The sequence below is a fragment of the Microcaecilia unicolor genome, chromosome 2, assembly GCF_901765095.1.
Source record: "Microcaecilia unicolor chromosome 2, aMicUni1.1, whole genome shotgun sequence".
Lineage (NCBI taxonomy): Eukaryota > Metazoa > Chordata > Amphibia > Gymnophiona > Siphonopidae > Microcaecilia > Microcaecilia unicolor.
The window spans coordinates 443,955,002-444,027,090 of record NC_044032.1 but is presented as its reverse complement, the minus strand read 5'-3'; the positions used below and the strand labels follow the sequence as shown (position 1 = coordinate 444,027,090).

Sequence of the window (72,089 nt, the reverse complement as noted above, 5' to 3'; positions counted from 1 at the left end):
ATGTATGACTTCGACTGTCTTCCCATAACTCTTCTCAATATAACCCATAACCATATTGTAACCAAGTAATTCCATGACTCACAATGTATTGTAAGCCACACTGAACCCGCAAATAGGTGGGAAAATGTGGGATACAACTGCAATAAATAAATAAATAAACTAAACAAGCCCACTTAGAGGCTGACTGAACACCGACTTGAACTCTGGGTTCGGCCTATGCTTAGTTTTGACTGAAATGCCAGTGCATTTTTTTGGCTGAATTGAAACACCCTCCAACCCCTCATGACTCAACTTCCTGCCTCCCTACCCCACCCCACCCCACCCCAGATGCCACCTCCCAGAGCCTATCTTTAGAAGCCTCGGTAGTCAAAATGGCTGCAGAGACTTCCCATGGTAGTCTGCTGTGGGAAAGTCCTAGCAGCCCATTCTGAGATTGGAATCAGTTTCAATCTCAAAATGCGCTGCGACCTCCCATGGCAGTCTTGGCAGCCATTGACTGTGCTGCCAGCAGGGCAAGGAGCAACTGGGGATCACATTTGCCTCATAAAAGGCCACTGACTACCAAGACTTCTAAAGGTAGGTCTGGGGAGGCCTGTGGGTGTTGGGAGGGTGAAGTTTGTAGTTTTGGGGGGGGGGGGTGGGGGACTTGTCTGTTCTCTGCCAGGGGGAGGGGCGGGGAGAGAGTGACAGTTTCAGTTTTGGCTAAACCTGAGTACTCAAATTTCAGCCGCAGATTCGGTTTTTGGCTAAGTCCAAGAAGCCCAATTTGGTCACCCTATAAAAGGCCATGACCCTTACACCTGCGGACTACCCCGTGGAAAGCAAACCCAGAGCACTAGCCATGGCATGATTTTTTTTAAGAGAAAAACTCAATGGGTGATTCCTTTTGAAAGACAGCTTCAGCTTCTAGAGGTTTGCTGTCTCTGCCACCGGGAGCTTAATATTCTTTTGACAACACCTGCAGGGGTCTCATGCCAATAAAATAATCTGAATCTGATGGCAAACAGGATGCAAGCAAGACAACTATTGATCTTGATTTAATTTTCATTTGATATTCTGCAAATCCCCATGGCAGATTAGAATAAAATTAGTAACCATAAACTAACACATTATACAATAAAATACAAGTGAGGGAGGGGAGAGCGATGAGGAAGAGTGAACTGGAAAAGAAAAACGAAAGTGATGGCATCCGAAAGAGAGAGAGAGAGAGAGGTGTAGATGAAAGGGGAAAAAAAAGGAAAAGAGAGAATTCTGTGAGAGGAGAAGAATTGAAGAGTGAGAGAAAGAAATTGGAAATGGAAGGATGAAGAAGAGAAAGGGAGGAATCATGAAACTTGGAAGGAGATTTAAAAAAAGGAAGCAGGCAGAAGGAGTGAGAGAGAGAGATTGGTAATGAGAGAAAAGAACCGGAAGCTGGTTAGAAAGTTTTCCTATGGAACAATATTAGTGGTGAGGTTTTATGGAGCCAGATTAATGGCCTTCTCTTTGATAACGTCATTGGAAGGGGAAGGAATGTTCTGAGATAATTCAAAGCAGAAGCTGTTAAAAGCTATAAAGTCTTGTTATTGTTATTATTGCTCCAGTACTTAGTAAAATACATCAAGTGCTGGCCTAGGGATGGAGAGAGTGGCTGTAAGGGGATGGGAAAAGGGAATTCAGGAACTGGGGGGGGGGGGGGGGGGTTGTGAGGAAACACAGACAGCCTCTCTCTCTCTCTCTCTCTCTCTCTCTCTCTCACTCTCTCTCTCACACACACACACACACACACACACATACAGACTGTCCTATTTCTGTCTTTCCTGTGTCTCTCTGCCTGTTGCATCTTATTCATCACCTGTGTATCTATCATGGTTTATTTAGTTATCAACTATACAGGTCTATTGTATCTTATCTTTCATCTCTCTGCCTATCTAGGTACACTCTTGTCTTATTTACACTTCCCACAAAACTGAGACTATCATTATGCCTTTGTAGGGCCCCTGTTGTAACCACACCTTGTGCACTGTGAGCAATTCTGATCCCCTCCTCTCAAAAAGGATACAGTGTAACTAGAAAAGGTTCAGAGAAGGGTGACAAAAAATGATAAAACACCTCCTTTATGAAGAGAGGTCTGATAGAAGTTGATAAAATAATGAGTTGGGTGCAATGGTTAAATAGGGAATGATAGTTCAATGTGTCAAACAACACAACACAGGATAAGTCATGAAACAAATGGCCAGTAGGTTGAAAACAAATTGTAGAAAGTTTTTTTTCTTTTTTTAATGGCACATTTTATTTATTTTTTTATTTTTGTTACATTTGTATGCTGCACTTTCCCACTCATGGCAGGCTCAATGTGGCTTACATGGGGCAATGGAGGGTTAAGTGACTTGCCCAGAGTCACAAGGAGCTGCTTGTGCCTGAAGTGGGAATTGAACTCAGTTCCTCAGGACCAAAGTCCACCACCCTAACCACTAGGCCACTCCTCTATAGAATTTGCTCCTGGAAGATGTGGTCAAGATAACTACAATGTTAGGATTCAAAAGAGAACCAGAGAAGCTTTTGGAGGAAAAGTTGTTTAAAAAAAAAAGGTGTTAGCCAGGTAGACTTGGGAGCACCATTGTGAGCGGCCCTGGAAATGAACTATGGGAAATAGGTCTGCCTATTGTGATCTGCTGGGTACTTGCAACCCGGACTGGCCGCCGCTGTATACAAGATGCTGGGTTCGATGGACTCAGCATGGCTTTTTTTATATTTCCAGTTTTTTTTTTTCAAGTTTTATTAAAATGTACTACCTCACCTAATGGCAAGTACCATCTAGGCAGTGTACAATCTAAAATCAAAAGGGGTTAGACTATTAAACTGGACTGTATACAATAGGGAAGAATTATATGCCGTCATGTTTCTATGTTTCTATGTAAGAGGGAGAACTCCAATTTTTGGTAGGAAATGGGGGGGGGGAGGGTAAAAAAACAAAAGGTACACTGCATCTGTATCAGAACTCTCAGAGATTCTGCCATTATCATAAAAACATATGAATTTAATGTAATAGTCATGGGGCATTAGAAAATGTGTCTCAAAAGAGAAAGGTTTGGAGCACAAGATCTGAAAAAAGTACGTTTCACACTATGCCAAGAAAAGCACCAGGATATGTGCCAACCTGTGAGAAACTCAAATGCAGCCAACACTGCAAAGAAACAAGATGGCAGCGTAAACATTTTTCTATCTATAATCCATAGAGTTATTCATTCATTTGTTTATATGTATCTCCATGTATCTATTCATCTGTCTTTACAAAGATTCTCTACTCTAATAATGCAGAGTCCATAACTCAGAGCTGTACATAGTTCATCAGGAGTGATTCCTTAATACCAGAGTTGAGTGTATTTTAATTGTGTATCTTGATTGTTACCCGCCTTGGATAAAGGCGGGTTATCTATATAAATAAAATCCCCCCTCAGACCTTCTGAAGCTCACTCCATCTGTCCTGAACTCCTGTCCTCCTGGTAGGCTAGGCTATTCGGACTACTACACCCTCAGTCTCAGCCACGCCCATCTGGGCCGTAGGCCACGCCCCATCTGCACATAAAAAGCACCCTCAACATTCTAAAGCACACTCTGAGGCTTCAACAGTTCGTATGTTCGAAGCTCTGTAACCATTTTAAGCACACTACATCTCTGCCCCGCCCTGACCTATCAGAGAAGGGAGGAGTGTCACAGCTGCCACCGCTCTGACCCTATCAAAGGGAACTGAAACAGGAAAAGGGAGGAGCGTCACACACCCAATGACGGACCTATCAGAGGGAAGTCAATAGAAGAAGGGAGGAGCGTCAGAGGCCAAGGGGACGGCCGTATCTACGTCTCATAGGTTTCCTTGCTTTCTTTTCAGTGTATTGCAGCTGAAGCCACTTAGGTAGTCTAGCAAGCCTGTCAGCTACTGAATACAGAAAGCAAAAGATAGCATGTGGGAACTTGCTCCATTTTGTTCTCTGGAATGCAGTGATTATTATACAAAATGGTCTTGCTTTCATTATTTTGGTAGGGGCTGCCTCCATGACTGTCCACAGTCCCCCAGTCCTGACACCTGACAGGGGGGACAGGGAAGGACTAGGGTTACCATATGGCTCCAGAAAAGGAGGACGGATTGAGCCAGCCGGGTTTTACTTCCATTGCTTTCAATGGAATTAATTGAGCCAGCCGGGTTTTACTTCCATTGCTTTCAAGCAATGGAAGTAAACCCGGCTGGCTCCATCCGTCCTCCTTTTTCTGGAGCCATATGGTAACCCTAGGAAGGACACTCACTGTCTCACATATGCACTCGCACACACTCATTCTCACATACACACACGCTCTCTCACAGACAACACTCACACCCACCTCTGTCACACACACACACACTTGCACATTCTCACTCTCACACAGTCACTCTCACAGACACTCTCTCAAACATACACACTCCGTGCAAAACCTTGCTAGCGCTCGTTTCATTTCAGCCAGAAACGGGCCTTTTTTACTAGTAAATAATAATATAAAAATAAAACATGAATATAATTATTTTTAAAGTAGAGAACAGCAGGGACTGTCTTTTCTTCATGTTCAATTGTGAAGTGCTGCGTACGACTGGTAGCGCTATAGAAATGATTTGTAGTAGTAGTAGTAGAACAGAATGGAACTGTTTGGCACTTTTACTAGAGGACATTAAGCCATAACATGTACTTTACCCTGGATTCTATGTAAGGTGTGGGGAATAACATAGTAGATGACGGCAGAAAAAGACCTGCATGGTCCATCCAGTCTGCCCAAGACAAACTCATATGTGTATACCTTACCTTGAATTTGTACCTGTCCTTTTCAGGGCACAGACCATATAAGTCTGCCCAGCAGTATTTCCCGCCTCCCAACCACCAGTCCCGCCTCCCATCACCGGCTCTGGTACAGACCGTATAAGTCTGCCCTCCCCTATCCTCGCCTCCCAACCACCACCCCCCTCTTCCCCCCCCCTGCTCTGCCACCCAATTTCAGCTAAGCTTCTGAGGATCCATTCCTTCGCACAGGATTCCTCTATGCATATCCCACGCATGTTTGAACTCCGTTACCGTTTTCATCTCCACCACCTCCCGTGGGAGGGCATTCACAAGCGTCCACCACCCTCTCCATGAAAAAATACTTCCTGACATCTTTCCTGAGTCTGCCCCCCTTCAATCTCATTTCATGTCCTCTCGTTCTACCCGCCTTCCCATCTCCGGAAAAGATTCGTTTGCGGATTATACCTTTCAAATATTTGAACGTCTGTATCATATCACCCCTGGTTCTCCTTTCCTCCAGGATGTACATGTTCAGGTCAGCAAGCCTCTCTTCATACGTCTTGGAATGTAAATCCATACCATCCTCGTAGCTTTGTAGAATGGGGTTAAATTGGGTGTACACCCCAATTTAAGCATTCACCTTGAGTAATGAGCCAATCAGTGATGATAATGGCTGATAACAACCAATTATCATCACTACTTGGCAGTAATTGGAATTTAAGGGGATAATTGGATATAAGGGGTTTCCCTGACCACACCCTCTCAAAGGACATCATACCATGTGATCCCTGCTAGCAAGCCTTCTCTGGAATGGACTCCCTGAAAGGCTAAGCTTAGCACAAGACTATCTCTACTTCAAGGAAGCAGGTGAAAGCTTGGATCTTTAACCAGGCCTTTAAGGGAAGAAGTAAATGTCATTGGTGCACTTATTATAGCAGAACATGTTTATCCACTCCTACCCTAGCTAAGATAATGTTTAAGCAACTTTCTGACCTCATTTACAACTCTCTTTAACTAGTCCCTTATTTTCCTATGCCTGTTACTCTATTTTATCTATATGTTTAATCTTTGCTTACACTCTATGCTGTCTAATAAAATGTTTTATTGTGTATTGTGTTGACATTGTAAGTAGTATACTATGCCATATTTTGTATTGTTATTTGAATATTTTTACTGCTGTAATTGTCTGTTGCTTATGTTTGAAGTATTCTTGCTGTACACTGCCTTGAGTGAATTCTTTCAAAATGTGGTAAATAAATCCTAATAAATAAACTATTTGGCCCTTTTACTAGAAGACATTAAGCCCTAACATGCACTTAATCCCGGGTTCTATACAAGGTGTGGTGAGTAGCTTGCATTAAATTGGGGTAATGAGCCAATCAGTGATGCTAATAAGCAGATAACAACCAATTATCATCACTAATTGTCAATAATTGGAATTTAAGCGCACTTCTTTTTAGACATATTTTAAAAAGAGGCGCATGTAAATTCTAACGCACATAGCTGACAAGGGGGTGTGGTCATGGGAGGAGTGTGGGCGTTTTAGGGGCACTACTCAAGTTTACATGCATTGTATTAGAATTTGGAGCAATGCACCTACAGTTAGGCACAAGTATTTACACCAGGTTTTCAGTGGCATAAATGACTGCGACTTAATGTAGGTACATTCCCCGGCCCTATGCGCAATTCTATATTGTATTATTATCCATTTTTTCTGTAACATAGTAACGTGGAGGGGCATAATCGAACGGCGCCGACCAAATAGATGGCCGGCCATCTATTTGACCGGCGCCGCAAAAAGCTGTCCAAACCGTATTATCGAAAAAGATGACCGGCCATTTTTCATTTCGATAATACGGTTGGGGCCGGCCAAATGTCAAAGATGGCCGGGTTTGAGATGGCCGGCATCGGTTTTTCACCCATAATGGAATCTAATGCCTGCGATCTCAAACCCGGCCAAATCCAAGGCATTTGGTCATGGGAGGAGCCAGCATTTGTAGTGCACTGGTCCCCCTGACATGACAGGACACCAACCGGGCACCCTAGGGGGCACTTCTAAAAATTAAAAAATAAAAATAGCTCCCAGGTGCATAGCTCCCTTACCTTGGGTGCTGAGCCCCCCAAATCCCTCCCAAAACCCACTCCTACAACTCTACACCATTACCATAGCCCTTAATGGTGAAGGGGGGCACCTACATGTGGGTACAGTGGGTTTTGTGGGGTGAGTTTGGAGGGCTCCCATTTACCACCACAAGTGTAACAGGTAGGAGGAGTGGGCCTGGGTCCGCCTGCCTGAAGTGCACTGCACCCACTAAAAACTGCTCCAGGGACTTGAATACTGCTGTCAGGGAGCTGGGTATGACATTTCAGGCTGGCATAGAGGCTGGAAAAAAAGTTGTTTTTTGGGGTTTTTTTTTGGGTGGGAGGGGGTTGGTGACCACTGGGGGAGTAAGGGAAGGTGGTCCCCGATTCTCTCCAGTGGTCATCTGGCCAATTGGGGCCCTTTTTTGACATTTGGTCCTAAAAATAAATGGACCAAGTGAAGCCAGCGAAATGCTTGTCAGAGCTGGCCATCTTTTTTCCATTATTGGGCGAAGCTGGCCATCTCGTAACCACGCCCCGTACCACCCCATCCCGCCTTCGCTACCCTGCGAAAACGCCTCCTTGAAGTTTGGCCGGCTCCACGACGGAGCGCAGTTGGCGCTGGCCAAAATCGGCTTGGCCGGGTTCAGGAGATGGACGGCCATCTCCCGATTTGTGTCGGAAGATGGCCGGCGATCTCTTTCGAAAATAAGCTGGATAGTAACATAGTAGATGACGGCAGAGAAAGACCTGTACAGTTCATCCAGTTTGCCCAACAAGATAAACTCATATGTGCTACTTTATGGGTATACCTGACCTTGATTTGTATCTGCCATTTTCAGGACACAAACCGTAGAAGTCTGCCCAGCACAAGCCCTGCCTCCCAACCACTAGCCTCACCTACCACCACTGGCTCTGCCACCCAATCTCGGCTAAGCTTCTGAGGATCCATTCCTTCTGAACAGGATTCCTTTATGTTTATCCCACGCATTTTTGAATTCTGTTACCTTTTTCATCTCCACCACCTCCCATGGGAGGGCATTCCAAGTATCCACCACTCTCTCCGTGAAAAAATACTTCCTGACATTTTTCTTGAGTCTGCCCCCCTTCAACATCATTTCATGTCAATCTCATGTACCAAGACATATTCTTGGAAATATTGTAAAATCTTTATTTAAAAAAAAAGGGGGGGGGGATTGCAGTATTTTGTCTGTTGGCATGCCCTCAGCATGCATTAACTAGTTTTTTACAAATATTTTTTAAGAGGGGGCATATCATGGGCAGAAGGTGGGCATTTCAGTATTATCCAGCTAGCTTGTTTGCATTAGCATATGCTAACTGGATAATACAGGGTTAATGTGGGAGCACTTAGCACCTCCTAAACAGAAGGCAGGTAAGTGTTGCCCCATTATTTTTTTTGCAGATGCCATTATCTAATTGGGACATTAGCACCCGACCTGCAAAAAAAATTTAAAATAAAAAAAGGAAAAAGAAAATGCCTTAGTTTACTGCCGCGGTAAACCTGGGGCATGCAGGAATGTTCTGTGTTAGAATGCAGTAAATCCAGATTTCAGCAGACCTTAGTAGAAGGATCCCTGTATTTTTAATAATAAAAGCAGAAAAGGCGCAGGGAAGTGGCATAATGGTTAGAGCAATGAGCACAGGAAATCCAGGGTTGAGGGCTTCTTGATGCTTTTTGTGACCTTAGACAAGACTTGTAATCCTTAGGTACCCAGATTAAGTTCATTATACCTGTATTCTAAAAATAAGACACCTTGAACATTATTTGGGAAGGGTGTTAAAAATCACAACATTATTGTTAAAAATCTGATCTGAATGAAGGGGACCCTCATAACCGGTCTTCAAGCATTGCAAACCACCCTGGTTTTCAGGGTTTGCATAACAGACATGCACGAGACATATTTGCACGCATTGCCTCCATTGTATGCAAAACATACCCTCAGCAAATTTGCTGTTGAAATCTTGAATGGCACACTGGTTTGTGACTAGAGAGCTTCACGGGAACGGGGTTCGCGGATTCCCGCGGGGACTGAGGCAGTTCCTGCGGGGTTCCCATGGGGATGGAAGCAGCTCTGCGGGGTTCCCACGGGGATGGAAGCAGTTCTGAGGTCTTCTCGTAGAAGTGTAAGCTGCACCTGTACCAGCCTCTCATCTACCAACTTCTTTGAATGCTGTCTTCTCCTCCTCTTCTTCTTCCTTGCTTTAACAGCACAAATGATGACGGAATTCAAAAAGGCGTGGGATGAACACAGAGGATCTCTAATTTGAAAATGGAAGTTATATAAAACCTAACCTTAAATGGCTGCATGTGTGTGAATGTGTCAAGTGACGCTTAGATGGCAACTCTGGCTGTGATGAACTAGGGCTGATACCTGGCAGACTTGTATGGTCTGTGTCTAATATATAGAAGTCTGGTTTAGGATGGGCTGGAAAGGACTTAGACAGCAACTTCAGTGGCTGGAACATGAGGACAGTGCTGGACAGACTTTTACGGTTTGTGTCCCACAAATGAGAAGACGAATAGACTGGAGTGGGCTTCAACAGCAACTCCAGTAGTTGGAACATAAGGATAGGGCCAGATAGACTTCTGTGGTCTTTGTTCCAGAAACACGAAAGAAAGACCATAATCAAGTATATAATATCACACTCGTTGATTTAATGATGAATTGATCATAAGTGTGACTATTGGCAGAGTGGATGGACCGTTCAGGTCTATTTGCTGTCACTTACTATGTTACTATTAATCCTCTTTGCTACCAGGCTGGTGCACAGACCTCAGCTGTGACACAGGCACGAGAATCAGATGTCACCTGACCTACTGGTGCATGCATGTGGTGACCTCTCAGCACACAGTGCAAGTGAATCGGAGACAAGTCTTACATGTGCGCACCAGAGTGTTCCAACTTCCGTTCCTTCCTTGCCTACAGTGCTGTGGCTCAAATCCAGAGAGAGACTGAGGGAGCTGACTGGAATTTTATTTTATGTACCATTAAATTCTTACGGGGATGGGTGGGGATGGGTTAAATTCTTGCGGGGACGGGTGGGGATGGGTTGGGATGGGTTAAACTTTTGCGGGGGGGGGGGGGGGATGGGCAGTGGCGTAGGAAGGGGGGCAGTGAGGCGGTCCGCCCCGGGTGCACGCCGCTGGGGGGTGTCGGCGCCTCGCTGGTTCCTTGCTCTCTCTGCCCCGGAACAGGTTACTTCCTGTTCCGGGGCAGAGAGAGCAAGGAACCAGCAAGGCGCCGACACCCCCCAGCGGCGTGCACTTGGCTGATTGGCCTTCCCGCCCGCACCTCACCGCCTTCCAGGTATGTTCTCGCTGGGGGGGGGTTGCGCTACGGAGGGTGCATCGCGCTGCACCCGGGGAGGGTGCGCAGCGGCGACCCGCCACGGGTGTCAGCTGCCCTCGCGACGCCACTGGGGATAGGTAAGATTCCAGCGAGGATGGGTGGGGACGGGTAAGATTCCAGCAGGGACGGGCGGGGATGGGTAAGATTTCTGTCCCCGTGCAACTCTCTATTTGTGACCCCCAAGGGCCCTTCACCCAACACCACCAAAATTAAAATAAGAAATACCTTAGCTGTCAGGGAATACAATGCCCTGCCAGCTGAAGAAATCAAGAGCCTGCTCTGAGTCAGGTAAAGCGTGGCAGTCAGTAGCAGCACGTTGGTTCTTGGAGAACTGAGCATGCTTGCAGTGCTGGCCTCAGCAGTTCAAAGTGCTGCCACTGACTGCCACACTTTACCTGACTCAGGGCAAGCTCTGAATTTCTTCAGCTGGTAGGGCTTGGGGATCCCGGCAGCTGGGCAAATGATGCACCTGCCTGGTGAGTATGGCAAAAGTGAAAGAGCTCAGGCTCTTCCAGGCCAAGCTGTGACTACAACCCTTCCCCAAAGTGAATATCAGATTATGAGCAGGGGTCAGAAGATGGCTGATCATGACTTTTCAGCCATTTTCTGTGGAGCAGTTTGTTACAGTTACTAATCTTACTGCTCTTAGTTTTTATCACACAGACCTAACTAGTTACAATAAAATTACAGTTGTTAAAAAAAGTGTCCTTCATGCAAAGGCACAAAAAAATTTAAAGGCCCACTGGCCTGAATTGGTTGTCCCCTAACCCTCCTTTTCTGTGTGACCTCCAATCCCCAGTGCCCAGTTGGCCTAATACCTCCCTCTTCAGTCTTATGCAAGGCTACAAAGTTAGAAAGCTCCCCTAAAGCCTTGCCCTTTCAATAAATGAGGCTCTTTCTCCCATTCTTCCCCAGGACTTTCTTTCTCCAAGGGGTCCATGCACAATCTGCACTCACTGCCCTCGAGGCTGTCTTATTTGACAGCCTGACCCTCTAGTGTTAGTACCATGAGATTATCACTAGGGGTCAAAAGTGGTGCCACTTTGATGAAAAAGCTTCTGGGGTAGAAGTGAGTGCTGATTGCTTCTGCCCCCATCCTCCCCAGACCCCTTGAGGTGAATTGGGGTTTTGGTGGTGTGCAGAGGAGATACAGGGGGCTGGCACATTTACTAGAAGGGGTAAGGCGATTGGAGGAGCTTTCTACATTTTTAGCTCCACTTTAGCGCTGAGGAGGAGGATATCAGGGTCACTGGGCCACCAGGAATTGGAGGCTGATTTAATGGCACTGTCACATGAAAGGGGCCTTTTAAATTGGCATTTTTATGCACTGCCATGGGCCAAAATGCCTGATGCTCCTTGTTGTGACAATGTTACCAGAGACAAGGATATTGTTGATTTCGTGCCTTGTTGTGACAAGGCATGAGAAATTTGTGCCAAAAGCTCATTTGCATCTCCTAGCTAAAGTTTGCAGAAATGTGTACTATGTTCAGCTCAGATAATATAGGGATGTCCAACTATCCATGCTATGCACAAGTTGTCTGGTAATCCTGAAGAAATGGAGGAGGTTAGTAAGGAAGCAGCAGTTCATTCTGCGCAGGTGGGTGAATGTACCCCAGGTTAGCCCTGGATTTCCAATGGTCCAGGCGTTGAATAGCAAGGTTTAGTAGACTGTGCTGGGAAGCCGACATAGCTGCTCCAGTTCTAAAGGGATGTGTGTCATATTCCATAGGGCAGTGGTCAGTCTCAAGTAGGGCTTATGAAGCATGGTTGCAAACTGGAATTTGTCAAAGGTCTTAGATCCTGGTGAATTAGAAGCAGGGATCACTAGTGGGCAAACTGCGAGGTAGGCATGCAAGTTGGTCAGTGGGCAAGTAGGCATATTTGGTGAGAAGGTGACTTCTAGCTAATTAGTTAGCTTTGCACCTGGGAATATTGATGCATACTTTTCTGTGCTTCAGTGCCACATTTGTGAGATGAAGGCTTTTCAATGGGTTAGCGTTTAATTGAATAGTCAACTTCTGTATGCGCAGTGCAGCAAAGAAGGCCAAACTGAAGGCAAATCTGGACAAAGCTGTTTCATATACAGAAGTGCAAATGTGCTCAAGGGCAGTCCATAGCAAGGATAAGATGTTGTGTGTGATGGGTCGCTACTTGTCAGTTGCCGTCGGTCGACGTAGCCAAAGAGTTTTGCGAAGAATGCAAAGCCAGCAATGCAAGAGATGATGATGGACATGGAAAGTCCTCTATCATACTCCCAGATGATAAAGCTGTCCAGAAGATTGCCCTGGACAGGATCATACCTCCACCCTTTTGTTAGTAGGTAGATGCTGATGCCCTCAAATGCTGTTTTGTAAGTTACCCAAGTTGACGGTGCCAAAGCCCCAGAAATCAACAGATATGCAGTCCTTCTCCCAACTCCCACAACTCCTCTGGGACCAGTGTAGTCTTCTCATTTCTGAGTGTGCAAGCTGGCAAAAGAGAGGAAACTGGAGACAGGAGAAAGCATCAGCAATACTGATGCTAACACCAGGCACATGCTTTGCACGAGCAGTCAAATTGAATTGTATTTTCAAAAACAATTTTTAGACGTTTTTCTATGAAGTCTGTCAGAAGTGTGTTCAAATTATAAGGGCGCGCATCAGGGACATTAAAGGTGGGATTTGGGCGTTACTAGCACTTAGATGTTTTTCAGCCGTAATGGAACAGAACAAAACCGTCCAAGACTAACACTAAGACATTTTGAGCTAGACCTGTTTTTATAACGAATAAGGCACAAAAAGGTGCCATAAATGACCAGATGACCACTGGAGGGAATCAAGGGTGACTTCCCCTTACTCCCCCAGTGGTCACTTACTCCCTCCAACCCCCAAAAAATGTAATTTAAAACATTACTTGCCAGCCTCTATGCTAGCCTCAGATATTATACTCATGTCCATTAGAACAGCACGCAGGTCCCTGGAGTAAGCTAGTGGTGGGTGTAGTGCACTGCAGACAAGTGGACCCAGGCCCATACCTTCCCTTACCTGTTACACTTTTGGAGGAAACTGTCTGTGAGTCCTCCAAAACTCACCAGAAACCCACTGTACCCACATATAGGTGCCCCCTTCACCCGTAAGGGTTATGGTAGTGGTGTACAGTTGGAGCTAGTGGGTTTTGGGGGGCTCAGCAGGCAAGATAAGGGAGCAATGGTGAGATGTGTACCTGAGTGCATTTTATTAAGTCCACTGCAGTGCCTCCTAAGGTGCCCTATTGCTTTCCTGTGATGTCTGGGGGACCAGTGTACTAAAAATGCTGACTCCTACATCCCAATGGCTTGATTTTGTGCGTTTTGCACTTGGATGTTTTTTGTTTGAAAATGGACCAAAAAACAAAATGTCCAAATCACAAAACACTGTTTGGAACAGTATTTTCGAAAGGAAAAAAAAAAAAAAAAAAGATAGACATTTTTCTTTTTGGAAAATGAACTTCTTTCTTATTCAGATTTTGGACGTTTTTTGCAAAACGTCTAAAGTTGGACTTAGATGTCATATCAAAAATGCCCTCCACGTGTGACTAAACTGAATTTTAACTCACAGTATTGTAATAATAGTTTGTACAGGCTGATGTTCAGAACTCTGACTGCGCAGAATAGCACCCCAGTTTCTAGCACTAAAAGCAAGGCGCAGTGCCCCGCGGGTGCACGGAGCCGAATATAACATGGTGCTGTGCCCCGACGGGCATGCGCGCCGAGGCCAGCGGGAGCGAGCGAGGCGTGGGGGGGGGCAGGATTCTGTCGCACGGAGGCACCCCATGCTGACCAATGGGAGGAGCTGCGAGAGGGGTTAAAAGCCCCCGGAGGGAGCCTGGACAACCTCTTCAGGTATCCGGGCAAGCGGACCACAAGATCCATACGACTGATTCCTTACTGTCGCCACGTGCGTCTCAGTGTGGTCCCGAATTCCAATCCCAGGCAGCTCCATAAGTACTTCAGTGCAGCGGCCCCTTCGGGGTGCCACGGGCAGGGATTTTCGAAGCGGGGCTGGGTTGCTGTCGGGGCGCATGTGGCGTCGGTGGGAGGTGCATAACCGACCGCAGTGTTAAAAAAAAACCCCGAGGCCGGTCGGCGGTCTGCACACTGCAATTTTAAGTCCTGGTACCGAAGAAGAGGCAATAAATTCCCAGCGCATCAGTGCAGGGTACCTCGGTATCTGAGGTAGTGGCCGGGGAACTCAATCACATGGCTGCACTCCACCATTTAGAAGCGCGGAAGCACTTTAAAAGTCGCGGCGGGGTTTTAAAAGTTGCATGCAAATAATATGCCTGCTGTGAGACCAATAGTACTAGGGGAATGTGCCTTGTGCATGCACACAAGAGTTTCGCGGTAAGTGCAGCTCTTGTACACATGCCCAAGAAAACATTGGTCTCTCACAATTAGCAAAGCCAGTCAACAATGTATATATTGTATTTCTTCACCAAATATATACTTCAATCCTGTTCAAAAAAGTCTTCAGCAGTCAATATCGTCTTATAACATTTATATACTTTTATAGAATGCCTCAGTGATGTCCGTCGTCCACCACCTTTGCAATCTTTATGAGGCGACCAATGTTAACATCAACCTCTTCATTGGCCTGATTGTTGCCATTCTTCTGTGCATTTAAATATAAGCCTTTCAAAAATGTGGTTTTTTTTTTGCTACAAGGCTTATTTTAAGCACAGAAAACAGGCGCCAATGCGTACTTCCATTTTCAGTTTTATGCTTGCACTCGCACATGTGTGCTTCTGACTCCCAGCGCTTAGAGGCTTGCAGGGGTTTCCTTCCGCTTCCAAATTCAATCAAGACTGGCAGATTTTAAAGAGAAAATCATGGGAAATCCTCTCTTCAAACACCCTAGTGCGATCTCTGAGCTTGTGTTAGGTTTCCAGCGGTAAGGGCAGCTTTGTTTTGTGCACTTGTCCGAGCATTGGGGAGGGAATAGGAAATGACTTCATTAACATCCATTCGACTACATTTAAATACTATTTGCGCTAATCTTTGGCATTTGTTTCCTGAGCTAGAGCCCTTTGAACATTCTTTGCAGATTAATATTGGTCAGGACGGAGTGGACTGACCATTCAGGCAACCGGGCAGTGTCCGAGGGCCCAGAGGCTCTGCCTGGATGCCCGGATGCCCAACATGCTGCTGGTGATCTAGTGGACTCTGTGTGTGAGGGTGGGGGGGAATATGTTTTTTCCTGGGCTGCCACTATTCCCCCTCCCCAGCACCACCATGTTTAAAAAATGGCAGCCCAGACTTCCTGCGGAAGTCTCACTAGACTGTCGAGACCTAGGAGACTACCGCGGGCAGTCTCTGCTGCCATTTTGAAAACATGGCGGCGCTCCCCCCCCCCCCCCCCCCCACACACACAATGGCCACCAGACCACCAGGACCCCTCAGGTAGAACTGGGGCAGTGGGGGTGGCAGCTGCAGCAGCAGCAGCAGCAGCAGCAGGAGAAGTGTCGGGCAAGGGGCCCAGACCACCCTCAGTCTGCCCCTGATGCTGGTGCTAGTCTAGCGCTAATCAACTCTAGTGCCGGTGCTGGGTTCCGAACATCAGCCTACTAATTTATGTTCCTCAACTTGAGTAAAGTGTTGTGTTACCCATGTTAGTCCACTATTAAAGGTAATAAAAATAAATAAAGAAAAGAAAATATGATGATACCTTTTTTTTATTGGACTAACACAATACTTTGATTAGCTTTTGAAGGTAACCCTTCTTGTTCAGATCAGCTGAAATACTGCCTTTACTCTGTTCCTTAGTAAGGTTGCTAATTACTAGTCACTAATTAAGGTCCATTAAACTAGCATATTTCATTTCCAACTGTTAACTACTGTTTGCTAACATAAGCAGGTCTTAAGATCTAGATCAGTGAGCTCATATTTACCAGTGGAATATCATGCCTGGGGGACCACAGTGCAGCAGCAGTAGGGGGTGATGATGTGGGGGGAGATACTGAGCTTCCAGCTGAAGACACCTGTACTGTTATCAGGACATAATACATCCTAATGAGTACCACTAAGAGTGAGACAACAGAAGATCAGAGAGAAAAAGGAACAAGAAAGAAGCAGCCAACTGCAGAGACTGAAAAATGGCAAAGAATATTGCTATTAAAGGCACAGCAGTCCCTGAAAAAAAATGCAAACAGAGAAAGACAAGAGGCCAAATGGGATTTATAGGTGGCAACACCCCTGTTTGCTCACTTTGTTCCATTCTTTCACTGCCATTTGCAGTCTCAGCAGGGCAAGGGCAGGGTCTCAAGGGCCATAATTACAAGCATTGTGACTCTCTACAGGGGGTGACAAATACTGCATGCTGATCCTGGAGAGGGGAAAAGATGGATAGGGGCATGCTGAATGAGAAATGCACACAGGTACAAATTCCTGCTTCTGCCATTCAACTTTCCTAAGTGTGAGACCCTTTTACTAAAGCCTAGTGCACACTGATGGACATTAGTGTATGCTAAAGGGTAGATTTAAGAGGGAGTGCCAAAATGTAGGTGCCAGGATGATATGTACTAATGGCCAGATGATCAAAAGCCCTGCGCTGTTCTAAAAATAGCGCTGGAACAGTGCGGAACTTTACCACTCCTTTGGTCAGAGATAATAGCATGCAAATTTATGCGTGCTAGTATCTCTGATTATAGGGTAAAGTGCGGGAGGACTGGGCCTGTGTATGTGCTCATGCACAATCCTCACGCACTTGTTTGACAGCTCTGGGCTGTGAAAAACCCAGACCTGTCAAACACAGGGGCTAGAGGACCGGGGGACCACCAGACCCCAAACAGCAAGGCCCTGGTGGCCTAGTGCCCCCACCAAACCCTAACCCCAAACCAGCAACACGGGGGCTGGAGAGGTCCCTCTGGTGGCCCTCTTCCCTGTCGCGTAACTTTGTTGGAGAAGGAAGGTAGTACACTCCCTCCTCTTCCAGCGACGCCTTAAAAATGGCAGCACCCAGCTCTGCCAAGTGCATTCTGGATGCACTGGGCAGGGCTTCACTTGCTTATGTGGTGTGAAGCCCTGCCCAGCACATCCCAGGATGCACTGGGCCGGGCTTGGCACTGCCATTTTCAAGGTGGCGCTGGACGAGGAGGGAGTGTACTACCTCCCTCCTCCAACAAAAGTACGAGGGGGTGGGGAAGAGGGCCGTTAGATCAGCAGTTTGTGGGGAGGGGCTTTATTTGCGGCCCACCAGGTCACCAGTGCTTTTTGGGGGGGGGGATGCGAGGGGGGGTTAGGGGGCTGGAGATCCACCAGATCTCCAGCTCCCTGTGAACTTGTGTTGGGGGGACTGAAGGTCCACTGGACCTCCAGCCCCCGTGTTGCTGGCTTGGGGTTGGGGGATTTGCGGTTCCTGCTCCTGTGGGTGGGGGCTGTATTGGGGGGAATGGGGGGCCTGCTAGCATGCAAATGCATGCTGGAAAGGGCTCACCATTCCTCCCCAGTGGTCTGCAAACCCTAATACCAGCTCTCAGCTGGTGTAGAGTTTGCCATGGACAGAGCGCCAATGTTTGGCGAACTGCCCACTGATCATTGGGGAGGAATATGTTTAGCATGCATTTGCATGCTAGTTGTGGTCAAAGCCCACGAGCAATGGCGTCTGTCTCTCTCCCACTTCTATCAGAACCTGAGCAGGCGAGCGAAGAAGGGGCAGCGGTGGCAGCTACATCCCGAGTGGTGGGACGGCGGCTGCATCTTGAGTAAGGGAGGGGGCGGCGGCTCGACACCCCTACTCTAGGGGGGGGGGGGGGTCAATGCCCATGACTGAGGGTATGGATTCTACCATGAGACTAGCAAGAAAATATTCTGTAGTGTTGCAGTACATGGGCACAAAGGGTTCTGTGGAAAAGGTGGCTTCATCGTGCACATGTCCAAAGAAAATGAAAGTGTCGGCACACACCTGTGCATAAACCCGAATGTTGTTCAGCCACATAAATATTAGCCCATAAAAACTTCTTGCACATAAAATTTTTGCAAGGCTAATGTTAATGCACAGAACAACAATCTAGTTCATGTGCAGATGTGTGTAGCACTTTCATTTTCTTTGGGCATATGCACAGTGAAACTGCTGCTTCCTCCACATACAGTTGTTACTTTTGTTCTCTCTTTTAAAGTTGCAGCTACTTGCAATGGTCACAGAAATAAATGAAAAATACTGGCTCAAAAACTGGCATTAAATCCACTGACTAACCCATCAATGCTGCCTCAGACCTGTAATTTCTCATGCCATGCATGTGTTAAAAATAGAATTCCCTGTTTACTTCTGTGCATTGTGGAGGAATATCTAATATCCTCATTACCATTAATTTTCATGCAGTGGAGTAGCTATGGGTGGGCCTGAGTGGGCACAGGCCCACCCAGTCTTGATTCAGGCCCACCCAGTCTAGTGGCCCCCAATGCAACTCAATGGTGGTGCCTCACGCCTCTCTCTCTCTCGCTCACCCTCATGGCAGCTGCCCATCTCTCTCTCAACCCCCTGCTCCTGCCCCCATCTACTGCTGAGCCAGCGCCGGCAGCTTTTCCTGTAAGCAACCTGCACCAGCCTTGCAGGCTTCCCTCTACCCAACCCTCGATGACATTACTTCCCGACGGGGATGCAGTAGAGGGAAGCCTGCAGGGCTGGTGCAAGCTGCTTATTGGAATCGCTGGAAGCGACAGCTTGGAGGTAAACCGGGGAGGAAAAGAGGAATGGATGTCGGGCAGGGGAGGTGAGAAAGGAGCGAATGCCAGGCGGGTGGAGAGGGGGGGGGGGGGGGGGGGGAGAAAAGAAGAAAGGAGTGGATGCCGGGCAGGAGGGGTGGATGCTGGGGGGGGGGGGGGGGGGAAGGAGAAAGACAAACAGATGCTGGGTGGTGGGGGGAGAAAGATGACAATAGCAGGGGCAGAGGGAAAGTTAAAAAAAAACAAAACTGCATGTATAGATGGGGGTGGGGTTAGGAAGGGCCCACACAGGTTAACTCGGGGCCCACCTGAAATGACAGATCTGGCTATGCTTCTGTTTTGATGTACTGTGCAGCCATGTGCATCAAGTGACTTAACTACAGTGTGAACCCCTTTCAGGATCATGCCATCAGTAACGTGCTTGCACCTTGTGATAACTGCACACTTCTGTTCAGAGTGGCTTTCTGCATGGGCTCCTGGGACTACAAGAGAGGCTGGTCCATTAATGCACATGTGGTACAACAAGCAAGCACAGGGAAGAAGAGAGGCTTAGTGGTAAAGGTGGACACAGACAGGTAGAGCTGGCACAGAAGCATGCATTAATATCCCAGGCAGATATAAGCTGCCAGTTCTAATAGTCTAAAGTATAACATTGATCAACTTACTTATTTTGGCAGGAGGAAGAAAGAAAATTGGGCACCTATTGAAAGTTGTTCCCGGGAGGTTGAGGGGAGTGGGAGAATGGGGGGGAGGGAGGAGGGGAGAGGAGGTGAAGCAGAAGAAAGAAGACAGAGGGAGGTGATTCTCTCTGGCCTAGGAACTTCTCCTCCTACTGTGATGTTTGTTTTTCTTAAACCACCCCATACCTAACAGCACACAGTCCTAGGCCCTTGCTCAGAAGGGAGAGGGAGGCAAAAGGACTTCTTCCAAAAGAGCATTGTTTTATCATTTGTGTGAACCTCTCCAAGCAATCCTGAATTCTATACCCTTGGATTTAAAGCTGTGCCTTTAGGTGAAATCTGACTGGACTTTTTATAACCAATTTTGCTGTTTTGTTATTTTATGTGTATAGTTTTTGTACAACTTTTGGAAAGATTTGTTGTCATTCACTCCTGGACTGGCACGCTGCGGTTTTCATGAAAGGATCCAAACAATTTATGCTCATATACATAGAGTGCACGGATCACTCCAGCCACGTGCGACTCACAAATATTTTTGGGTTGTAATTGAAAATCTCAAAATATAAAACCAGGAAAACTGTCTCCCTCCCCCCCCCCCCCCCCCCCCCTTGTATTGCTGCTATGCAACACTTTTGGCTGCTCCTTCTGCTGCTGCTGTTCCTTCCTTCTCTCACTGTCTCTCTCTCCAGGAAGATGCACCTGAAGGGATGGAAACATCAGCTGCCAGGGACAAATGAGTGCCCTGTTTGCCAGGAAGAGCTGTGCCCCTCTGTGCCTCCATCATGCCCTGCTGGCAAGGTCCGGGAGCATTGTGGCTGCTGCTGGGAGTGTGCAGTCAGGGAGGGTCAGCCCTGTGACCTACATCCAGAAAGACACTTCTATGGACAGTGTGGAGATGGGCTAGAGTGCGTGGTGCAAGAAGAGGAAAACATAAGCTATGGCAAGACCCCCGAGCCCCTGTGTGTCTGCAGCAGCCGTCAGGCAGTCTGCGGCACGGACCGGAAAACCTACAGGAATAGCTGCCAGCTCCAAGAGGCTGCCAACCGTGGGAGAAAACGGAACCTTGCCATTGCCCACATGGGACCCTGCAAAAAAGGTAAAGTGTTACTGAGTCACAGAGTTGGTTATGTTGATAAAGGTACACTGAATCCAGTTTTACAAGTTCTACCTGGATAAAGGCTGGGGCTAGAGCTGTTGCAGAGGCAGTGTTTGTGGCCACTGGGATAACTGGCGATGGTAAATAGAACATCTCAACCATCAAAAAACAGCAATATTTATAGGTGGAATTCAGGCTATGCATGCACTGGATTTTGATGGGAATTGCGGTTTGTGAACTACTGTTGTCACTGAGAGGTGGCACGTAGAGATGGGCAGCCCAAAATTTTTGTCATTTCAAAAATATATATTCTGGAGCAAATGTTAAAGAGTACGCACTCCCCCGGATTCTAAATATGGCACCTAAACTTGGGCGTGCTGCCGAGATGTGCATGCAAATTAATTGGCAAATGAGCTCTTAGCCACCAATAACTGGGTGCCAGTAACCAATTATTGGTATTGATTGGCACTTGTAATTTTTCCTTGTCCCTCTCTTATATTGTGGACTGATAGGATAGAAATAACATTTATTTATTTATTTAGATTTTGCTCATACCTTTTTCAGTAGTAGCTCAAGGTGAGTTACATTCAGGTACTCTGGATATTTCTCTCTCCCAGGAGGGCTCACAATCTAAGTTTGTACCTGAGGCAATAGAGGGTTAAGTGAATTGCCCAAGATCACAAGGAGCAGCAGTGGGACTTGAACCAGCCACTTCTGGATTGCAAAACCGCAGGGAGGAGCACTTACTGCCACCTGTTGAGGTGGCGGTAAGGGCTCACACGCTAACCCAGCGGTAACCAGCCAGCATGCGGCGCTGCCTAATTACTGCCGGGTAACCCCCTGTAGAAATATTTTTCGAATATTTCCACTAGCACCAGAAATGCCGTGTGCTGGGGGTGGAACAACTGTCCGGGGCCCACGTTAGGTTGGCGATGTTTCATCTTGCGGTGGGCTTACCACTGCTTTGTAAAAGGGCCCCAAAGCTAGGCGTGGGAATTGGTACAGCACACTATTCTATACAGGGTGCACGCTCTCTATAGAATAGCGCTTGGCACCGATTCTTTTCAGGGCCCATTTTGAGCGCTATTTATAGAATTCCCCCTACTATATATAAAGAGGGCACACTTTTTTAAAACAGTGCGCTTCATGGGGTATATTCTCTAAGTAATGCCTAAAAATCAGTGCTGAAGTTTAACACGCTTAGCGCAATTCTATAAAGAGTATGCTTAGTCATAAACTGCGCCAAACGGTAGTTGCCTCCGATTAGGTCTGCTATGAGCAGGCCTAAATTCCAGCATCTACAGTTAGGTGCAGCTTGGCCATATTCTATATGAAGACGCATCACTTTTGGGAACACCCCCAGAAACGCCCCCTTCCATGCCCCCAAATATGTATGCACGTTAGGATTTACACGCAGATATGTGTGTAAATTCTAATTATTGCCAATTAGTGCTGATAATTGGCCATCACCCAGTTATCAGCACTGATTGGCACTGTTACTCAATTAAGTTGTGTGCGTTAAATTGGGTGCACACCCAATTTGATGCACATAACTCATAGTGCCATGTATAGAATCTGGCCCTATGTCTGTACATGTGAGAACCATTGCACATGTACGCATTATTGGGACAAAGTGCGCAGTGGCGTTCTGAGGGGCACTGACACCCATGGGCGGATCGCCGATGCGCCCGCCCCCCGGGTGCAGCGCGCCCCCCCCCCGTGCAGCGTGCCCCCCTCGGCGAAGAGACACCCCCTCATCCCGGTGAAAGAACCCCCCCCTGGGTGCACGCTGCTGGGGGGGGGGGGTGCCGCGTGCCGGTCAGCGTCGTTCGTTTCCATGCTCCCTCTGCCCTGTAACAGGTTACTTCCTGTTCCGGGGCAGAGGGAGCATGGAAATGAACGATGCTGACCGGCGCGTGGCATCCCCCCCAGCGGCGTGCACCTGGGTGGACCGCCCCCACCCCTTGGTACGCCACTGAAAGTGCGTATTCTTTAGGAAGAGAGCATCTTCTTTATACATAAAGGGCAGTTCTATAAAGGGAAAGCGAAATGGGACTTGATATACTGCCTTTCTGAGGTATTTTGCAAGTACATTCAAAGTGGTGTACATATATTCAGGTACTTATTTTGTAGCAGGGGCAATGGAGGCTTAAGTGACTTGCCCAGAGTCACAAGGAGCTGCAGTGGGAATTGAACTCAGTTCCCCAGGATCAAAGTCCACTGCACTAACCACTAGGCTACTCCTCCAACTGTAATTTGGGCACTGACCCCCAGATTCTATATAGCTAGACTAAAATTGCATGTGCAAATCTGGTCGTATTATTTAACAAGCCAATCAGTGCTGATGATTGCCACTTAACAATTATTGATACTAATTAGCTTTAATTAGAATTTATGTGCACAACACATTAAGTGTATTGTATAAAGTGGTGAGTGTAAATTCTAATGTATTCTGCCAAAGGGGGTGTGGCCATGGGCATGGAATGGGTGGGTCGTGGGCATTCTGAAAATTTATGCTTAGGGTTATGTATACAACTGCTCCACACCTAACTTAGGTGACGGTGTTTACACCAAGTTTTACTTGGCGTAAATGGACACGCCTAGAGTTAGGTGCAGGCATGGCTGCAAGGTGTATTCTATAAACCCGCTAGGTGTATTCTATAAACCACTCCTAACTCTAGGCATCGTTTACAGACTACGCCTAGGCAGAAGTTTTATGGTGCCAATTTTTCAGGCGCCATATATAGAATCTAGACCGCTAAATTCAAATCTGGCTAGTATATGGGGGTGGAGTCAGCACATGCAGTTAAGTGGTGATAATCAGCACTTAACCACCTAAGTTTAGCGGTCAAATCAGTTCTCATAAAAGCCAGTTCTATCTTTATGATGTGTCGCTTATACGGTTAAGTGTTGAATATCGCAGTTAACCACATAAGAAGCAGCTGGCCATATAAACCTGGATATTCTATGCCAGTGCCCAGACATAGCCTGGCATTGAATATCTGGGAATAATGCCTTCAGTGGCTTAAAAAAAAAAAAAAAACACTCACCTTCACTGGTTGAATATCAGCCCCATTATTATCAGTTGTTGGAGTCCAGGAGTTGCCTAATGGTTAGTACCCTGGGCTGAGAATCTGGGGAAATGGGTTCAATTCCCACTGCAGCTACTTGTGACCCTGGGCAAGTCACTTAACCCTCCATTCCCCCAGCATAAAAACTGAACACCCTGTTTACTAAGCCATGCTGTAGGCATGCTAGCATTTTTAGCATGCACTATTGTTAGAGACACCCATGTATTCTTATTGGTGACTCTAGCATTAGCGTTACAATTTTTAGCACATGCTAAAAATGCTAGTGCACCTTAGTAAACGGCCCTTAGATTGTGAGCCTTTAGGGAAAGAGAAAGCACCTGCATATAATACATGTAAATCATTTTGGCTGTACCACAGAAAGGCAGTATATCAAACCCATAACCCTTTACCCATTTAAATAGTGCTGCAAGGTGGAGGGAGCACTGTAACATCTGTAATAGACAGTCCCTGTTCTGTGGAGCTTACAGTCTACAGTCTAGTCACTTAACCCTCCATTGCCCAGTTAGTGCAGTGGGTTGAGATCCTGTGGAACCAGGTTCAATTCCCACTGCAGCTGTTTGTGACCCTAGGCAAATCACTTAACCATCCATTGCCCCAAGTACAAACAACCATAGATTGTGAGCCCAGTAGGGATAGAAAAGTATCTGCTTTGACTGTATGTACAGAAAGGTAGTATTATATCAAGTACAGAATAAACATAATGTGCACCCCTTCAGGTTTCTCCTCTTCCCCATTTTCCTTCTCTAGGTCCATTTTTCTCTCCATACCAGGCTTTCCTCCACCCCTCTCCTCTTTACCTCCAGATTCTTCTACTCCTTCTCCTCTTCCTCCTCCTTCCTGCCTCCACAAATTCATTGCTGTACTACCGGTAGCTTTATAGGCAAATGGATCTCATGCTGACAACAGGTAATCCTGGCATATAATTACCAGTATGTCCATAAGTACAAAAGTTTGGAAATTAGAACTGAAAAGCTAAAAGAAAATTATTCTTCTTGTCTTCCCACTTAGATGATTCTCTGAATTTGTTTATCTACATTAACATAGATGCATGAAATGGCACTTTTGTTAACTGCTCAGATAAAGAAGCTTTCAGGCCCCGATGCTCAACACTCCAGCGCTGTTCCAAATAGCGCCATAAAAATACCGCCAGTAGAGCGCAGAAGAACAATGCCCTAATGCTCAGTGCTAATGAGATGCAAATGTTGAGATGCAAATATAGGCACGCTCATAGAGTTGAGCATTTTGAAGTTCGGCGGGAGGATTGTGCTTGATACATGCGCATAAGAGTTCCGCAGTAAGCTCGGCACCCGTGCCCATGTGCCCAGTAAAACCTGAACGTGAAGCACACGTTGACGTCTGTTTTCTGTGCCTAAATACAAGCGTTTTTATTTTATTTTTTTTGTATGGACGCTTTAAATGTAGACGAGGAAACAGACAATATATGCTTTCGCTTGGGTCTGCTGTTTCTCATAAGGGCTTGCAGAGGCTTCCTTCTGCTTCCAAAAGCAATCAAAACCAGCAGATTTTGCAGAAAGGTTCATGAGAGAAGCATGAGAATCATGAGAAATCCTCTCTTCCAACAGCCTAATGCCTGCTCCGACCTGGTGTTATTTTTTGCAGTGGTAAGGCAGTTTTGTTTTGGGCGCTCTTTTCTGGGCATTGGGGAGGAATACAACCTCATTAACATTAGCATGACTGCATTAGCATGCTACTTGCGTTGTTCGTCTGCGCACTCATTTGTTCCCACGCTCTGGGCCTCTGAACGTTCTGTGGATGCTAGTACAGCGCTAATGGCCTCTAGCGCCCGCGTTTACTTTTGAGCATGGGGCCTCAGTGTTAGCTTTTGAAAATGTGGCCTTTTAATTGCTCCCAGCTTCTTCCAGTTTACAATCATCCCACCCACAGAGTGACAGTGTAACAATTTGCATTAAAGTTCCAACAAAAAGAACAAATGCTCCCCCCTCACCCTCTAACCCCCTGCAGATTCCTCCCTGTCCCTGACCTCCTAGTCTTTTCTATTTGTTCAGCAGGTGCCTTTGTTTGCTGGAGGTGAGGTCTGAGTGAATGTGTATGTGTGTGTGTGTGTGGGGGGGGGGGGGGGGGGGGAGGAAGTAAGGAGATTCTAACCTTGGACAACATATCAGAACTACAGAAACCTGCTGCAGGCAAGTTGTCACTTGTTCACCTTATCTCCCTCCTCCTTAAGTGCTACCTTTCTCCCCTTCGTCTCCCCCCAGTGAGTCCAACTTGTAGACCAGTGGTTCTCAACCCAGTCCTCGGGACATACCCAGCCAGTCAGGTTTTCAGGATCCCCACAATGAATATGCATGAGATAGGTTTGCATATAATGGATGCACTGCATGCAAATTTGTGTCATGCATATTCATTGTAGGGATCCCGAAAACCGGACTTGCTAGCTTTGTCCCTGGAACTGGGTTGAGAACCCCTGCTCTAGAACCACCTTTTCACTCCTTGCCTTTCCCACATGCAGACACCTGGAACAGTTTTTGAAGGGTTTTTTTTTTTTTTCATGGGCAGCCTGTGGAAATCCCTATGAAAATTTCCTCCATAATGAATAACACTCTGAAGGAGAATCAGAGAGTTAATTATTATAATGTGGATCCTGACATGAGTGGATAAAGCTAGAGATAAAGTAGGGCTTGTGATATTGCTATCGGGAGGGAGAATAGGCAAATGACATAGGTCTTGTTCTTACAGTAAGATTTCATGCTCTGTTTCCATGACAGCATCAATGAAAGATGTTTTTAGAACAGAGACAAAATGGGACTAGCCTGGTTAGGTCATGCATAGGGACCTGGATTTGATTTTCATGTCAGGTCTTCTGTCTCCTGGGTCAGCTGGTGTTGAAAATGCTGCAGATGCAGCATTCTCGGTCCTTGTGAGGATCCCTAGTGGCTGCATTCAGAAGCCCTGTAATGTAGGCCCAGCCCAGGACCATCTCTGAGTTGACTGATCGGGGTGAGTTGGAAGGGAATATAGAATAGGAGAAAATGGCTGCTAATGAAGATTTATGGCACTGGTTTGAAATGAGCAGGATATTGAAAGTAGCAGGAGGAAATTGACAGCAAAAATTATGTAGCCCACCTCCTCAGTTTTCCTCTTAGACCGGTGGTTCACTTCAGATCTAAGTCCCATGGACTTTACCTATATTCTGGTTGGGAGGGGGGAGAGATTCTCCACTTAAAGATCCAAGGTTTATGACTTGAAGTGAGCTACAACTGAAAAAAGCAGGAGCTAAATCCTCCATCCCTTCATTTGGACCTCAGTTTCTTTTTGGTTTCTTGCTCTGGTCTGCATGACTTCGTAAGGACCTTTTGGTACCTGTTGCTACAAATGGTTGGATCTCTCTTCTCAACTCTTTTTCACTTCTCCTTCTCTGGACTTCAGGCTAAAGTATCAGTTGGACAGGTTAATGAGGTTACCTTCTCCTAATGGGAGTTCTCCATGGACAAAGCAGGATGAGTCGCAAGGAGGTGTGTAAAGGGGCAGAATGTGGAGGTGCTGGTATGAGTCTGGGACCCTATGCAGCCCGCCGTAGTGCTGGGGGAGGTTGAAGTTGCAAGGGAATGGGTGACCAAGGAATGGAGAACATGAGAAGGAAAGAGGACAGGCAGCTGTGCTGTGATAACATCTTGAAAACTTTATGTGGCTCAACTGAGCCAAGGTCCCCCAAGAAATAATAGCAAACTTTTGCATCAATGCATCAACATGGTAAAAGGAACAATATAATGAACAACATCAACAGTGGCAAACATTTGAACTAGGGTAGTGGTTCGAACATTAGATGGTGGTTAGTAGTAGAGTTCTAGCACAGAGACTGGAACAGTGTCCCATGAGAATGGAGTCATAGCAAGATCGCTAATAGTCACAAAACTCTCCTACCCACAAAAGGTAACCCTTGAAATTGCCCCATTACTGCTAAAATCTACTCCCTGCAATTGCCCCCCCCCACCGCAAAAATCTATCCCCCTGCAACTGCCCTACCAACTCACAATCTGTTCCACCAAAATACCTTCAGTCATGGCCCTACCACCGTGTAAACTACCACCACCCACAAAAACTATCCCATGCAACTGACCCATGCATTAACCTGAAAAATGCCCCAACCTCCAAAACACCATCTGCAAACTGTCCAACCATGCAAACTGCCCTACCCCCCCCAAGAACTACTCTCTGAAATTGCCTAACCATCCTACAAAGTGTCCTATCCTCCAATGCTTCTCCCCTACAACTGCCCTGCCACCTTGCAAACTGTTCTACCCCTTAAAACAATCCCTACAACTACCCTACCACCTGGCAAGGTTTCACCACCCCCAAAGTCATACCATACAACTACCCCACTATCCTGAAAATTGTTGCAATATGCCAAACTGCCCCACCCTCAAAGCTACATCCCAGCAACTGCCCTACCACCTTGTAAACTGTCCTCACCCTGAAAAGCTTCTCCCTACAACTGCCCCACCATACTGCAAACCATTCCAACCCCCCAAATCTATCCCTCACAAATGCCCTACCACCTCGCAAAATGCACCATCTCTAAAAATTATCCCGTAATGGCTCTACGACCTCTTAAACAGCCCCACCCCCAAAACCTACCCCTGCAACTCCTCCTACTCTCCACAAATTGCCTCACCCCCAAAACTACCCCTGCAATTTCCCCATCACCTTGTGAACTGTCCGCATCTCACAATCTTTCCCCCCACAACTGCCCCCACACATAGGGATTACAAATAATTCTTAGCTGTTTTTTGGATATATATTTCATTTTCTTTGCTGTTATTTCTACTATTAAACTTTTTGGCTGAATTGCACTGCTTTCCTTTTTGTTACTATGTGTATTGCCAACTAATATCTGTTCCCATGGCAGGGCTAGATTAAGGCATTGACAAACTGAGGACATTCCTAGGGTCTGACATTTAGGGGAGCCCTGTCCAATGTGCTCAAAACTCAGGAGATTAGGAGGGGCAACTATCTTTTCCCCCATCCAGGATTTTACTGATTTTTACATTCATGTCCAGAAGTTAGAAGGATGGCTTACATGTTGAGATGTTTTTCAGAGTTTACAAACTCTATCTGCAAATCTCTAATCCTCCCTCCTGTATAAAAGTGTGAGTTAAATCCAGATTTATTTGAGCCTGCCTTCCCTGTATTCATGGAAATTAAGCTTCTAGATGTTTATCAAGATTCATGTTTATCAGTAGACAAACAGGTACAGTTACTGGTGAAAAAAGGTTTATGATCAATTATGCAAGTGTTGATATATAAGATCTTAAGTCTACAATATATGCAGTTGGTAATACAAGCAGTGATTCTTGATACTCTAGATTCCTGTAATATTGTTTTACTTGGAATACTAGATAACCAAATTTCCTTTCTGTAAGTTTTACAGAATGTGACTGCAAAAATGATTTGGGGGGGGGGGGGGGTCTCAAAGTGGGATAGTAATCCCCTTATTTGATGGACTACATTGGCTCCCAATTAAGTCAAGATTGGAATTTAAGTTGATATATGGGTGATTGTGTTATATGGTGGTATTCTCCATCATGGAGCATGTATACTACAATTGTCTTTATCCCAGGCACCTATTTAACTTAAACACAATGCAGTAGCAGGGTAATTATCAAATCAGGAAACTTTCATGAATTTTTACCATACTCTCAACATATTTTCATACATTTTCAAATAGCTACTATAAGGATCATCAGAATTCACAGCATCAACGTTACTATCCGAGTCTCCAAAAACAATGATGTGGAAATCTTCATCAATCCATCATTTTTAATGTTTTTGATGATTTAGCTTATCCACTTTTTAATACACCCCTCAATTAAGTGATACTAGTGATATTAACAAAGTTTTGAACATTTTTTGGACTGTCTTTAAAGAAAAACTAACAACATTTATTACATAGCCAATTGAGGAGTATATTAAAAAGTGATTTGATAATTACTCTGCTGATGCTTTGTGTTTAAGTTAAAAAGTTTGGGATAAAAACTATTGTAGTATATATGTCCCTGCACAGTTAAATACTTGGTCCTTTCTATTGGATCCATCATGGAGCATGACATCTGAAGATCAGAATAAAGTCCAGCTGCCCCCTGTTAATGCTTTTAGATTGAAAATTTGGATAAAGACATCCCTAGAGAGTATTGGTCCTCAGTGTTGGAATTATCTTCCTCTGTTTTTACAATCTCAGACAAATGACATATGATTCCAGCATATTTTGAAAATTCAGCTTTTTAGAAAATATTTTAATGTGTAGTTAAAGAAATTTGATGTATTTGTATTAGAATTGAATTAGAACATGATTGTTTGGGTCTGTGTTAATGAGAACTGTATTAGAAGTTAGGATTGTATAAATAGGATTGTATTAGAATCTGCCTTGAGCCAATTACTCTTTGATTAAGCAGACTGTAAATGTGCTACTACATTAAATTAAATTGAAATTAAAAATTAAACTAGCAGCGGAGGCTGTGGGTAAGATCCAGTCAAGGGGAACACTGTGGGGGCAGAGTAACAGAAGGCTGCTCTAATCAAAATGACTGTGGATAGGATGCAGCTAATGAGAATGCTGTGGGGGTGCAGCACTGGAAGGTGCTCTAGTCATAGAAAGGGAGACGATGAGCCCTGTGCTGTAGAAATTAAGGTGTCCTTTTACTAAGGTGTACTAACAGATTTAGCGCATGCTAACAATTAGTGCTTTCTAAATTATAAGATGCCCATAGGAATATAATGAGCGTCTTAAAACAAGAAAAGCCAGAGCTCACAAAATAACCTCCAGATATAGAAGTGATCTAACTGACACATCTGGTGTATACATGAATTACTAACAAATAATGGGGAGGCGGAAGAGAAAGCTATTGCTGCACAAGAAGAGGTGTGTTAAGATTGTTCTTGGATCAGAAGGAATACTCCAATTCCCCCCCCCCCCCCCTTCCCTAACAAAATCCTCAACCTTACTTTATGTTTTATCCCATGCATGTTTGAATTCCGTTACCGTGGAGAGGAAAACGGTAACGGAATTCAAACATGCGTGGGATAAACCTAAAGGAATCCTGTTCCGAGGGAATGGATCCTCAGAAGCTTAGCCGAGATTGGGTGGCAGAGCCGGTGGTGGGAGGCGGGGCTGGTTGGGAGGCGGGGATAGTGCTGGGCAGACTTATACGGTCTGTGCCCTGAAAATGACAGATACAAATCAAGGTAAGGTATACACAAAAAGTAGCACATATGAGTTTATCTTGTTGGGCAGACTGGATGGACCGTGCAGGTCTTTTTCTGCCGTCATCTACTATGTTACTATGTTATCATTTAGCGCACGCTAATCATTAGTATGTGCTAAATCTGTTAGCACACTTTAGTAGAAGGACCCCTTAATTTCTACAGCACAGGGCTCATCGCCTCCCTTTCTATGACTAGAGCACCTTCCAGTGCTGCACGCTAATCATTAGTGTGCACTAAATCCATTAGTGCACCTTAGTGAAAGGACCCCTAAGTATGTCATAGGAGATGGAAGAGAAATGAAACCAGTCTCCAAATGGGAAAAGGAATTCCAACAGCTGTAGCTTACAAATACTGATTCACAGTAACATGGCAACTATGGATCTGCACCTTTCAAATAGACCTCCCTCTCCATTCCTCTCCTGATCACAGACACACAAAGAAACAACACAAATATTACTGTGTTGCGGTGTATTACATTATTATTATTTTCAAATGTAAATCACTTGAACGATATTTTGTATTATTGCTATATGGAGAACTTTCGGATGTTTGTACGTTTCTCTTACTAATAAAAATATTTTTTAAAAAACCAAAAAACAACACAAATATACATACATACACACTAATATGCACCCTTGTGTACAGACACCTTCATACAAGCATGCATATACAAATAAACCCACTGTATATGAACACGTGCATATATCCGAACACTCACAGACATACACAAAGAGGAATCCACACACACAAAGATAGAAATACACACACACTCATACAAGACATGCACTCACACTCGCACAAACACACACATGCACATGCAGAGGATTTGAAAAGAATTTCATGAGCCATACTGTGCATGCTTTCCCCAGTTGTTTAAAATGTAAAATCACTTAATGCTTGACAAACAGTAGTATATTAAATGAATATATTACATTACAAATTTCATTATCCTTCTTTTCTTTTCCTATTTTATTCTCATTCACTTTCTAACCTCTGTTTTCTTCTGTCCCACTCTTATAAATAGTAAAGTTCTTTTAGCACTCCCAGCCAGGACTAAAGAAATAATATTTATATATATATATTTTTAAATGTTAACCTGCACTATCTTACAGTAATTCTTAAGTTGCATGCATATATTACTGTGATCAGGGACAGTGGAAGACTTTTTGAGAGGGCTATTCAAATTAACTTCCACCTTTGCTCCTCCCCAGAATTCCCCAGCTGCTGTTGACATGTGAGGCAAAATTTTGGTCAGACCATGGTCCCTGTCCACTGCTTGTGCTTTTGATTGTAAGATGTTGAGTCCTATGCTGTCTTCCTGTTTCAGCTGGATGTGTTACATGTTAGCAGTCTCCCCCAAAGCAGCATGCTTTTAATGCTGCCTGCATTAATTTGTCCTCTTCCTCTGTCTGTCTCTAACTGTTATGGAGATGAGAATTCATGCCGGAAAGTGCTGAGACTGTGTGCATGGGGTGGAAGGAGAACTCTGTGGTAGAAGATGCTGGTGTCATGTTCCTTTCTGTTGTGTTTTGCAGCTCCTGTCATTGTTTCCCCACCTCAGGATATCATAACTCTGGAAGGACATGACATCATTTTTGGCTGTGAAGTTTCCTCCTATCCAGTAGCATTTCTGAAATGGAGGAAAGAAGGAGACAGCGGCTTCTTACCAGGAGATGATTCTCATATTGCTATTCAGGTACAGACTAATGGTCTGTGTTGCACCCCTTCACTTCCACATTTCATCTTTTTCTTCCCCTCCTAGCTGGGATAACTGCACAGACACAGAGGTTCCTTGTCCTGCAGCGTTGATCTGTAATAACCAGCAGAGGGCACAGTGGCTGTGGCAATGACACAGACTTGATTTTATCCTCGTCTATCCTTTCCCACTGTTTGCTTCTAGCTCTGCCAATCCTATTTCTCAACTATAACCTCTTCCTCTGTTACCCCATCTCTTCCAGCACTATTTCCCTGTGGAGAACACATCATCTGTAACAGGTTTTGATGTATGAACACGTCTTATTTTATTTGATGAATCAAAGAAGGTGATCCAAGACTGGAACATTTTCACATTATCTCCGAGCTTGTTACAAGCTTGGGATTCTTAACCCACAAACCCAAACATAACAAGGCGAAAAGTCTATTCCCTGAAGGAAAGTCAGGTGCCTTGTTACATCAAAATCTAACATTTACTGGGATTGTGTCATGGGGGATTTGAACTCTTTTCATCCAGTACAAAAAGCTGCCAGTGTCTCAAGGCTTGTAGAATCCCAGTAGAAGCAGCACTTGTGCTGCCAGATGGACATGTAGGATATTTAGTAACTTGGTTCATTACTACCATGGTATCTGCAAAACTAACCCATTTGGAGACATTGCTCCCAAGATAATCCATAATAGTCCATAATATCCAAATAAAGAGAGGTGTGCCTTTCGCTCCAACATCATGATGAGTTGATGACAGTGTGGCATTTATTGCTCTAATGCATTTTAAAATCATTGTCATGCTGGCTTCCTCATTTTCTTCTTCAGCTGGGATAGAAAACTTACATTTTTTTAAAACTCTTCAATGGACATAGGGTTGTCAACTGGTTTACTCCATTACATGCAAATCATGCAAGGATTTGTAGTTCTAACTATCCTATTGCATTCTCTAAGAAAAGCAAGACTACAAGTCCCTGCATGCAATGGGGTAAACCCAAAACCGGATCAACCCTGTCATGTGAATCTTGATCTAGTTGGCAACCTTAAGTGGATAGTGAACTTGATAAATAATAACACTTAAGTAATTTATGCTACGTCTGTCTGTTTGCTTGCTTGATTTTTTTTTTAAAATAAAGGAAAATTATCATACATAAATTTTACAGGAGGAAAGAGTAGTTCAACATACACCTTGTATTCTTAATTGTAAAAGAATAAACTAGCCAAAGGATAAAGACAATTTAAAAACCTGTATAGAATGGCAAGTAGGGATGGGAAGCCAGAACTTTTTCATTTCATGTGGTTTCCCATGTCGTTTCTAGGAATGTTGGTTTTATTCATTTTTGTTTGCCCATTTTGTTGTTGTGGGAACGAAGTGATGGAGTGCAAGTTCTTTTGAAATAGTGCACACTATTTGCAAAGACGGTACAGTCTTTCATAAAGAGTGCACACTTGAACAGCGATTCATGCATGCACGATAGCTCATGGTCACTCTCCAGTCATCAGGTGCTGATAGGTTACAGATTACTAATAATCTATTAGATTTCTTTCAGAACTCTGAGGTGAACACCGTTGGGTTCTGGTGATTTGTTACTGATTAGTTTGTCAATTTTCTTTCTTATGTCTTCTAGAGTTATAGATATTTTCATTAGTATTTCCAAATCATCACCATAAAAGAAGGTTTTCAATCTGGCTTTGACCCCAATGTACTCCTCAGTACAGACCAGGCAAAGAATTAATTTAATATTACTATTTCTGATATTAATTTATCCTCCATGAGTACTCCTTTTACCCCTTGGCAGTGGGATTGCTATGCTTCAGGGTCTTTATGTAGGGGAGAGGGAGACACCTTATGGTGTGGGGATTTTGATAGAATAACTAGATAGATTATCACAGATTCTGCGGCTGCAGTCACTGACTGTGCACGTGAGCAGGTAGAGGTCACAGTTGTTAATGCTGTGAATGTGTGGTCGGATGCGCTGTTAACTGGAGTGGGGGAAGTTGATCTTGAATGTGATCTTGCTTCATGCATATTACTATCAGGCTTATTTTCGAAAGAGAAGGGCGCCCGTCTTTCGACACATATCGGGAGATGGGCGTCTTTCTCTCAGGGTTGCCCAAATCGGCATAATCGAAAGCCGATTTTGGGCGTCCTCAACTGCTTTCCGTCGCGGGGACAACCAAAGTTCACGGGGAGGGGGGGGGGGGGGGGGGGGGTCAGAAGCGTAGTGTAGGCGGGACTGGGGCGTGCTTAAGAGATGGGCGTCCTCGGCTGATAATGGAAAAAAGAAGGGCTTCCCTGACGAGCACTTGGCCGACTTTACTTGGTCCATTTATTTTTATGACCAAGCTTCAAAAAGGTGCCCGAACTGACCAGATGACCACCGGAGGGAATCGGGGGTGACCTCCCCTTACTCCCCCAGTGGTCACCAACCCCCTCCCACCCTAAAAAAAACTTTTAAAATATTTTTTGCCAGCCTGTATGCCAGCCTCAAATGTCATACCCAGCTCCATGACAGCAGTATGCAGGTCCCTGGAGCAGTTTTAGTGGGTGCAGTGCACTTCAGGCAGGCAAACCCAGACCCATACCCCCCTACCTGTTACATTTGTGGTGGTAAATGTGAGCCCTTCAAAACCCACCAGAAACCCACTGTACCCACATCTAGTTGCCCCCCTTCACCCGTAAGGGCTATGGTAGTGGTGTACAGTTGTGGGGAGTGGGGTTTGGGGGGCTTAGCACCCAAGGTAAGGGAGCTATGCACCTGGGAGCAATTTGTGAAGTCCACTGCAGTGCCCCTTAGGGTGCCCAGTTGGTGTCCTGGCATGTCAGTGGGACCAGTTCACTACGACTGCTGGCTCCTCCCATGACCAAATGGCTGGGATGTGGTCGTTTCTGAGATGGGTGTCCTTGGTTTCCATTATGGCCGAAAATCGGGGACGACCATCTCTAAGGACGACCATCTCTAAGATCGACATAAATTTTGCGATTTGGGCGTCCACGACCGTATTATCGAAATGAAAGATGGACGCCCATCTTGTTTCGATAATATGGGTTTCCCCGCCCCTTCACCAGGAGTTCTTGCGAGGACGTCCTCAGGAAAACTTGGGCGCCCCTTTCGATTATACCACTCCATGCGTTTCAAAATAGAGTAGATTTTGATAAATGTATTAGAAATCTTAAAATTATTATTTTTTTCAAATAAAGTAGAAGAGTATATAGATCGCTCCAGAGTACGGAACAAATCTAAATGGATCTTGCCCGGTCCTTTAGATCAAGCAATTGCTATTTTTAAACATTTAGTGTTGAAAGATTTAGCAAATTTTTATGGAGAGCTATATTTAGTTTTGGATAGTTTTTTTTTATTAACATTTATGCACAAATGTGAGCATGCACACCTCCTGGAAAGCAGACTTCCTAGCAGGAGTGTCCTGAACTGGAAACCTGCCCTGTACGTTACACTCCCATATGTGCTACCACCCTACCCACTTTGTCTCAGCCACGCAAGGGAAGACAATGGACAGGGTGCAACTTTGGCATCCCCACCTCTGTTGCACCCTGAGCAACTGCACTGGCCGTACATACTTTGCTATGACCCTGCTATCCAAGGAAACTGCTAGTCCGAGATTTTAGAAACAACAGGCCCTTGTTGCAGTATTAAACTTCAAGGTTAACCTACTTCATGTGAAAGTAAAAGAATCCCTTGTCTGACAGTTGAAACCCAATTTAGCCATCTGATGAATCCTCCTTCCTAAATCAGCTCTGTATGCAGCTAGTTTTCATCAGTTCTTCTTACCACCCCCTCCCTCCCTCCGGGATTTGATTTTCCCTTTTCTTCGCTTTCAGACATGGCTGAGTTATTTCCCACCTGATTGGATGATAACCCCTTCTGTGTTATTTTGCTCCTGATTGACTAAGAACCATGTCTGTATTATTTCTCTCACGATTGGGATGATGATCACTTCTGTGTTACCTCACTCCTTATTGCATTAATTAGCAGGGGATAGAACTAAACAGTATACATTCGTTTCTGATTGGATGTTGTCTGGCTTCTGACCAGGAAACAGTCTAAACTTCAAGAGATTAAGGGGCCAATGCAGAAAACTACTGCCTTCTTTACCACAAGATGTTCACATTTGTTAACTGGCATAGAATGCTAACCTGTGCAGTACAGTATACATGCAAAGCACCTCATTATTAAGCAAATTGAATAATGCAGCTTGCATTAAACTCCACCGGCTGTGTTATTCATGGAAAAATAACAGCAGCTCAAAACCGGGATTATTTTTCCTGCCTGGGGCATTGGGTTTCTAATATATGTCCCAATGCTCTTGGGAACCATCTTAAATTTCACATTTCCCATTTATTTAATATGCCACCAATAATAATATAATATAGTAATATGTTTAATCTCGGGGGAAAGTGAAGTGACATGAAAGGATATCTAATTTACAATACCATGGGACATGCTGAGGCGTCCTGCGGTAATTGTGCCATGTGCGTGCGCTACCCACGTAGGGGGCGTGTCTGAAGGCAGAGAGTGGGTGCATCTATGCAAATTGGATAGTGCATTGGCATTGCCATGCGCTCACCGATTAACGTAGGATTAGCATGTGAGTCCCTACCGCCTACAAAATAGATGGCAGTAGCTCATGCGCTAATGGGAAAATTAGCATGTGGCCTTAATGGAAAAACCTGGAAATCAGCTATTTTCTTGCTGTAGTTAAAATGACCTTACCGCATGGGAAAGACCCTTGTGACGCATGCTAAGGTCACTTTTTGCTCAGTAACGTTCCCCCTAAATGAAAGGAAGGAAGACAAGTGTTAGAGGAGGTACCAAAGTCATTGAAGGTAATAGTGTACTTTGAAGAAGGGGATGAAGAACAGAAGAAATTCTCAAATATTTCAAGAAAGGAGTTGAGGGAAGGCAGAAGGATGGAAACATTGGAAGTAGGGGAGAACATAGAACTGACAAGAATTTTCAATGCAGGAGATTCCCCAGAGGTCCTACACATAAGAAGAAAGGGAGACAGCTGAAAAGTTAGAGAGGAAACAGAGCAACAAAGACCAGCACAACAAAATAAAGGATCCTGGTGGACAGAAGCAGCACAAACTTGTGTATGCACTAACAAGGCATCTGAGCCCTATTCCCAAATACCTGCTTAGCTTACATTGCATGCATTTGCATGAGAGCTGCACACTGGAGCGGAGCATGGGTGCAATTTAGGCAAGGCTCCCACTTACATACAACTTACATAATACTGTAAATTATGATCATCTCTGCTGCACTTAGGCACTCACATTTAAACCAACTCTATGGCTGGTGTAACTGCAGATGCTTAAATCTTAGATGCACTGGTGCTAGTTAATGTTACATAATATACGTATTGTCATACTGGGACAGACCGAAGCTCTATCAAGCCCAGTTTCCTGTTTCCAACAGTGGCCAGTTCAGGTCACAAGTACCTAGCAAGATCCCAGAACAGTAAAACGGATTTTATGCTGCTTATCCTAGAATATGCAGTGGATTTTCCCAAATCCATCTTAATAATGGGTTATGGACTTTTCTTTCAGGAAATTATTCAAACCTTTTCTTTTTCCAATTTTACTTTTTTAAGAGAACACACACAAAAAAAACTTTACAGATCCATTTATAACGGCAAATATCAGAACAGCTACCAAGCATCTGTGTAGTCTATTAGTATCCCATTCTGTAAAACAACAGACCATATTACCATCCCTCCCTTCCCTTCCAAATAATCCCCACCCCCCAGAATTAAATCATTAAGAGGAATCAGGACTAGCAGACCATTTTTTATAAGAGTGCCAAGTCTGGTGATACTTCACAATAATCCATTGCATCTCACTGTTAACTTAGACATCAGGTGGATATAATCCAATTTGCGAAGAATCATCTGAGGACCAGAGAGTGTCAGCTGCTTCCATGCCGCAGCAAGGATAAGCTTGCTGGCCACCAAAATGTGAGTAACCAACCGGTGGACAGGCTCCTTCACTGCCGCTGGTTTAAAATGAAGAAGACAATGATCCATTCGCATAGGATAAGACACCTTAGTCACACTGTAAATAAGCTTCAAAACCATAGTCCAGAACTTTTGAGCATGAGGGCAAGACCACCAGATATGAAACATATCCCCAATCTGACCACATATGCACAAGTACTGAGCCGATCCCAATTGAAACATCTTGGCCAGATGCAGGGGTGTAAAATACCAGCAATAAAGAATTTTATACCAATTTTTTACCAACCCACTAGATAGATACTTTAAGCAAAGACTTAAACACCCTCTCCTTTGAGACACCCAATGCCCGCTCCCAGAAGGCGTTCCTGGTGACCTAGCCAAAAACCTCCACCCCTCTCGCCATGCTGTAATGATCAGTTGCCACTCTAGAGTTCCCTTATCCATTGTCAGAAGGTGTGAATGGAGTGCCTTATTGCCAGCAGTGCTGCTGAATGGCAGATAACACTGATTAGTGGCACTTCACATTGCATTGAGCTTCAAAAGGTCTTTCTTTTTAAAAAGAGGGGCTGATGCTCAAAAGTCCCAGTTAAAAACTGTGTCTGTTTAGATCCACGGTAGAAGTTACTGATTTTGAAACAGTGATTGATGCTCAAAGGACATTGCATGCAAATGAGATTCACGTAAATTTAGCAAGCAGCTCGGTAGGGAAAGCACTTAGCACTTGCGCAGAAGTCTCTTGGTAAGTGTCCATGTTCTGCGCAAACTGAGGAATCCTGCTGCTGTACTCTGTCCATTCCCCTGCATTACGAGATGGCTCCATTCTCCGTTGTCCCCACATCTCCTTTCCCCTGCAGTGCTCTGATGCTGGCTCCACCTTTCTCCTGCAGTTTACTTGCCTTCCCTCAGGTTGCCCTCCCCCCAATGATTTCACTTGGGAATCTCCTCCTTGCTGAAAGCCCCCCCCCAGCTGACATCATAGTGGCTTTCCCCCAGCCAATTAGCTGTCTGCTTGTTTCTCCACCCCCCAGCTGACATCATAGGGGCTTTCCCCCATATGATTGTCTGTCTTCTCCTAAGATGTCAGGCTGGGATGGGGTGGAGAAACAAGCAGACACCCAGTCAGCTGGGGGAAGCCCCTTTGATGTCATCCGGTACTTTCAGCAAGGAGGAGATTCCCAAGTGCAATCATGGGGGCAGCCTGAGAGAAAGAAGGCAAGTAAGCTGCAGGAGGAAGGTGCAGGAGCCAGCATCAGAGCAATTTGCTATTGAAAAAAAATCTCCTCCTTGCTGAAAGCACCCCCCCCCCCCCCTCAAGCTTATTTCTCTGCCTCTCTAAGCTGTTCTCTGCTCTCGGGCAAGTTTTGCTATTGAAAAATGCAAGCAGAGTGATTCTCCCAGAAATCTCCCTCACACAACGACAGCTCCAGACCTCACAGAAAATTTTGCACGTTAAAGGTAGACACTGCTTTCTATGCATCACTCAGAAGTAGCTGTACATTGCTCATAATGCTGATTTTAATACTAATCAGCTCGTTGTAATAGGGATGCAGAACCCCTTTGTGAATTACTTGCTAAATAACATATAAGCTAAACTGGATAGAACCAGTCAAAATCGGAAGTTCCTAGGATGGTAAGCTTTGTGCATCGGCCCCAGAGAGTGAATGGTGGCCTTCAAGGGGGCCTTTCCTGCATCTGGGGAAGGGAGAGGTGGTTCTTCAGTCAATCTCTGGAGGACGTAATTTTGTGTTAGGCGGGTGGAAGAGATTCCCTGTACTAAACAAACAGCCTTTACACTTTGGGCTGGTTAGCATGGGGAATGTGGAGAGCAATTCTAAAAGACCAGTTAGAAGGCAGTTTTATGGGTGCCTGGTTGGAGCATATTCTATACAGGGAAGTAGATTTCTACTTTCCTTTATAGAATACTAGTGTAACCCTGTATGTATATTAGACATAGAGTTGATGTCTAAATGCTGAAACCTAGATTCCAGAACTATGCGTATCAGAGTAAAGGAGTGGCCTAGTGGTTAGAGCACTGGTCTTGCAATCCAGAAGTAGCCAGTTCAAATCCTGCTGCTGCTCCTTGTGATCTTGGGCAAGTCACTTAATCCTCCATTGCCTCAGGTACAAACTTAGATTGTGAGCCCTCCTGGGACAGAGAAATATCCAGTGTACCTGAATGTAACTCACCTTCAGCTACTACTGAACAAGGTGTGAGCAAAATCTAAATTAAATGAATTCAGTAAATGGTGCCCAAATTTGGGTGCCAAAAAAAATTATTACTGAGTGCAATTCTATAAACAGTGTACTGAGGTGGGCGCCATTTATAGAATAATGTATTTCACCAAGATCCATGCCGCATTATGGGCATGAGGTTTTATGCCACCTGATAACTCTTCATGCCTAAATTAGGCGTGGATCTCCTGTATTCTATAATACTGCACGCATCTGTAGTGAGTGCCTCTGACCCAACTACGCCCTTCCCAGGCATGTTCCCAAATTTCCTTGTGCAATTTTGAGCGCCATTTATAGAATTTGGGGGATAAATTACAGTATTCTGTAAGTTAAGCATGTAAATATTGGCCTCGCCCATGCTCTGCCCATGGATATGCCCACCTGCAAACTACACACTCTCATTTAGGCAACTTTTTATAGAATAGAGTGTAGATGGAATCTTGGCATTTAGGTATATATGTGCACACGTACCCGCAAATATGATGGTAGCCTGGTTATTTACGCACATTCCTTGTGCCTATATCTTGGTGCCGTCTTTATAGAATTAGACCTTTAGGAGCCGTTTTACTGCACTTGTGGCAGTGGCCGTTTTTGCCATGCGCCAGGGCCTCCTTTTACCGCAGAGGATAAGAGGGCTGAACAAAGAAACGGCTGTGCAGTAAATTCTGCGTGGCCATTTCAGGGGGGAGCACTTACCGCCGTCCCTTCAGGTGGTGGTAAGGGCTCCCGCATTAACCCTGCGGTAACTGGGCAGTGCACACCGCTGCCTGATTACTACCGGATAACCCTCTGAGGAAATATTTTTTAAATATTTCCGCTAGCGCCAGAAATGGGGCGCGCTGGGGATGGAACTACCGCCGGCACCCACATTGGGTCAGCGGTAGTTTCAGGTTGCCGCGCAACAACCCTTTAGTAAAAGGGCCCCTTATTGTGGCCTTTTTTCATCATATGCATGCTGTGTGTAGCATATATAACAATAATATGAGAGACATTTAACCTGGTGACTATATTCTGCAGGAATATTTTCTTGTTTCTGAGTGAATTTTCTTTGGATGCTCTTTTGAACTGGTTTTCATAATTGCATAGATCTTATGAGGGCTACTGACCATTAAAAAGGTTAAATTATTGGAGAGTTATGCTTTGGGACAATATTATTTCATGAACCTTCAAAACTGTTCACTTCTGTTTGTACAGTTTTTTTTTAAATAATATGAAACATGTACTTGTAACCCCCTTTTCACTCTTGCAGAGGTACACCTTGTTGCTCAAGGCTGCTGTAAAAAGAGTCTTTCATGCAAAATTAGACTTTGGAAATAACATCGTTCCTCTTAGAGAACCCCATAATTCAGTTCTTGTCAGCTGGATATTAAGACTTCTCCCTTTCCCTCTGCAAATCATGAGCTTTTTGAATTTTTGTATATACCTCCACTGCAAGATGTGTAAATGTATGAGACTGTGCAGAATCTGCAACACAAACAGTGCCATATTACAGATAAGCACAGGCTTTATTTTAGTCTAAGATCTTTGTGCTATCATTTGGTCATAATATTGCATATTGTGTTGACATTATAATGTAGCATACTATGCCATACTACACTGCCTTGTGTGAATTTCTTCAGAAAGGCAGTAAATAAAAAATAAATATCCCGGTTCCCATGTTTTTCTTCTTTTCAGTAGAACTGTTTTATTTATTTATTTTCCCTTCCAGGCTCGTGGAGGACCACAGCGCTACACAATCACTGGCTGGCTTCAAATCCAGGAGATTCAGAAACAGGATGAAGGCCTGTACACCTGTTATTCTCGTAATGAGTTTGGGCAGGCCTCAGCCTCTGCTCGGCTCTGGGTTGTCCCTCCAGGTGAGGTCTCACTTAATATAACATCATTATCATTATTATTTATGCACTACATAGTTTTCCCATCATTAAACCACTCCGATGGAAGCACTTTACAGTTCATCTTTGAATGTAGTATCCTAAAATGACTTTAGGATCAGGAGGAGTAACACGTTTGCTCATGTATTCTTTCAGTTTCTCCTGGCTTAATTATTTACTAGCACTAGGGGGCGCCAGAAGGAAAAGCTTGTAAAATATAGTTTCTTCCATCTGCCTGGCTTTCCACTGGTAAGAATCTTTCCTCTATTCAGATTTCCGTTCTGGAATCTTTAGGTTTTTGGGTTTTTTTTCACAATGGCTATAATGTATCTAACCTCCCCCCTCCCCCCCCCCCACCCCTCGTTTCTTCCATGGAATTTCTCAAACTCATATTAGTTCACACTGCTTGATTTCTACAAATCATGTTATTTTGGGAGATTTTAATATACTCTAGGCTAACACTCCAGCTACCTTTACTACTGATGCATTGGCTCTTGTTTGGGGGCTTGACCTTTGCCAGATGATTTCTGGCACCACACATGTTAAAGGCCGTACTCTGGATGCATTATTAGTTTTGCATTCCGGGTTCTGGATGTTATAGTTTTTTTATTCCCAATTACTTCCCTCGACTGATCATTTAGTTGTGATGTTTTGGTTGGCAATTCCAGCACTGTTCAATTTATTTTAGGGCCCTTTCTCAGCTGACTCCAGAACATGTTTCAAAGATGTTTTCCTTAGCTGACTACTGCCCTATCCGCCACTTATGACACCTTACACCAGGTCAGATCAAATCTAAAAACATAATACAATAAAATATAATATCAAATCAATCAGTTAAAAACATTCAGATTAAATATGGTTTAACTCTTCACTTTTGCTTTTCAAGCACTGGTTAAGACATACTGAATCTCACTGGTGTACCAGTTTTCTAATAACGTTATGGTGTTCCACACTTCGTTATCTACTCCTGAATCTATTGTATCTTCTTCTTCTATTTCTATATTCTCCTGGTACATCTTTATCTGATTCTGTGTTGTCTCCTGATAGACTCTTTTCTGAATGTATTATACATAGCTTTATCTAAAGCTTGAGGGGCTCTGAAATCAGCTAGTGCTCCTCATGACCCTATTTTCCTTCTGGGTGTTTAAAACATCACTCTTTGTCTTTTGTTTCAATGAGGATTACTAAGTAGTGGGGTGGTTCCTGATATCTGGAAGCAAAGTTTTATATGCCCAAAACTGAAAACTCTGCATGGGTGGGGGGTCTTAGGGCCTGCAGACTTTCATCCAATTTCCAATTTACTTTTCAAGTCTAAGCTTGCTGAGTTACTTGTATTGGAGCAGCTGGAGAAGTTTCTGGATTGTACTGATGTTTGACATCCTTTTCAGATGGGATTTTGAAAGGCCTGGGTCTTCCTGCCTGGAGTGCACTGCACTAGTTAAATGCCACTGAATATCAGTGGATAGCCCCACACAAGGGATTTTACTGACCAGGAGCCTCTCCTGCCTAGTTATATCGCTTCAAAAATTGACCCATATACACTTGTTATAAAGTGTCATCTGTATACACTACACCAGGCTTGTCCAACCTTTTTCTGGTGGGGGGCTACATATTATACTTTTTAACAGTTGGAGGGCCAAAACACGCACCGTTGTATTTTGCTGCATGTTTTGTCAAATAGTGGGAAATACAACGGTGCATTGTGCCTTTCCCACCCTTCACCCAGTCTCTCTGTCATGTTCTCCCCCCCCCCCTCCCACACTCCCCAAGTCTTCACCCAATCTCTTTACCCTCAACTTGGCTTCAGCTGCATAAGAAATAGCGAGATTTCTGTTTTCCTGCTGCAACTCAGCTCCCTGCAAGCTTGATCCATGCAGTGCTGGAAGTTTGGGTTGGTCTCACAGTCTTGTGAGACTTGAAACTGCAAGACCAACCCAAACTTCCAGCACCACATGGCTCCAGCTTACAAAGAGCTGAGTTCCATCAAGGAAGCAGGAATCCCACTGTAAGCATCACAAAAGTTGCCGAGCTTCTGAGGGCTAGAAAAAAAAGCATTTTGTGGGCCACATTCTGGCCCATGGGCCATAGGTTGAACAAGCCTGCACTGCACTGAATAATGACAGTGCAATAATTTATCCATTTGTGCACTAAGAAACATATAAAATCCTATATGGTCTCAGCAATGAGTGCTCTTTACAAAATTATCTCACATTGGGATTACTGTTATAAAGCAAGATTACTGTGTTTGCACTGATGCAGAGTAGCTTTTATTTATGAAGCATTGAGGTGCTGTTTTGATGTTTAGCCACAAATCAATGATGATTTATAACAGATGAAATTTAAAATACATGAGAGACAAAGTGAAAGATATTAAGGAGGTCTTATACTAAAGATTAGCTCAAGTTATTTGCAACAGGGCCCATTGGAATAAAATGGGACCTGCTGCAGATAACTCGAGCTAACCTTTAGCAAAAGACCCCCTAAGTTAAGAGAGTGGTTTACCAGAGGAGTGATCCAGATCAATCTAACTGAAGAAAATGAGATATAAACAAGAAGTATTTCTGGTTTCATGGCTTTACATTCTAGCACGTAGGCTACAGCAGCACTGTAATTCTAATTGTACTCAGAAACGTGGTTAAATGCTAATGGCTAACCCTTCACAGGCCTAGTTTCCTTTCCTTTCTTCACAGATTCTCCATTAGCTGTGTATGTTCAGACCCACGATGTTGGAATCTTTGATGCTGAGGATGATGAAGAGGATGTACTGGAGGAAGGTTCTACAGATTTTGAACCAAAGCAGAAATAGAGAAAGATTTACATGCGACAAAACTTTATTTCAGATGCTGACTTATACATTTATACTCATCTCTGCTTTCTGTGTCTGTGATGGACAAAATAGAAGTTTCAACCCCAATGACTTTTCCAAACTGTTCTGCCTAGTTCTTGGCTTCCATCCTTATTCAGAGCTCTTCCAAAAACTACTAGTAACTTCAAATCATCATCTTAAACTTGTTACATTCTGGGAAGAATAGCTGCTTATCAACAAAGATCACCTACCCACCAACCAAGTAATTAACAAACATGAATCAACTGATCCAATAAGTTATTTGCCAAACACTGCATCAGCCAATCAATCAGCACATCAAAATCTATAGCTCACCAACTTATCAATCAACCATCTACATTCAAGAAGACAATTGGCCAACTATCCAAAAGAATCCAAAAAAATCCAATAGCCAATCTGTTCATTAGAATACATACCAGTGAACTAACCAGTGCACCCGCTTTGATCTTTTTTACTCAGTCCTGCTGTTGTACATTTTTATTTTGTAAATTCAAGAGCTCAATTATTTTTTGATATTTGTAAAAGAAATTCTTTGAGAATCTGGAAACTCTCATTTCTCTCTTCTCTGGTTCTCGTTCTACTTGTTCTTTTTTTCTGGCCCCAGCTTAGAATGTGGTGGATTGAGAGCTGAGGTTGGCTAGTTTGGAGTCTGGTCATAAATGGGAGCATGAAAGAGAATAAGAGATGGTTAACTGGGCTGCAACGTTTCCTAATTCAGCGTTTTGTAAATTAAGAGTATTGCTTTTTACTAAGGAAGGGCATGGGTACTTTCAGCTATGTTAATACATCTAAAAGCCTAAAACTGCAATTTTTTGTGTGGAAAGTGTCTCGTCTCATTTGTTTTTCTCTCTAGAGACTCTCTGGCTTATGTAATAAGCATTCAAAGGGCAATGCATTTTCTTTTCTGCTCAACCTGTTTAAAGTATGTTACCATTTAGTTTAGTTTATTTATGTTCACAACTTATATATTGCCTACACCTACCTACACAGGTATATGTTGGGTGTTTTAACATTTTTGTTACATAGCAAATGATGGCTGTATCTAGCAGGCTTCATCACATATTCTTGGAGAAGGGACATATGTTATTGGTGAACTCAGATTTTATTCACTTTGAATATTTAGAGCTTATTATTATTATTTGAATGTAGTTTATACTTATATGTATTTTTTTTGTATGTGATGACACAGATTTTCATTGATGTTTTAACACAGATTGGGGTGGACTCACCACTGGGATAATAGGTCAGTACCCAAGAGCAGTAGGGGGCCCACTCTCCCCTAGCTTCCATCTAATTTAATCATTTTTGATAGGTGGTTAGGGGCCCATGACCCTTAGGGGTTCTTTTACTAAGGTGCAATGAAAAATGGCTTGCGGTAGTGTAGGTACAGGCTTTAGGTGCACGCCGATCCATTTTTCAGCGTGCCTGTAAAAAAAGGCCTTTTTTATATTTTTGCCAAAAATGGATGTGTGACAAAATCAAAATTGTCACGCGTCCATTTTGGTCTGCGACCTTACCGCCAGCCATTGACCTAGTGGTAAAGTCTTACGTGCAGTGGTGTGCTGGAGCAGGCTCTCACAGGCTCGCAAGAGCCGGTTGTTAAGTTTTTAAGAATTTTGGGAGCCGGTTGTTAAAGTAGGGCCCTCCATGGCTACTTTAACAACTGGCTGTCAAAATGTGGGCTTGGGCCCCTTACTGAATTCTCTTTTACTTTGCTGGTGGGGATGTTGAGCCCTGCCAACCAAGTAAATAGACTGCTGCTGCTCCCTGCTCCTTGTTTCCAGCTCTGAGCAGCAGGCTGGGACTTCTCCAGCATGTGTGAGAAGTTCCAGCATGCTGCTCAGAGCAAGACGTTGGGAGTGGTGGCAGTCCATTTATTGGCTGCCAGCAAAGGTATGCCTAGTGTGCCTGCAGGAAGGGAGGGAGGAGAGAGAGGCAAGTGTTGCTCCCCCCCCCCCCCCACGGCCACCCCTGGCCCTTCCAACTGCAGAGCTGGCTACATCCGGAGAAAGAGCCTGTTGTTAAAAATTTACCAGCACACCCCTGCTTACGAGGTAACCGAGCGGTAATGACCTATGTGCGTCAAATGCCACTTGGCGCGAGTCTGCTATGCGCGTCCGAAATAAAAATGATTTTTTCAGCCGTGCGTATTGGATGCACACCAAAAATGAAATTACCGCAAGAGCCACACGGTAACCGGGCAGTAACTCCATTCTGGTGCACGTTGGGCGCGCGTAGACACTTACGCTGCTTAGTAAAAAGGACTCCTTAGTGCCCGGAGGCCCAGATCACTGCCAGTCCATCCCTGACACAGAAACTGACCTTTTTGCTCTGAGCTCATTGCTGCCTGATAATATGGTAAAGATATCACAGGTATTCATGGGTCTTTATAAAAAAGGTTTCTGGATTTACCCCTGTAGCACACAGATGTTCTCACACAATGCACCTGCTCTGAGGCAGGTATATGTACTCTGTGTGCAGTCTGCTGTATATGTAGCAAGGGGCTTAAATTGCATGACTACATAGATGCATAGAAAGTATGTATATGGAAAATATGTGCCTGTTCTTATGTGATCTGCACACATGTATTCATGAGACAGGGTTGCAATGCTCATGCAGTTTATAAAATATGGCTATATGTTTGTAGAGTACAAAGAAACCCAACACTTATATATTGGAATAAATAACTCTATCTTTATCTATTTATATTATGAAGCACCTAAACCATTCATTTAATTGGACCTTGGTAGCAACTCTTTTCACGTGAAGTACTCAGCCTCACGATTTGCTTAACTCTTCATTGGTCCTCTAACTTTTTTTCAAGAACATCTTTATGTTCTTAAAATTCACTAATTAAACAAAAATCAACTTATCTCAAAGTACGGTTCTCAAGCTCATTCCACGGGATCCTATCAGCCAACATGGGCCATGTTTCGCCTGTGCTGCCTCAGGATGTGGTCCTAGTTGGTGTCCGTTTATCTCTGCATATTTTCTCTGAGGCAGCGCAAGTGAAACATGGCCCATGTTGGCTGATAGGGTTCGGTGGAATGAGCTTGAGAACTGCACTTTGAGATAATCAATTTTTGTTTAATTAAAGAATTTTAAAGACAGAAAGATGGACTTGAACAAAAGTTAGAGGACTGATGAAGAGTTAAGCAAATCATGAGGCTGGGCAAATGTGAAAAGCAGTGGCACAGCCACAGGTGGGCAGGGGCCCACCCAGTGGTGACACACATCATTGGTGTAGCTGGCAGGGATCCCCGGGGCCCACCAGCTGAAGAGTCCTTTCTGCCTGAAGTTTCCCAAGCAGTCTCAACTGTGCAGCAGTCAGTAGTGTGTTTTCAATCGCTGACGTGGGCACAGCCCCCACCCCAGCTGTTGTGTATGCATGCATGGAGATACCGGTTGAACTAAGCATGCGGGGGGGGGGGGGGGCAGTGCCTGTGTTGGTGGCTGGCTATGCGCTGGTGACTGGCGTAGGGTTGAGACTTCTCAGGCCTCAGGGGACTCCAGAAGATTCTTCACCTGGCGGGGCTCAGGGATCCCCACCAGCCAAGGTATTTATCTTTACGAGGAGGGGGGTGGATGGACAGAGAGGAATGAATGGGTTATGCCCACCCAGTCCACCACCAGGCCCACCCAAAAAAATAAGGTCTGGCTACACTGCTGCTGAAAGAAGTTGCTACTGAGGTCCAGTTAAATGAATGGTTTAGGTACCTGATAATAGATAGATAGATAGATAGATAGATAGATAGATAGATAGATAGATAGATAGATAGATAGATAGATAGATAGATAGATAGAAATTGCTGGGCTTCTTTGTACATTGGAATTATTGCCCCCACTTACTGTAAATATTAGGACTAGTAAAGTTGATTTGTTAGCCTGTAGTGTGCATGCACATGTTTACGCTGTTTTCTAAATAGATGTAAATTTGTGAGTGGACATTTGCATGCTGTTGAGGCTGGTTCTGGGAGTCTGTTTTATAAAGGCACATATGATGCCTTTATAAAAAATCTAACAAGATAAACAATCTAGCTAAAAAAGTGAGGAAATATAAAAGCTCTGTATCCAAACAACCCAAATCTCAAACTCTCTATATCAAACGTTTCGGAAACTTTTTTAAGGACCATCATACATGAAGCAAAAACTTATTTTTGCACGATTGCTTCTTCAGCCTCATCATCAGTCCAATTCTTTCTGTATAGTTTGGCATTAAAAATTCATTATCTAACTATCAAAAATACTTACAATTATCCATATAAAGTAGGGCTGTTGAATGATTAATCTCACAGTTAAAATAATAAATCTTGAGTTAACTGGTTACTCTGAAACTCCTGCAGATTAGCATAACAGGTGCATATTCTCTTTCCCACACTCACAAACAGCAACCCAAGAAGTCACATTCTTACTTACCCTTCATCCACCAGCTTTTTCTCCATTCCCGCCTCTCTTCCTCAAGAAATAAACAGGCACCTCCCCCCTTCTCACTCTGACAAAGCTGGATCTCCACACTTCCACTCTCTGTCCTCCCTCCAGATCAAACCCCAGCACTCTTCCCCTTCCCACCCTCATTCTCTGGACAAACCCCAACATACTTTCCCTCTTACCCACTCTCACCATGTCCAACCGCACTAACGTATGATCTTACCATCTCTGAAACTGTGGTTGATACCAGGATAATACAACCCTTACTGGCACTTCTTCTGATGCAAGGGTTAATTCTGCTCTATAAAAGAGCTGGATTCATGTCTTCAAGGAGGTATAGAGGGGCATAATTGAAAGGGGCACCCAAGTTTTCCTGAGGACGTCCTTGTAGGACGTCCCAGCGAAGGGGCATCCATCTTTCGTTTTGATAATATGGTCGGGGACGCCCAAATCCCGAAATTTAGGTCGACCTTAGAGATGGCCGTCCTTAGAGATGGTCGTCCCCAATTTTCGGCGATAATGGAAACTGAGGACGTCCATCTCAGAAACGACCAAATGCAAGCCATTTGGTCATGGGAGGAGCCAGCATTCGTAGTGCACTGGTCCCCCTGACATGTCAAGACACCAGCCGGGCACCCTAGGGGGCACTGCAGTGGACTTCATAAATTGCTCCCAGGTTCATATCTCCCTTACCTTGGGTGCTGAGCCCCCAACCCCCCCCCCCAAAACCTATTACCCACAACTGTACAACACTACCATAGGCCTAAGGGGTGAAAGGGGGCACCTACATGGGGGTACAGTGGGTTTATGGTGGGTTTTGAAGGGCTCACATTTACCACCACAAGTGTAACAGGTAGGGGGGGGAGTGGGCCTGGGTCTGCCTGCCTGAAGTGCACTGCACCCACTAAAACTGCTTCAGGGACCTGCATACTGCTGTCAGGGACCTGGGTATGACATTTGAGGCTGGCAAAAAATATTTTTAAAGTTTTTCTTTTTAGGGTGGGAGGGAGTTAGTGACCAGTGGGGGAGTAAGGGGAGGTCATCTCCGATTCCCTCCGGTGGTCATCTGGTCAGTTCGGGCACCTTTTCGAGGCTTGGTCATAAGAAAAAATGGACCAAGTAAAGTCGCCCAAGTGCTCGTCAGGGACGCCCTTCTTTTTTCCATTATCGGTTGAGGACACCCATGTGTTAGGCACGCCCCAGTCCCGCCTTTGCTATTCTTCCGATACGCCCCCGTAAACTTTGGTCGTCCCCGCGATGGAAAGCAGTAGAGGACGCCTGAAATCGGCTTTCGATTATGCCGATTTGGGCGACCCTGGGAGAAGGATGCCCATCTCCCAATTTGTGTTGAAAGATGGGCACCCAGAGCCATAAGCATGTTCAGATCATACATGAGAACTGAATATGTCTGTGGTGCCTGCGTTAGTAGCACAAAGTGCTGCCACTGACTTCCACACTTTTCTGAGCGGGGGCAATGGAGTCTGCATGTTTTCAGTTGGCAGAGCTTGGAGATCCCCACCAGCTAAGTCATTTTAATTTTAAAGTTTGATAGGTGAGTGGGGGAAGGAAATAAGAGGAAAAGAGGGTTTGACGCGGCCAAATATGACCACCACACCCATAAGTACATAAGTATTGCCACTCTGAAACAGACCAAATGGCCATCAAGCCCAGCATCCTGTTTCCAACAGTGGGTAATCCAGGTCACAAATTCCTGGCAAGATCCCAAAAAAGTTCAATACATTTTATGCTGCTTATCCCAGAAATAAGCAGTGGATTTTCCCCAAGTCATTTTAATAATGGTCTATGAACTTTTCCTTTAGGAAGCCGTCCAAACCTTTTTTAAACCTGGCTAAGCTAACTGCCTTTACCACATTCTCTGGCAATAAATTCCAGAGTTAATTACACATTGAGTGAAGAAAAATTTTCTCTGATTTGTTTTAAATTTACTACTTTGTAGCTTCATCACATGCCCCCTAGTCCTAGTATTTTTGGAAAGAGTAACATGAATCGTTTGCACGTCTACCCGTTCCACTCCACTCATTATTTTATAGACCTCTATCATATCTCCCCTCAGCCATCTTTTCTCCAAGCTGAAGAGCCCTAGCTGCTTCAGCCTTTCCTCATAGGGAAGTTGTCCCATCCCCTTTATCACTTTCATTGCCCTTCTCTAGTTTAAAAATTGACAGATAGCTGGTTATATCATGTGATATAACCAGTGCATTTTTTCTAGCGAAAAGGTGCTGTACTCTAATGCCAGGCCACCCTTCAGGGGTGGGATGATCACTAAGGGATCCACCCCACAATTGCAAGGCCCCCTGCAACCAGTCACAGAATCTATGACAAGGCAGAATTGGTGTGTAGAGCCTGAGCTCTTTCATTAAAACTTGAGGACCATGGGTCAAATTTAGCAGACAATGGAAAAGGTGCCGGTACTCAGTACCCCCAAGTACCCCCTCAAAAAAAGCCCTGGATATAACTGTTATCCACCAGCCGCTAACCGTGGGTATTCAGTGGAGGATAGTCAGTTATCCCCTGCTGAATATTAGTGGATAACCGGTTAAACAATACAGAATACTGCAGCTTGAATACACATGGTGTAAGTTGTTTTTGACACTTCACTGGCTTCCGATAGAGGCAAAGGTTAAATTTAAACTATGTGTTATAGTATTTAAGATCTTGTATGGTCAAGTTCTGAAGTATTTGATGTCATTAATTAAGTTACTTGCAAGTAGACAAATCTTATTTTTTATGGAATCAAATGCAGCTTAGTTTTCTATCTTTAAAAGCAATTAGGATTCATGGGTATTTAACATCAGCCATTTCTTATCAAGCTCCTTATCATTACCAGTATCTATATGATTTGAGTCTAATTATTTTTCATTTATGTTGTCTAGTTTGTGGTTATGTTAATGGTAAATCAGGATTATCCCCCAGATATTCAGCGCTATTTAACTGGCCAGAATGACTGCTGACCGGTTAAATAGTGTTCAACCGGCTATCCTCCGCTGATAACTGCTTATATCCTCAGATTTTTAAAGCCGGTTTAGAGGCCATATTTGGCTACATGAAAATGTGGGATGTCTTTGGCTGGTTTAAAGATACCCATCTAAGTCTGAATATCGACTTAGCTGGTTATCTTTAAACCAACCAAAAATAAACCAGATATTCAATATCGATCACTGGAAATGGCCCGGCATTGAATATCCGGGCGCAGCACTGACCGCGAGAGTTAGCCGGTCTAACTCCCACAGTCTGAATATTGGCCCCTATATGTTTTTCTAGGTAATGTACTAGATGATAGGAAAATTACTGTAATCTACATAGAATTTGAAAGGTAAATGCAGGCTATATAAGTCTCAAGTATAAATGTATAATTTTCTACGATTCATTTTAAATTTACTACTTTGTAGCTTCATTGCATGCCTCCTAGTCCTAGTATTTTTGGAAAGAATAAACAAACAATTCACGTCTACCTGTTCCACTCCACTCATTATTTTATAGACATCTACCATATCTCCCCTCAACCGTCTTTTCTCCAAGTTGGAGAGCCCTAGCCGCTTCAGCCTTTCCTCATAGGGAAGTCATTCCATCCCCTTTATCATTTTCATCGCCCTTCTTTGTACCTTTTCTAATTCCACTGTATATTTTTTGAGACGTGGTGACCAGAATTGAACACAATATTCAAGGTCTCTCCAAGGTCTCTGTATGGGGACCTGGGGCCTCTCTCTTCTGCTCTGACCTTAGGACTTTTGACTTCCTGTCCATTGGGCAGCCATGACCTCCTGAGCAGGCAGCCTCACTTCCCCATAATGCACTGGATCCTGCCTTAGTAGTTTTGCAGTTCAGCCAGGGACACAGCAGGTCCAACGCCACCTGCTGTAGGATGGCTGAACTGCAATTCCCCACAGGGAATATCTTTAGGAACATCTGTACTAAGTCCCTCTCTACCTTACAAGCAGATTTAAAATAAATTGATAGTTTTTTTTTTTTTTTGCAGTCAGTGCCTACTAAAGCTGTGAAATTTGTTGTTGAAGCACTGTACATGGTCAAGACCTTGGTATAACTGAATTTAACAGTGGTTTGGACAGGTTTCTGGGGAATAGGACCATTAACATTTATTAGCCACACCACGGCCGGTGCAAGTGCTTCTGGTGCCCCACCCTGCAACTTATAAATCGGCGCCCTCTTCCCAAGTTTCAAGTTTAGTAAGCAGCTTAATATACTGCCCTTGAGACAAGCCATCAGAACGGTTTACATTACAAATCTTTAAGAAATAATAAAAGCAGAAAAGAACTCCATATACAATAGGAGAAAGATAGGTACAAAGTAGGAAGAAAATAGAAGAGGACATCTAAGGGGTAGCAGGAAAAAAAAATACATCATTTGGTGAGAGCCATGGAATTAACGGTCTACAAAGTGTGGCTAAGGCCGAAGGCAGCAACAAACAAATAGGTCTTAATTTGAGCCTTAAAAGCAGGCAAAGAAGTTTCCAACTAGAGTGCTATTGGAGAAGTTCTAGAGCTGTGGACCCATATTAATAGCAGGTCATACATACCCCTTTCCCCCAAACTGCTATACCAGCTCTGTTCACATGATGCTACTATTGAGTTAAAGGTTTTACAAAAGGTTACAGCCACTTAGCTTTTTGTGCTTTCCTGTTTACGAAATTAGCGATTAAGTCACTGATGTCTCACTGGGCACATATATCGCTCTCAAGTGTCAGTAATAATCTTATAATGATACTCATCACATCATGCACCTCACACAAAAATATCTTCATCTCCATCTCCATGCTTTCCATGCCCACACTGCACACACTCCCCCACCCCTGCATCCACATATATATACATATACTAACTTCTCCCCACTAATACCACTCTTACTCCCATACACTCCCATCCCTCCCATCCCTGCAACACACTCTGGGTAATTCTACATCCCACTTGATTGATCGTTTTCATTAATTTTTAAGTCAAGGATGCTTTGGGTCCAAAAAAGACTAAAGGAGAGCCAACAAATATCTTCCTATACTGAGTCACAACACCTACCAATACTTGCTGACATTCATCTCCACCAGAACATGTTGCTTCGGTCATGTGTATAGTACGCAGATAGTCCCTTTTCAAATACAGTATAAGTGACCATAAACTAAAAGTACAAATGCAGACAAAAATTAAAACTGAACCCCTAAGACCCAGACTCTAAATGCAGCACAACAGTAAAGACATAGAAAGAAATGCATTTCCTCCTGTATAGTGCAAAATATAAAGACAGAGATGTAAATTCTCAAAATACATATGAAAATAAAATTATTTTTCTACCTTTGTTGTTTGGTGATTGTATTTTTCTGGTCATCTTGCTCCTGGTTTCTGGTTCTCCTCCCTGTCTATGCTCTTAACTCTGATTCCAAGGCCTTCTGTCCATTTGCTATTTCTTTACTCCCCTCCTTTCTTCACTTCACATTCATCTCTAGCACTGATCTTTCATGTTGGAAAACTCAATAGATTTGAGAAGGAAGTTAATCTTTTCCCATCTCCTCCATCCATACACAGCATCTTCTCCTTCTCTTTGCCCTTCTCCGCTATCCATGTGCATCTCCTCCCTCTCTCTTCCTTTCTCCTCCCTTCCTTCCATGTACAGCATTTCCCTCTCTTCAATACCCTTCCTTCTATGTGCAGCATTTCCTCCTCTCTTTTCTTCTCTTTACCGCCATTCATGTGTAGCATTTCCTCTTCTCCTCTCCTCCATCCTTGTACAGCATTTCCCCCTTCCTCTTCTTCTCCCTTTCCCTCCATTCAACAATGCCCCTCTGTGTCCCTATCCCTCCCTCTGTGGCCAGCATTGCACCTCTGTATCTTTGTTCCTATATTTCCTGCCTCTCTAGCAACTCTTTATTGTCTGTCTATGTCCCTCCTCATGTCTAGCTTGCCCCTCTTTCTTTCCTTCCTCCCCAATCCTGCATTGGCATACCCCAGTCTGGGTTCTTCTCTACCCCCCCAAACCCCGCAGTCCATCATTTCTTTCTCCCTCCCTCCCTCTCTCTATGGGTCCAGAATCTTTCCCCCTCCTACCGCAGCCCTGTGTCCCTTTACATTATACTTGAAATTGCTGCTGCTGCCTACCACTGCCAGAACCTGAACCTTCATTTGAGCAGCAGCAGCAGCAGCAATCAAAATACTTCACGCTCTGTTCTCCCATCTCCCATATGTCCTCCCTGGTCCCGCCCCCTCACAACAGGAAGTTTGTGTCAGTGGGAGCGGGTCCAGAGAGGGTTTTCAGGAAATGAGAGCACAGGGCATGAATATTTTGATTGCTGCTTCTGCCGGTGGACCCGGAGCTCGAGTGGGGGTACCTGTTCTGACAGTGGCAGGAACATGAAGAGAGATCAGCATGGGCTGGTGCAACAGGTAAGGCGATGCTCGGCTTGTGGCAGCTCTGGCAACCTTCAAAGGTTGGCACCCTTCCTGCTTTCTTATCGCGCTTACCATGTTGCACTGGCCCAGAACTACACAAATGTGAGCATCAGCACCTCTTCTGAGAGTGAACAACAAGAAATGGAGCTCCTCATTGGGATTTGCAGGCTACTTCTAAGTGACACATGTTGGACACTATTGTAAATCGGTCTGACCAAGGATGGCATTTCTTATGTTCTTCTGTTTATTTCACTCTCTGTTACCATTATGTTAATATGTTGCTTTGTCTGCAAAGGAAGGGAATGCTTGAGTACAGGAGTTTCATTCCTTCCCCCTTGGCAGTAGTTTATTCAGAACCTAAAAGCCTACTGATCCTTCAATCATGTGCTTCACAAGGATGCTAAGTTCTTCAGAGCTGAGGGTGTATTTGCAGCTACGTGCTGAGAGAAGTAAGTTGACATCAGATAAGCGGGGGGGGGGGGGGGGGGGTGTGGTTACTGTGTAATAATATCTGCTTGGAGAAGAACACATCCTAAACTTTGCATTCTAATTCCACTGTGCAGTAGGGCCCTGATGCTCAAAAGTAAATGCAGGTGCTAGAGGCTATTAGCGCCGTACTAGCACTCGCATTTACCTGTTCATAGTGGTCTAGTGTGGGAAACAACGAGTGCGCCAGGCACTAGTGCAGATAGCATGCAAATGTAATCAAGCTCATGTTAATGAAATCATTTTGTATTCCTCCTCAATGCTCAGAAAAGATTGCCCTAAACAAAACTGCCTTACCACTGGAAAAAATAACGCCAGTTTAGAGCCGGCATTAGGATGTTGGAAGAAAGGATTTCCCATGATTCTCATGCATCTCTCATGATTCTTTCTGCAAATTCTGCTGGTTTTGATTGCCTTAAGTGCAGGCAGCGTCTGTTTCCTGCATCTAAATTTAAAGTGTCTATGCTAAAAATATAAAATAAAATAGAAATGCACAGTGAAAGCACACATTGGTGACTGTTTTCTGCTGCCTAAAAGTAAGCGTCCAAGGTAACAAACAAACAAACAAAAAACGCTTATATTTAGGCAGCAGAGAACAGATGCCAATGTGTGCTTCATGTTTGGGTTTTACCAGGCGCATGCGCACAGGTGCCGAGCAAAATCCTCCTGCACCACAGCACAATCCTCCTGCTGAACTCCCTAGTACTCAGGGATATGAGCACGCCTATATTTGCATCTCATTAGCATTGAGCATTAGGGCGTTGATCTTCTGTGCTGTTCTGGTGATATTTTTTACAGCGCTATTCAGAACTGCGCTGGAGTTTTGAGCATCGGGGCCTAGAAGATCAAACTAGAATATGGTAAACTGACCAATGGCCTGGGAACTTTCAATGTTCTATTTGACATATAGAACAGGATCACCCTCTACACACCTCCAAGGACAATAAGGTCCTCCCAAGGAGTATCTGTAACCACACCCTCTCCAAAGGGTCATACATGATGTAACACCTGCAACCCAGCCTTCTCTGGAGTAGCCCCCACACTCTGGAATGCACTGCCTGAAAGGCTCTGCTTAACACAAGATTATCTGTACTTCAGGAAGCAAGTGAAAGCTTGGCTCTTCAACCAGGCCTTTAATGGAAGAAGTAACTAACTTGCTAGTCTCACACATGCACATAAGGAGTGGCACCGCGGGACATGTTTGTCCATTCCTACCCTAGCTGAGATAATATTTAAGCACCTATCTGACTTCATGTGAAACTTTCTTTAAATTAGTCCCTGTATTTTCTAGCTCCTCTTACTCTATATATGTTCCATCTTTGCTTACACCCTATGCTGTCTTTTAAAATGTTTTATTATGTTTGTGTTCACATTGTAAGTAGTATATTATGCAATACTTTGTATTGTTATTTGAATATTTTTACTGCTGTAATTGTCTATTGCTTATGTTTGACTTATTCTTGCTGTACACCACCTTGAGTGAATTTTTTAAAAAAGGCGGTAAATAAATCCTAATAAATAAATATAAGTGACTTTTCATCTTGGAAAATACTGCTGGTGCATCCTTCCTTCCTGCTAGGGAGATGTAAATAAAGCTGTACTCATAAATGCAGCTCCAAATCTGATCTTTGCTCCAGCAGAATGTATTCTGCAGTGATTTAGTGCTCATTCCCAGTCAAAAGCACTTAGGCTAAGTGGAGGGCAGCAGAAATGGACCCTGCAGATGAGATTATTTTTCAAAGAGCACCCTCAGTGGGATAGGAGGCTTTAAAATAGTAACACAGCCAGCAAGAAAGAACCATAAACCTTCAAGATTTACTGCAGCCTCATAAGAGACCTCTCGTCAATAGGAAGACAACCGTGATCTACAACTAGTAAGAGGGTGATGACGGAAACATGAATTCCAGCTCCATTGCCATGCCCTGGCCTAGCCTTCCAGTCAGGTGATGTAAGCGTCCAGAGATGCCAAATTACCCAGTTCCAGGCTGGAGACTTTTTGGCCGGTCCTGGTTTTGAACTTACACCCCAAAGCAGTGTGGGACTTGTAGTGCCTGATCCTGCTCATTGAAATCTGCTGGAAGTCCCATAATGCACCAGGATGGGGTGGTCAAGAATCCAGCACTGTCCCAATCTCCAGCCTGGAACTGGGTATCCTGGCATCTGCCTAAGGGTGCTAGGGTAAAAGAGGCACCTCCCTCTGCCTCCAGCTTGTCAGCACTTCCCCAAGCTCCACTCTGAGCAGCACTGACCAGGCACAAACAGTGGCGTAGCCACAGGTGGGCCTGGCCCACCCACTTAGGGCTCAGGCCCACCCAACAGTAGCACATGTTTAGCAGTAGCTGATGGGGATTCCATGCTCTACCAGCTGAAGACTTCCCCCTGATGGTAATGAAAATGGTGTGCTCTACGTTACTGGCACCTGTGAATGCTCCGTTTTCAGTGCATGCCTGCTGCAGACTGCCAAGGTGGAGAGAAACATTTTCCCACCAGCTTAGATATCTTTTTGGGGGGAGGGTGAGAACACTTGGTGCCCACCCACTTGTTGCCTAGGCCCACCCAAAATCTGCTATCTGGCTACGCCCCCCCTGGGCACAAAGCTTTGAATAGCTCACAGCATGGTGGTATTTGGAGCACTATAAATCAAGATCACTTCTGGCTCATCCCTCTGCCTTTAAGGGGTGGGTCTGATAGGATGCTGCTGCATTGCTCAGACTAGGACAGTGGTTCCCAAACCTGTCCTAGGGGAACCCCAGCCAGTCAGGTTTTCAGGATATCCACAGTGAATATGCAGGAGATAAATTTGCATGCACTGCCTCCACTGTATGCATAACATAAGAACATAAGTGTTGCCATACTGAGACAGACCTGGTCCATCAAACCCATTATCCTGTTTCCAACAGAGACCAATCCAGGTCATAAGTACCTGGTGAGATCCCAAAACTGTAAAACAGACTGTATGCTGCTTATCCTAGGAATAAGCAGTATTACCGTCTGCCGGGACAGAACGAACAGAAGGATGAAGAAATGTTTGCAGAGATTAGGAAAGCTGGCAAATTGGGCAACGCTATAATAATGGGTAATTTCAATTACCCCTATATTGACTGGATAAATGTTACATCAGGGAGTGTCAAGGAGATGAAATTTCTAGATGTAATAGACGACTGCTTCTTGGAGCAGCTGGTCCAGGAACCGACGAGAGGGGGAGCCATTTTGGATCTGGTCATGAAAAACTCCAGAGGGAATTGGAAAGTCATGGGATAGAAGGTAGTGTCCTATTGTAGATTAGCCACTGGCTGGTGACAGGCCAAGGCAGAAGGGGGGGTGTGGGGTGGGGAGAAGGCACCTAAAACTGACAAAGAGGGTCTTGAACCAGTGACCTCAGTGCTCCCAGATAAGAAGAAACATCTGCTCAAACTCACTGTGAGAGTTTAATGACAAAACAAGTCAGAACCCAAGTGCTCCTTAATCCTGGTACCACTTATTCCCGGGGTTAGGTTGACAATGCCCAGTATACTGTAGCTTAATCCCTGTCCTCGTCCTCATTTTCAATAGACCCTGAGTCTGGGGCCCCTGTCCTAGCTGCTGGATTTCCTAAACCTACTGCTGGGGTCATACAGTTCCAGCTTGTTTTCCACCTGCCATCTGTGGTGGCAGTCACCTCTGGGGGCTTCACTAGTTCCAGTGGGAGGGTCATGGTGAAGAGATGCACAAGGAATATATCTGAGATATATGCAGGCACTGGCAACATTCCCTGCACATCTCTCTCAGACAGATTCCTTGTGCATCTCCTCAACCCCTGAGTGGCTGGGGTGTCCCCAGCACCTGGCAGGGGAATATTTGGCCTAATGTCTTGTCTCAGGAAAGGCCCCACTCAAGACTCCCTATAGCCATGGCCTGTGAGAAGGGACTGTAAAGGGAGACTGCAGTCATGTGTGCTCCCCCACCCCCCACCCTCCACTGTGGAACCTGGTAGCAGTTTCCATATACCTCAAACCTGTGTCAGGTGATGGAGTGGTCAACCTAAGCTCTACTGTTATTGCATCAGACATTCCCTGTCACCTCTTTTGTAGCTACTGGAGGTGTTACAAGAAATGATTTATCTTGGGGGAAAGAGCTCTAGAGCACTCGCTACTGTTTATAATTTAAGAGCAGGCGCTGTATTTATAAGTTTTAGGATATTAATTTCTCCACCAATCACCAAAGATAATAATTGCAATAAATTAAATTAAGAATATATAAAAGATACCACATACTCAGAACACAAAGAGACCGTATTTTTAGCTTCAAAAAGGTTGATTTAATATACAATTGCACACGAGAGGTAGGTTTTTTTAAAGGATCTTAGAACAGAGAATTTGTGCATAAAATAGAACAAAGTAGCAGGTAGGTTAACTTACAAGTCCTTGTTACAAGCATGCTGTGGTGCAGCTGATTGATGAGCACACGGTCAGGACAGGAGCAGGGCTTCTGCAGTGAGTGGATCTGAGTTGCTTGCAGCTGAAGAGAGAATCTGTGTTGCAGTTGAAGGGAAGCATCTGCTTGTCTGGAACAGCTTCTATCTTTTATACTCTTGCAAGCTGCAGGAAGACATGCCATGTGTATCTCTGTCCTGGTTTCCTGGTTTGCACATGACCCTTGGGCATTTGCAAAGCATTGTGGTATCTTGGTCTCATGTCTTATGACATCACAAGACTTGCTGTCTGGATCTTGCTGACAAATGGTCTTTTGATGTGAAAAGGCTTCCTGCTCAGTCTCTGGACCAGATACACATTATAAATCCTTCCTTTCTGCACATGTCTGAAAGCTGATGGGAGGGAGCAGGTATACATATCTGAGGTAACTACCAAATGGTTTGACAAGCAAATGTCTTGTTTATGGTTTCCCCTCTGAAGTCTTTGTTATCAATAGCTGGAGTTATGCCTTTGCCAGACTATCTGTCTGCTGGTGGAGATGTCTATGTGATTCTTCAAGTATCCACCTTAGTCATGCTTTTGTTTAGTCTTTTTAGGTGGGAGGGCAGAGAGAGTTTTATTTCTCTTTGAAGCACAGTACCCTTTTGTCTCTGTTAAGTGTTTGTAATTGACTAGTCCTGCTATCAGAAGTCCCCAGGAAAAGGGGAAGGGGAGATGAAATTCAGGCTAGCTGATCTCAAAGCTGTATTTTTATATTGTTATATATGATCCAGCAAAATATCATGCTATATATTTCAATAATAAACTGATACCATTACAGAGGCATGGCATAATGGTTTGGGATATGGGCTGTGGGCTATGGCCTAGGATTCTGAGAGTGAAAGGTTGCTTTGATGCAGGTCACATTAGATCCCTCTCCAGTGGAGATGGAGCTGTTCTGATTGTGGACACTGAAGACCCCTTGGACACTTTTCTCCCACATCTCTCAATTCCCCCTCCCCCCCTCATTTTACAGTCTCCCTTTCCCAGAGATTGCCTATTAGGGTTTAAACCACAGCAGTTGTCAGTCTTGCATATTAGGGTATCAACACATTTTTTTGAAAATGGAGGCATAGACCTTTGTATGTATATATCTGAAAACATTGTATTTGGAACATAAATAAAACTTTCAACTTATTTACAACAGCTATTATCCATTGAGGTCATTGTGGCTGCTGCTCCTCCTGGAGCATCCTGAGCTCCCTTAGAATTTCCAACTGCATGTGGTGTATGGCTGCCAGCTCCTGCAGCATGTCTCTACTCATGCCCTTGACTTGCAGCAGGAGCTGGGCTAGGGTGGCTGTCGGGGGAGGGGGGCTCACTGGCAGGTATGGCAGCCATGGGGGGGGGGGGCTCAGCTGCTGTGACCTCCTATCTAGCTGTCTGAGGGGGCACTTCATGGGCCCCTTCTTTCCCCCTCCACTGGGGGCATATCCCTACAGGGGTCCTCTTCCTCTTCTTGTGGTTCAGTGTGGTGCTGGGTGTAGACCTGTTGTGGGATGAGGAACACCTCCAACTACTCAGGGTTCAATACCACTTTCTCCCAGGTCTTCTTGGCAGCAGGCTAGTCAGGGCCAGGCTGGTCAGGGCGGGGCTGGGAAGCAGCTGGAGGATGACCTGTGTGTTTAAAAGGTTTGCAATTTAGGTTAACACATTCTGCATGGTTTGTATAGTGCTACAGCTGGCTATCAGTAGGCAGGGACAGCTGGGGGCTGTTGGTTGTTACCTGGGGTATACCTATGATTTGTGGTACCAGTAAGATGACATAGCAGGGAACCCTGGAGCCACTGATGTGATAGCCGTTTGTCCCCTGAGAGGGTTGACTCCCTATGGGCATGCAAGATGGGTCCTGCTTGAGAGCCATGGGTGACTGCACACTGGCTAGGAGGTAGTATGCCATTGCGCTGTTGCAGGGATGGGACAATTGTTACAACTCTTGTCAGGATCTGGGTGTGTGTGTATGTCTATGTGGCCTACAGGTGGCTGGGAGATGGCAGGAGACCCTGTTTGAGCCTCCCATCCTTCTGGCCACCTCTGCTGGGTCTACCATGAGAAAGGCACTTTACATACTACAAGGTGGGAGACCTACAGTAGGTTTGGGAGCATCTATCTGTAGTGTCATCATGCTACCTGGTTTGGGGCTGGTTTTGGCTGCACATCATCTCATGACTCATGGCCATGCTTTCGGGGGGGGGGGGGGGGGGGGGGGAGACAGGAGAGGAGAGGAGGGGAGGGGAGGGGAGGGAGGGGACAGTATGCACAGGTGATAGCTTCCCTAAGGAGGGGTATGATACTGTGAGCAAGGGTTGAGGGTGAGCCTTCAAAATAACACAGCCAGACAAGGTTGTAAAATAAGGCAAGCATTTTATTCACTTAATCCTGAAGCCTGTTACTTCACAGGGTCAGGTAAAGACTCTTTAATTCTATGAAAAGTCTGAACATGGCCCGGTAGCTGACAGGGCCTAAACCACAGTCCATGGCATGTAACTGCCAGGCCCCAAACACAGTCTGTAAGCTTCTTTCTCCAAGTCTTCCAATCAAAAGGTTGGCTTACCTCAGACAGGTCACAGTAGCTAAATGTATGTCATAAAGGTATATGCTGGGGCTTCAGTCCATCCTTCCCTGGGCCTTCTTAACCCTACTCTGGCCCTGCCTTTATATTTCTTGTTTCCTGTCCTTTCGGCTCTACCCCTCCTGTCTCACTTCCTCTCTGAGTGGGACTAGTGATTTTAAGGTGGTTCAGACACCTGAGGGACTACTCTTAAGGGTGAGGGGCAGTGTTCTATAAACCCCCTTACAAGGGGTGTGTGTCCTACTATCAAGTAGAGGTCTCAAGGGCCCCCATCTTTGGCCCTGAGGGATGTTTCACAGGCCAGCATACCTAACTTGGGACCTCACAATGGTATATACAATCAGTGTGAGGTCTGGGGCATGAAAACCCAGCCATTTGGAGGTCAACTTTTGCTTTCACAGCCCTCTATGGTTAGCTTACTGTCTTCCTTGCACACTTCTTTGCCAGGTATGTGTCTGGCATAAGGGTTAGGGCTGTGGACCCTCAAAGCATGGGATGTGGGTTAGATTCCCACTGTGGTTCCTTATGGTTACTGTTTTAGGTACCCTGCTGTAGCTGCTGCAATGTGCTAGGTAGCTGTGTGTGACATTCTTGCCACTTGTCTATGGGTCACAGGAGGGTGCTGTCCAATATTCCTTCCCCCTCCCCCTTCCTTTCCATGCAATCTCATAGATTAGGGGTTGGCTGCAACACATCCTATCTACTATCCATAAACTACTAACCATTACATTTAAAGGCCTCTATGACTTGACACCAAGCTACCTACAAATGTTTATCGAAATCTACCAACCCAAGAGAACCCTCAGATCTTTAAATGACATTAGACTGGTGATACCTAGTAAACAAGCCTATCGATTGAAATGAACATTTGATACTACCCTTCTAGGAAAAAGAGTAGGCATCAGACTAACTGAGGACTATTCAAGTTTCCATTGAAAAATAAAAACTTGGTTATTTCAAAAATATAACGGATCTCAAAGATACCTCTATTCACAGCTGATAAATAACAGAAGGATAGGACCTTTAAGAGTAGTTAGAGAATAAGAGCTACCCCAGAAAAATGAGGACAAAGATTCTTGGATGTAAGGAACAGCACAGAGCAATATTATATTCAATAGTCCTAAATCTGTGATAATGATTAGAAAACCAGTTTGTTTATTTATAGATTTAGATTTATTAACTGTTTTTATGAAGAGATTCATCGAAGGCAGTATATAGCAGGTACAGTTTAACATAAAACTTACAATTTTGTTAACAGTATAACAATAGTAAAAATTGCCAAATATAAACATGGGACTGGTGGGAGGCGGGACTGGTGGTTGGGAGGAGGGGGTAGTGATGGGCAGACTTATACGGTCTGTGCCAGAGCCAATTGGTGGGAGGCGGGGCTGGTGTTTGGGAGGCGGGGATAGTGCGGGGCAGACTTATACGGTCTGTGCCCTGAAGAGGACAGGTACAAATAAAAAGTAGAACATAAGAGTTTATCTTGTTGGGCAGACTGAATGGACCGTACAGGTCTTTTTCTGCCGTCATCTACTATGTTACTATGTACAAACATGAATACTGCACAATTACAGGCTTTACACACTCTGTTTAGGTTGAATGTTGTATCATTAAAAAAGGTTGTTACATTATTAAAAAAAAGGGTTTCTATGTACACAAATGTCTTTTTTCTGTAATACCAAGCTGTATGTTACATTGTACTTAAATACGTTTTCTTAATTTTGGATTGTTATCTGCCTAGAACTTGACAGATTATAAATACCAAATTAAATTAAATGAAATAAAAAATTCTAATAGATATGGGGTTTGTAGGCACACTGTAATGAGGGTAGCTACTACTACTACTACTTATCATTTCTATAGCGCTACTAGACGTACGCAGCGCTGTACACTTGAACATTAAGAGACAGTCCCTGCTCAACAGAGCTTACAATCTAATTAGGACAGACAAACAGGACAAACAAGAGATAAGGGAATATTAAGTGAGGATGATAAAATAAGGGTTCTGAACAAGTGAATAAGGGTTAGGAGTTAAAAGCAGCAGCAAAAAGGTGGACTTTTAGCTTAGATTTGAAGACAGCCAGAGATGGAGCTTGACGTACCGGCTCAGGAAGTCTATTCCAGGCATAAGGTGCAGCAAGATAAAAGGAACGGAGTCTGGAGTTAGCAGTGGAGGAGAAGGGTGCAGATAAGAAAGATTTACCCAGTGAACGGAGCTCCCGGGGAGGAATGTAGGGAGAGATGAGAGTGGAGAGCTACTGAGGAGCTGCAGAGTGAATGCACTTATAGGTCAATAAGAGGAGTATGAACTGTATGCAGAAATGGATAGGAAGCTGCATACTCAGGCCTTGATCCAGTAGAGCTGTTATAGGATTGCAAAGTCAGTGGTACTTAGGTTGGGCCCTGAGGTGTTCCCTCATGTGCCAGATGAGGCCTGGGTCTTCCTGCCATGTACGCCTGTATCAGCACTTGAGTGCCTCAGAGTCCCTGTGGATAAAAACAAGTCGGTAGAGACAAGGATCAGGTGATGGGGCTTCTTGGCTTGACATACATAGTTTTATTTAATGACATATTGTGCAATGTTCCTCAGATAGTCTGTGACAGATGGCAACAGCCAAATTTGGGGGGAATGGGGTTGAGGGGATGGGTAAGCATTACACAGGCACAGGTGCTGTATGAGTTGCGGTAGTCATGGATACAGAGGATGGCATGGTGCCCTTCCTATGGTGCAAAAAAACATGTGCACTGTTGCTGGGAGGTGGGGATAGGTAGTGGGGTGAAGCAGGTGTGCCTTTGGGTGGCTCTATGTACTTTTGGGAGCTGCTGTTAATGTTCCCATCAGTATGTAGGCAAGGGGCAGCATGCTGAGACTAAGGTGGTGGGGGGGGGGGGGGGGGGGTTAGAGGGTCCAGAAATGTGCAGCCCCTCATTTCTGCATTTAATGGTTAGTGGAGGGTAGGGTTGCCATATTTGCAGAGACAACATAAAAAAGGACAAAAACAAATAAAATGCCACCCCACCCCTAGCCCTGCCCCAGCTGCACAGTCACCTTGATCCCCCAAGAAAGCCAGATTTTATTAGCAGTGAAAATACTGGTAAAAGTAACAGAAATGCAGTTTATTCCATAGTCTAAATAAAAAAATTAGAAAAGATGTCCATTTCCAAAAAAAGCAAACATCTATGAGTAGAAAGACCCCTTTCCTCTCTCTCCCACCCATGAGCAGCATGTCCCCCTCTCCTCTTTATCCCCTTCTACCCATGTGCTGCATTTCTCCCTTTTCCCTTCCCTTCTCTCCCCTCCATGTACAGCATGCCCTCCTCTCCTCTCCTCTCCCTTCCCTCTCATCCACGAACAGCTGCTGAACAGCTTTCCATCTCTCTAACCCCACCCCCCCCATTCCCTCCTGGGCTTACCTTGCAGCCCTAGTGATCTAGTGGCCTCTTTGGGGCAGGAAAGAACCCCAAACTTTCATGCCCACTGTTGACCTCCCTGTTGCTGCTGCTTCTTGAAAATGGCTGCCAAGACTTTGCCTCGCAAGATGTCCGCTTGAAATCTCTGCAGCCATTTTCAAGAAGCGGTAGTAGTGGGGAAGTTAGCATCAGCAGGTTGGAAATATTAGTGTTCTTTCCATCCCAAAGAGGCCACCAAACCATCAGGTTACGCTGCTGTAGGCTGGAGGGAGGGGGGAGAGCAGAAGGCAAGCCTGCCGTCCGCCCACCCACCCACCAGCTGGCCCATCAGCCCTGAAGCCTGGACAAATGGGCTGGCTGGAAAAAAAATGTCTAGACACCCAATAGTTCCCTGAAAAGAAGGACAAGTCCGTGGAAATCCGGACGTATGGTGACCCTAGTGGAGGGGACCAAATGGGAGTTGGGGGGCATATTCTGGGTTTTCTGCAAATGTGGGCCATGGGCAGAGGAGAGGGCCTTGTTGGTCTTTCCTCAGAACATACTGTATCTGACCCTGTTTATGTATGGTTCTTGCACATGACTGGTGATGTGATCCTATGGGGCACTGCTTCACACTCACCTTTCCAGGCTGCTCCTGATTGATCTCCATGCCCTCATGGTGACTTTGTGGGGTGGCAGGTGGTGGTGTCTTTTAAATATTTCTCACAGGAGGACCAGCAGCTCATCCTTCTCCAGAGAGAAATTGGGCTCTCTCCTGAGAGACATGCTACCCAAACTGAAGGACGCTTTTCAACATGCAGCACTATATATGCACTTTTGCACATGGAGGGAACATCCTGCTGTTCAGAGAACATTTTTTCAACACCTTTCAACGTGTTTTTTCAACTGTGCAAATTTGTCAGGCCAGCATTCATTTACAGCCCCAGATCAAGGCCTGAATTTTCATACTGTAAATTTAACTCCTGACATTTTGGCTGTAGGTATGATAATGGTTAAATAGGTCATCAACATACTATTTATCAATTTTCAAACACATGCCTATGGTCATTTTTACAGTAGGGGCTTAGTGTATGCATGTGGTAAGCACATTTTCTCTGCATATTTTAAATAGTGCATCATTAGTGTATAAAATCCTGTGTAATGGTGGCCTTCATGAAAATGTTAAAAATAATAATAATTATATATATATATTCTGGAATTTATGACTGAACTTATCAAACTCAACATTTGTTAACTATAACAAATATGCAGCTTTATAGTCATCAATGGTACAGAGACAGCATGGAAAATCCAGAAAAGCACCTGCAAATTCATTTATAGAATGGCACATAATTGCATTTTCACTGTCCCTGTTAGCTAGAATGTGCCCCTCCCCCTTTCCTTTCCCCCTCCCCATCCTCTGTAGCCCCTTCGCTGAGTGTTGCTTGATTTGTTTGAAACCCTCAGGGACTTTGGGTTTTAAGCCCTTGGCAATTTTGCAAGCCATTGGCATGCTGCGTAGCACCAGAAGACTTCAGCAGGAGCTGTCATGCTGACAACAGAGCTGTGATTTTTGTCCCCCCCCCCCCCTCTTTTCGTTTCTAGTCCTCTGATTAAAATTCCCATGCAGAACTCAACCTAGCATGCTCACCTGACAGGTAATAAAACTCCAAATCCAGGAGCGACAACCCCTGCCACCACTCCAGGGGACAATCGTCGGGAATTTAATTCCCTCTTTAATTACTGCAGGTCTCGCTGCCTGTCAGTCTCCTGCCTTCCGCTCATAGGGCACCATATACAAGCAGAGAGTAATTAAATGACACTAAAGGACATCCAATTATTTTATTTCCAGTATCGCAGCCCCTGTTGCTCCGATTGGAAAGCAGGAAATCAATTGTTCCTTTCTAAGTTCAGCCATACAGTCTTTTTGTGTTTGGATCCTGTTTGGAGAGTTCTCTCTTTTTTTAAGCATTCACTAAAAAAGCTGTTGGTGTTTGCAGAGAACCAATATTACACAATGTAAATTTCAGAAAAGAGTTCACAGACAGATGCCTCCTGAATAGGTTTAAGGGTATTATTATCACAGATAAAAGGAGAAAAGGAGCTTCTAGAGTCCGATCTAAGTATGAAATTAAAAGATTTGCAGAAAAGTAGTATGCAAGAGTCAAAAAAAAAAGCCTAACCATAAAATAACTTCAACCATCAAAAACTTCAAACAGGAGAAATAATCATCACAAGTCAAAAAAAAAATCCTCCTACAAAAATATATGAGAATGAGGCCCTCAAACAAGGAGTTGACTACAGATATAATAGACTTAATTTATCATGTCCACTCTCTGTCAATCATCAATCCTCTTCAGTGATACCACAGTGAAAAATACCTTCACTAAATTAACTCAAAGTTCTTTAAAATGTCTACTGTGATTATACAGAGGAATCCTACTCTTCAACTATATTAATCCACACACACAATGTACTCTGATGTTAATAGTAAGTGTGGAATGCCAATGACAGAAGCCATAGAAATTATCAAGTTAATTATGCCAATGAAATTTTGTAGTCAGCTTCTTGTCTGAGGGGGTCTTTTACATAGGCACGCTGGCGTTTTTAGTGCGTGTTAAAATAGGTCCATGCTAAATGCTAAAGACGCCAATATATTCCGATGGGCATCTTTAGCGTTTAGCGTGTGCCTATTTTTAACGTGCACTAAAATCGCCAGTGTGCCTACGTAAAAGACCCCCTGAGGGTCTTGTCTCATATATTTTTGTGGGAGGGTTCATTTTAACTAGTTGTCAGATGCGCCATAGAGACTTTCAGATACTATTTGTTGGGACAATCATTTAAGCTGGTTATTGACCGTATCCACTACAATTGCTTTAACCTTATGAAAAATAACATTGCTAGGTTAACATGATAGTATATGGTTTTGTAAGTTTATGATTATAAAGTGATTCATTGAGCAGGGAAAGATCACATTAATGCTGAATTTCTATCTTGAGAAGTTAATGGCATGGAAGGATATCTATCTATCATTAGCAAAGAGAGACCTAGAAAATTACAGCCACTCAGAAACCCAGGGAGCTGTCATTAAAGTCAGAAAAGGCAGCACCTAGATAATAGTAAGCTCTGGAACGTATTACCAAAGAATGTGGTAAAAGCAGTTAGCCTAGCAGGGTTAAAAAAAAAAAAAAGGTTGGGATTTTACTAACTACCTTTCTGAAAAAATAAAATGGACTTGGGGGAAATCCACTGTTTACTCCTGGAATAAGCAACATGAAATATATTTTACTCTTTTGGGATCTTGCCATACTTTAGACCTGGATTGGCCACTATTGGAAACAACATATTGGGCTTGATGGATCTTCAGCCTGTCCCAGTATGACAATGCTTATGTCCTTATGTAAAGAAGTAGGCTATGTCTGAAATCAATGTCTGAGTTTAAGGCAGACTGATTTTAAGTACAGAATTTGAATTACTGGAGACCTGGACAGAAAATTGGGGAAACCAGTATGGAACTGACAGTGTCCAACACAATTCCATCCCATTCCAACCAAAGTACAGGCAATACCTATGTACAGATCATTCAAAAGTAGATGCACCTTTTCCCCCCATCTACATTTCATGCACAGATGCAGTCAATTTTATAAAAGTCCTTTTCTGTGTGTAAAACACCTCACAAACAGGGGAAAAACCCCCCACTATGGGTGAATGCTATAAATGGTGCCCAAATTTAGAAAGTGGGAAGATCCACGCTAAACTAGTATTCTGTAAAGGGTGCTCTGCATGGAGTAAATACTAACTTAATGCAGATCTCACACCTAAATTTGAGTAAAGCATTTATGCCCTGAAACCTAGTGTAAATGGTGATGTGCAACTAATGGAAGTTGGTTGCTTAAATGACCCTATTCTATAACATTGAACCTAATATCTGGGAATGCCCCTGACCCGCCCATGCCCCTCCCATGGCCACTCCCTCTTTTGAGTTGCATGCTATAAAATTTAAGTGTGCATTTTATAGTGTAGGGTGAAGGGCAGATCTATGCATAAGCCCAAATTAGTGCCAATTAACAACAATTATGAATTGTTAATGGTTCATTACCTAATTCCTACCCTGGGATAGAACACAGGGGCTCACACACTCCGACAACTGTTATTTTTAGTCCTGGAGTGGGCATGAGAACCTAACCCACCATCCGGCATGTCTCCCTCTCCTCCCCCCTAGGCAACAAGGCGTCTCTCAGCTTTCTTCCCCCTCCTGCCCCTCTGTATCTTTTAAAGCCTTAATTTCTTTGCTGGCAGTGAGCAGTGACTCATACCCGCTGCACACGCCAGCCTCGAGCCTTTCCTCTGACCTGATCCCACCTATGTAGAAACAGGAAGTTATATCAGAGTAGAGTGCTGCACGGAAACGGGGTTTGCGGGAATCCCACAGAACCCACAGGATTCCCGCAGGGACGGAAGTAGGTCCTGCGGGATTCCCATGGTGACAGAAGCAGTTCTGCAGGGTTCCCGCGGGGATGGAAAGTCTTCCGTTAAGGAGGTGGTAGAGACACAAATGATGATGGAATTCCAAAAGGCTTGGGATGAACACAGAGGATCTCTAATTAGAAAATGGAAGATATAAAAATCCTAACCTTAAATAACTGCATGTGTGTGGATGTGTCAAGTGACGCTTAGATGGCGACTCTGGCTGTGATTAA

The 72,089-nt window shown here is 44.5% G+C and overlaps 1 protein-coding gene across 1 annotated transcript; it reads left to right on the top strand.

Annotated features, from left to right (window-relative positions):
- Positions 1-20,287: 20,287 nt before the first annotated feature.
- Positions 20,288-45,607, top strand: LOC115462128 (kazal-type serine protease inhibitor domain-containing protein 1-like). The gene is made up of 4 exons (XM_030192167.1): positions 20,288-20,690; positions 32,560-32,720; positions 42,639-42,786; positions 45,492-45,607. Exons 1-4 carry the CDS (start codon positions 20,288-20,290, stop codon positions 45,605-45,607), a joined length of 828 nt encoding a protein of 275 aa, XP_030048027.1.
- The last annotated feature ends 26,482 nt before the right edge of the window (positions 45,608-72,089 follow it).

Bases quoted from the DNA above. Each gene is read 5' to 3' on its own strand.
- LOC115462128 (XM_030192167.1), top strand. From the start codon at position 20,288: ATGCACCTGAAGGGATGGAAACATCAGCTGCCAGGGACAAATGAGTGC. The intron at 20,691-32,559 runs GTAAAGTGTTAC...TGTGTTTTGCAG, and splicing joins CATGGGACCCTGCAAAAAAG to CTCCTGTCATTGTTTCCCCA. The intron at 42,787-45,491 runs GTGAGGTCTCAC...CTTTCTTCACAG, and splicing joins GCTCTGGGTTGTCCCTCCAG to ATTCTCCATTAGCTGTGTAT.